This window comes from Bufo gargarizans, chromosome 1, assembly GCF_014858855.1.
Source record: "Bufo gargarizans isolate SCDJY-AF-19 chromosome 1, ASM1485885v1, whole genome shotgun sequence".
Classification (NCBI taxonomy): domain Eukaryota; kingdom Metazoa; phylum Chordata; class Amphibia; order Anura; family Bufonidae; genus Bufo; species Bufo gargarizans.
In genome coordinates this window covers 213,032,512-213,104,600 of record NC_058080.1, presented here as the reverse complement: position 1 = coordinate 213,104,600, position 72,089 = coordinate 213,032,512, and the positions used below count along the sequence as shown (strand labels likewise).

The following is a 72,089-nucleotide window of genomic DNA, read 5'->3' as shown; positions in this document are numbered from 1 at the left end:
CATTTTGGAAAGAAGACACCCCAAGGTATATCATGATGGGGATAGTGAGTTCATGGAAGTTTTTATTTTCTTGTCACAAGTTAGTGGAATATGAAACTTTGTAAGAAAAAAAAAAAAAAAACTGCATCATTTTTCGCTAACTTGTAACAAAAAAAAAAAGTTCTATGCCCATCAGCGAATACCTTAGGGTGTCTACTTTCCGAAATTGGGTCATTTGTGGGGTTTTTCTACTGTCTGGGCATTGTAGAACCTCAGGAAACATGACAGGTGCTCAGAAAGTCAGAGCTGCTTCAAAAAGTGGAAATTCACATTTTTGTACCATAGTTTGTAAACGCTATAACTTTTACCCAAACCATTTTTTTTTTTTTTACCCAAACATTTTTTTTTATCAAAGACATGAAAAACAATACATTTAGGGAAAAATGTATATATAGATGTCATATTTTTTTTTACATTTTACAACTGAAAGTGAAAAATGTCATTTTTTTGCAAAAATTTTGTTAAATTTCGATTAATAACAAAAAAATTTAAAATTTCGGCAGCAATGAAATACCACCAAATGAAAGCTCTATTAGTGAGAAGAAAAGGAGGTAAAATTCATTTGGGTGGTAAGTTGTATGACCGAGCAATAAACAGTGAAAGTAGTGTAGTGCAGAAGTGTAAAAAGTGGCCTGGTCATTAAGGGTGTTTCAGCTAGGGGGGTTGAAATGGTTAAAGACGTCCTTTCATGGGTCCAGACATTATGAAATAACTAGCAGGTTATGTAGGGCATAGTGCAAGGATGTAATATCACTTACTAGTTTGTCTGGGCGTTGCTCCGTTCGCTCGCTGTGCCCCCCATTCACTTCTCCCGCCTAGTATAATGGTATAATCAATATTATGGTATAATCAATATCATCGGTACAGGGAGGAGGAGACTGCCCTGTTTCTCAATGGGTGTCTCCTTCTCCCTGGCTGTAGCGCTGTCCAATCACAGCAGAGAGCGTCACAGCCAGGGAGAATAAAAAACCTCACCTTCTCCTGTGACTCTCTCCGCTGCGATTGGACAGTGCTACAGCCAGGGAGAAGGAGACGCCCATTGAGAAACAGGGCAGTCTCCTCCTCCCTGAACCGATGCTAATCATTAGCATACCAGGTGGAAAAAGTGAACGGAGGGGCACAGTTGGCGAACGGAGCGGTGCCCAGAAAAACTAGCAAGTGACATTACATCCCTGTACTATGCCCTACATAACCTGCTAGTTATTTCATAATGTCTGGACCCATGAAAGGTCCTCTTTATGATTTGACAAGGGAATATAGCCAGGCCAGATGTCCATCTGCAGACAGCCTTTTCAAGGTGCTTACCCCTCATCAGTATGGAGTAGGATTCTGGCTGGCTCAGTGCGATACCTTAAAAGCGGCTGAGGAAGAGTGCTGAATCTCCCCTTTCCCACCACCAGGCCACAGATCCCTTGATAAAGGTCGTTATCCGACCGAAATGTTGGGACTATACGGCCAGTTATATTGATATATTTTCCGGATGGATTTAAACACAAAATGATGTAATGTAAATCTACATGTTATGTATTAAAGTATCACTTAAAAAGATCCTGGTGTGCCATAGATTTCTCCATGAGATATCCATTTGTAGACAGCTGTTTTGGGGTGCTTGCTCCTCCTCAGTACGGATTTGTGCCAAAATGGCTTAAGAACAACAAAGTGAAGGTAATGGATTGGCTATCACAAAGTCCTGACCTCAATCACATAGAAAATTTATGGCAGAACTGAAAAATTGTGTGAGAGCAAGGAGGCCTACAAACCTGGTCCTGTCAAGAGAAGTGGGCCAAAATTCCAGCAACTTATTGTGAGAAGCTTGAGGAAGGCTTCCCAAAACATTTGACCCAAAGATCATTTAAAAGCAATGTGGCCAAATACTAACCACATGTATTTAAACATGTAAGCTAGTGGGGATAATATGAAAAAAATTGTTAAAGTGATGCTGCACCTTCTTGAAATATACACTGCCTGTCCAAAAAAAAAGTTGCCACCAAAAAAAAAAAGATCACACACTCTATTTTGTTGGACCGCCTTTAGCTTTGATTCCGGCATGCTTTCGCTGTGGCATTGTTTCGATAAGCTTCTGCAATGTCACAAGATTTATTTCCATCCAGTGTTGCATTACATTTTCACCAAGTTCTTGCATTGATGATGGTAGAGTCTGACTGCCGAGCAAAACCTTCTCCAGCACATCCCAAAGATTCTCAATGGGGTTAAGGTCTGGACTCTGTGGTGGCCGATCCATGTGTGAAAATGATGTCTCATGCTCCCTGAATCACTCTTTTACAATTTGAGCCCGATAAATCCTGGCATTGTCATCTTGGAATATGCCCGTGCCATCAGGGAAGAAAAAATCCATTGATGGAATAACCTGGTCATTCAGTATGTTCAGGTAGTCAGCTGACCTCATTCTTGGAGCACATACTGTTGCTAAACCTAGACCTGACCAACTGCAGCAACCCCAGATTATAGCACTGCCCCACAGGCTGGTACAGTAGGCACTAGGCATGATGGGTGCATCACTTCATCTGCCTCTCTTCTTACCCTGATGCGCCCATCACTCTGGAACAGGGTAAATCTGGACTCATCAGGCCACACGACCTTCTTCCATTGCTCCAGAGTCCAATCTTTATGCTTCCTAGCAAATTGAAGCCTTTTTTTCTGGTTTACCTCACTGATTAGTGGTTTTCTTACGGCTACACAGCTGTTCAGTCCCTTGAGTTCCCTTCGCATTGTGCATGTGGAAATGCTCTTACTTTCACTATTAAACATAGCCCTGAGTTCTACTGTTGTTTTTCTTTGATTTGATTTCACCAAACGTTTAAGTGATCGCCAATCACGATCATTCAGGATTTTTTTTATTTTCCGGCCACATTTCTTCCTCGAATACGATGGGCCCCCACTATCTTTCCAGTTTTTAATAATGCGTTGGACAGTTCTTAACCCAATTTTAGTAGTTTCTGCAATCTCCTTAGATGTTTTCTCTGCTTGATGCATGCCAATGGTTTGACCCTTCTCAGACTAACATCTTTTCCACGACCACGAGATGTATCTTCCGACATGGTTGTTTAAGAAATGAGAAGCAACTCATTGCACCAGTTGGGGTTAAATAACATATTGCCAGCTGAAAGATAATCGCCCATGCAGTAATTGTCCAATAGGAGGCTCATACCTATTTTCTTAGTTAAATCCAGGTGGCGACTTTTTTTGGGGGACAGGCAGTGTAGTAGTGATCCTAAGTGATCTGAGTTTTAATGAATGTGTAACTTACATAGCAAATATTGGATTTATAGCAATGGATCTACACTGTATGGACAACAGTATTGGGACACCCCTGTTAATCAATTAATTCAGGTGTTTCATTCAGCCCCATTGCCACAGGTGTACAAAATCCAGCCCTCAGCCATGCAATCTGCCTTTACAGACATTTGTGAAAGAATGGGTATAAAGAGCTCACTGAATTCCAGCATGGTATAGTAATAGGATGTCAGCATTGCAAAAACTCAGTTCATGAAATTTCTTCCCTTACAGATATTCCAAGATCAGCTGTGAGTGGTATTATGCAAAGTGGAAGCATTTAGGAACCACAGCAATTGAGCCACAAAGTGACAGACCGTGTAAATTTACAGAGTGGAGTCACTGAGTGCTGAGGTGCATAGTGGTGCAACACCCTGCTGACTCAATAGCTGCAGAGCTCCATGCAGCTACATGCAAGCCTTACATCACCAAGCACAATGCCAAGCATTGGATTTAGTGATGTAAAGCAGGGTTCCTCAACCCCAGTCCTCAGGGCCCACCTGCCGGTCATGTTTGCAGGATTTCTTTTGTATTTAGCAGGTGATATCATTAGTTTCAATGCTTTAGGACTTACCACAGGTATTCATTCTGTGGGATATTCTCAAATCATGACTGGTAGGTGGGCCCTGAGGACTGGAGTTGGGGAACACTGATGTAAAGCATGCTGCCACTAGACTCTGGAGCAGTGGAAACCTTTTCTGTAGAATGATTAATCACACTTACAGTATCTGGCAGTCTGATGGATGAGCCTGGGTTTGGGGAATGCCAGGAGAACATTATCTGCCTGACTGCATTGTGCCAACTGATAATACTATGGGGTTGATTTTCACAGGTTCGCCTAGGCCTGTGGTAAAACTACAACTCCCAAGATTCACACTTGCTTGGCTGCTCTGACCTCCCTAGAAATAGATGGAGCATGCTGGGAGTCGTAGTCAGTGGCGTAACTAGAGTGCTATGGCAAACTTTGGATCAGGGCCCCTCCCCCACGTCGCACCCAGTCGCACCATCTGTGTCCGCAATTGTCACACCCCTGGTCCCTGATCACCCAGTATTGCCCCCAGTAATGTCTCTCACTGCCCCCCAGTAGTGTCCCCCACTGCCCTCAGTAATGTCCCCAGTAGTGCCCCCCACAGCCCCTAGTAGTGTTCACCACTGCCTCCAATAATGTCCCCAATAGTGTCCCCCACTGCCCCAGTAGTGCCCCCCATAGCCCCTAGTAGTGTCCCCCACAGCCCCCATTAGTGCACCCCAGTAGTGCCCCCCCACAGCCCCTAGTAGTGTCCCCCATTGCCTCCAGTAATGGTCCCAGTAGTGCCCCTCACTGCTCCCAAAAGTGCCCCCCACAGCCCTCAGAAGTGCCCCCCACAACCCCTAGTAGTGTCCCCCACTGCCCCCAGTAATGTCCCTAGAAGTGTCCCCCACTGCCCCAGTAATGTCCCTAGTAGTGTCCCCCACTGCCCCAGTAATGTCCCCATTAGTGCATCCCACAGCCCCTTGTAGTGTCCCCGACTGTCCACAGTCTTCATGTAACGGGGCCCAGCATTTTCACTGTACTTAAAGGGAACCTGTCATGTAGATATTTGATTATAATCTAACTAATTATATACAATCATTAACTACTAAAAAGTACCTTAGATGTATTCACTTACTGGTGTGACAGATGGTTACCTCATAATATACACACAAAGATGCCGCATGCAGCATGCTAATGAGCTGATTTGAGTCCAGCGTGATGTCATTGAGTCCAGCGTATATTTAATTCAGAGCTATAGCCACTCCCCTGCCCACCTGCTGCTGATTCATATGGAAAAAACTGTCATTCAGCAGCAGGTAGGCGGGTAGAGCCAGGAGCTCATAAATATTCATGACTCATCATTATCAGCTGGAGCTTTTCAATACAAGATGTTGGCAGATTGACTGGGTCAATTAAAGAAAGTGACCCAGCATTTTGCTAAGAGAATCAGTCACTTATTTATGTTGCCCTTAGTTAGGACACCATAAAACTGGTGACAGGTTCCCTTTAATGCCGGGCCCCGTCACAGCGCTCATCTCACCTGCATGAGATGCACTTCTCCAGTCTCTAGGCCTCCAGCATCAGGCCCCGGTGCTGCAACACTAAAACTAGTCACACATTAAGCAGGTGGGTGGAGCCTAACCTACGTTAGTCAGGCTCTGCCCACCTGCTTAATTTGTGACTAGTTTTAGTGTGGCAGCGTCGGGGCCTGATACTGGAGGCCTAGAGACTGGAGAAGTGCATATCATGCAGGTGAGATGAGCGCTCTGACGGGGCCCGGCATTAAGTACAGTGAAATTGCCAGGCCGCGTTACATGTGAGCTCAGCCGGAGGTTAGTCATCCCTGGTGTAGGCTGTTTAGTTCCAGTGAAGAGAAATATTAATGCTTCAGCTTATCAAGACATTTTGGACATTTGTTCCAATTTGAGGGAATGATTTGGGGAAGGCCCTTTTCTGTTCCAGCATGACTGTGCCCCAGTGCACAAATCGGGCATGGTTGGGTGAGTTTGGTGTGGAAGAACTTGACTGGCCCATACAGAGCCCTGACCTCAACCCCATCAAACATCTTTGGGATGAACTAGAACAGAGACTGCGAGCCAGGCCCTCTCATCCAACATCAGTTTCTCACAAATGCTCTTCTGAATGAATGGGCAAAAATTCCCAGAAACCCTGGGAATTTTTTTTGTAGAAACCCTTCCCAGAAAAGTGAAAGCTGTTTCAGCTGCCAAGGGTGGCCAGTACCATAGTAATGCCAATGGATTTAGAATGGAATGTCATAAAAGCTCCTGTAGGTGTAATGTGTAGGTGTCCCAATAGTTTTGTACATATGGGCCAGATTTATTATTACACTTACATCTTACTCCACTTTTACATACAGTGAGGAACAGAAGTATTTGAACACCCGGCGATTTTGCAAGTTCTCCCACTTAGAAATCATGGAGGGGTCTGAAATTCACATTGTGGGTGCATTCCCACTCTAAGAGACAGAATAAATTTTTTTTTTTCAGGAAATCACATTGTATGATTTTTAAAGAATGTATTTGTCTTCCACTGCTGAACATAAGTATTTGAACACCTGAGAAAATCAGTGTTAATATTTGGTACAGGAGCCTTTGTTTGCAAATACAGAGGTCCTGTAGTTCTTGACCAGGTTTGCACACACTGCAACAGGGATTTTGGCCCACTCCTCCACACAGATCTTCTCAAGATCTGTCAGATTTCGGGACTGTCGCTGAGCAACATGGAGTTTCAGCTCCCTCCAAAGATGTTCTATTGGATTTAGGTCTGGAGACTGGCTAGGCTACTCCAGAACCTTGATATGCTTCTTACGGAGCCACTCCTTGGTTATCCTGGCTGTGTGCTTTGGGTCGTTGTCATGTTGGAAGACCCAGCCACGACCCATCTTCAATGCTCTGACTGAGGGAAGGAGGTTGTTGCTCAAAATCTCACAATAAACGGCCCCATTCATCCTCTCCTTAATACAGTGCAGTCGTCCTGTCCCCTTCGCAGAAAAGCACCCCCAAAGCATGATGTTACCACCCCCATGCTTCACAGTAGGGATAATGTTCTTGGGATGCAACTCATCCTTCTTTTTCCTCCAAACACGACGAGTGAAGTTTAGACCAAAAAGTTCTACTTTGGTCTCATCTGACCACTTGACTTTCTCCCATGCCTCCTCTGAATCATCCAGATGGTCATTGGCAAACTTCAGACGGGCCTGGACATGTGATGACTTGAGCAGGAGAACCTTATGTGCAATGCATTATTTGAAACAATGACGGCATAGTGTTCTACCGACAGTGACCTTTGAAACTGTGGTCCCAGCTCTCTTCATGTCATTGACCAGCTCCTCCTTTGTAGTTCTGGGCTGATTCCTTACCTTTCTTATTATCAGTGACACCCCATGAGATGAGATCTTGCATGGAGCTCCAGTCTGAGGGAGACTGACAGTCGTCTTTAGCCTCTTCCATTTTCTAACAATTGCTCCAACAGTTGATCTATATTCACCAAGGTGCTTGGCAATTGCCCCATAGCCCTTTCCAGCCTTGTGGAGGTCCACAATTTTGTCTCTGGTGTCTTTTGACAGCTCTTTGGTCTTGCCCATGGTAGTAGTTGGCGTCTGACTGACTGTGGGGTGGACAAGTGTCTTTAAAGAGTTTAGACAGGTGCTACTAAGTTAGATTAATGAGTGGAGTAGAGATGGACTTTTTAAAGGCACAGTAACAGGTCTTTGAGAGCCAGAATTCTTGCTGTTTCTCAGGTGTTCAAATACTTATGTTCAGCAGTGCAAGACAAATAAATTCTTTAAAAATCATACAATGTGATTTCCTGAAATTTTTATTTTATTCTGTCTCTCAGAGTGGGAATGCACCTACAATGTGAATTTCAGACCCCTCCATGATTTCTAAGTGGGAGAACTTGCAAAATCGCAGGGTGTTCAAATACTTCTGTTCCTCACTGTATGTCCAAAGTCAGATTTATTAATGGTCCTTTAATACTGTAATAAATGTGGTTTGACTATAGCAGTTTATCCTTCAGTAAGTGGCTTTACAAGAGTTGCACGTCTTTAGGAAAAAGTCACATGTTCTATTAAAAAGTCGCATAAGATAAGCATGGACCTCACTGGAGTGAAATTGCACAATTTTTTGCACCTTTTTAAATTGTCGCAATAGTAAATCTGTCTAGAGATTCATTTACATAAGAAAACACGGCCACTTTCAGAAAACTGGTGAGCATAGCACAGAGCCAATAAAAGTTGCCAAGTTTTGCGCAGTTTTAGCGATTGTGCAAAAATATGTGATTTTTTCACTCCATTATTTTGACTTGCGCTAATGATAAATCTGGCCCATAGTGTATGTTGAAAAGTTACCAATGCGGTTTACTATGCTAGACGCTTCCTGCAAAAATAATGTGAAATTGTCCCATTCAGAAAGGTAATTTATCTCAATAGCTGATCCGTGTTCCTACAGCTGGTTCTTTGTGCAGTCAAGCACCAGGGTAAGATTACATGGAGCAAAGAAGAAAAGTGTTTTCACCTTGAGAAGCATCAATCAAACATCATGAGCTGCTTGCTTCTCATACTTTCTTAGGGTCTTGTGAGCAGATGTCAGTTGTATTCCTCTCTATTAACTCTCTTGAAGGCTAAGTTTATCTGAGCGTTACATTTAATGCACACAGTCTAATGGTACTGATGGAGACAGGAGAAGAAATACATATCCCTCCACCAAAGGCCCCTTTGTTTTTAAGTAACAGAAAATTAACCTTGGAATTCCAATGGCAATATACTAGGTTTTTGGTTTGTAATTTTGGATCTTGGTTTCTGTGTTTACTCAGGTGGAGAAGGAGTCTGGAAAAGAGTTTGTAATCCCAATTTAAAAGTATTTTTCCAGTACAGATGTTTATATTAACACGTAATCCTTGGGAAGTGAAAATCCCAGAAGCGCATGTGAAGGCTATCCAGCACTACAATGCGAGTTAGGCCTTATGCACACAGCCGTGCCGTTTTTTTGCGGTTTGCAAACCGTGGATCCGCAAATAACGGAAGTCGCTCGTGTTGCCTTCCGCAATTCGCGGAACGGAACGGGCGCCGGCAATATAAATCCCTATTCTTGTCCGCAAAGCACGGACAAGAATAGGACATGTTCAGGGCCGGACTGGGACAAAAAATAGGCCCGGGCATTTTTGACTGAGCAGCCCAATCACATGACCCACAACAGGCCCCACCCCCTTGCAGTCTAGGGGCGGAGCCAAAACCGGAAGCACAATTGAGAGGCAGGGCCAGCCACCAGTAAGATAGGAAGGCTTCAGCCAACACACAAGGTTCTTTGGGGGTCCCCAGGTGACATTAGGGGTCTTAGTACAATCCGGCCACCTGATCCGGCAGAAAATGCAAGGAATCGACTGGACACAAAGCACAGCATGCAGCGGTTTATGTCCCGCTGATTCTCTGCATTTTTCCCAGATTGTGGCCTGATTTCTGCCGTACCCCATTATAGTTAATGGGGCTGGCGGGCATTCCGTCAGCATCCAGCAGTGCCAGATCCAGTGAATTCTCAGCTGGAACAGCCTGCCAGGATCACTATCGCAGATGTGAAAGTAGCCTCATACAGCGCCCCATACCTCTTATATCCAGTGACGTCTCCACTGATGTAGATGTTCTCTTTCTTCATCTTCTCCATTCAGACCAGACCACCATGATCATTTCTTTCAGCCATCTCACGTCTCTGCAGAGTTTGACAGACATCTTAGTCTCAATTAACATCCCATCATGCACCCCCAATAATGAGAAGCTGTGCTCCCCAAAACTATACTGCAAAAAGAACTGTGCTAAACTGATGCTGTGCCAGGGTGCCCCCAAAGTAATGGTGCTCCCAAAGTCAGTAATGTGTCCCACAAGTAATAATGCTCCCATAGTCCCCAGTTGTAATAAAGCCCACCATAATGCCCCGATAGTAATAATTATCTTTATAATGTGTGACAGTAGAACCCCCCCCCCCCTTATAATGTGCACCAGTACAAAAAATGCTCAGTCGTGTGGCAGTAAAAGAAGAAACACCTCCTCTTAGTGCCCCCAGTAGAGCCAATGTCCCCAGAGTGCCCTCATGTGTTCCAATGACCTGCATTGTGTGCCACTACAAAAAACACTTAGTGCCCAGTTGAGCTTAGGTGCCCATAGTGACCTTATAATTTGTGCCTGTATAAAATACTCCTATATAGTCCCCCCAGAAGATGCCCCCATAGTGCTCTTTCCCCGTCTCCATAGTGCCCTCCATAATGTGGCACTATAAAATGCCCCCCATAATGCTCCTTTCCTCCCTTCCCCATAGTGGCATCAAAATGGGTGCCAGTATTAAATGCCCCTATATAATGCCCTCATAGTGCTCTTGTCCCCCACTTCTCCATAGTGCCCACCTATAATGCGTGCCAGTATATAGGGCCCCCAGTAGATGCCCCCATAGTGCAGTCATACACGCACTCTCCATGTACATGGACGCAGTCATACACGCACTCTCCACATACATGGACGCACTCTCCACATACATGGACGCACTCTCCACATACATGGACGCAGTCATACACGCACTCTCCACATACATGGACGCAGTCATACACGCACTCTCCACATACATGGACGCAGTCATACACAGACTCTCCACATACATGGACGCAGTCATACACACACTCTCCACATACATGGACGCAGTCATACACGCACTCTCCACATACATGGACGCAGTCATACACGCACTCTCCACATACATGGACGCAGTCATACACACACTCTCCACATACATGGACGCAGTCATACACACACTCTCCACATACATGGACGCAGTCATACACACACTCTCCACATACATGGACGCAGTCATACACGCACTCACCACATACATGGACGCACTCATACATGGACGCAGTCATACACGCACTCTCCACATACATGGACGCAGTCATACACGCACTCTCCACATACATGGACGCACTCATACACGCACTCTCCACATACATGGACGCAGTCATACACGCACTCTCCACATACATGGACGCACTCATACACGCACTCTCCACATACATGGACGCACTCATGCACACAGTCACCACATACATGGACTCACACATATACAATACACATATATAGACACCCAGCTTTCCTGCTGTGCCTCTCCCCTATACTCTAATGCCTCTGCACTTGTGCCATGCAGGATAGCAGGGAAGCTGGATGACATTTCATGATATAATTCACCCAGCTTTCCTACTGTACTGCATGTCACATGTGCACAGTCTGGGAAAGCTGAAAATAACCCCAGTTCCCCTGCTACTCACATCACTGGTGCAGTTAACTGGTGACAATCCAACTGATGTTCAGCATGCTGTTGGGCAGGAAAGGTTCAGGCTGCAGGAATCGCTTTGCGGGTAGAAAAGGGGTGGGGCTATGATAGCTCCGCCCACATCGGGCCGTCCTGTTGCTGGCTGCTGCCTGCCACATTAATAATAAAAAAAAAAAAAACGGCTGATTGTGTTCGGCCCGGCCCACCGGGCAAATGCCCGGTCTGCCCTATGGCCAGTCCGGCCCTGGACATGTTATATTTTTTTAACGAGGCCGCGGAACGGAGCCACAGATGTGGACAGCACACGGAGTGCTGTCCGCATCTTTTGCAGCCCCACTGAAGTGAATGGGTCCGCATCCGAGCCGTCAAAACGGCGTCTCGGATGCTGACCCAAACAACGGTCGTGTGCATGAGGCCTAAGTCTGGGTTCACATCACATTTTTGCCCTACGTTTAACAGTTATGTTTGGGAAAAAAAAGAATACAAAGCACAGTACAGTACACTTTTCCATCCTGCAGAGTACAGGGAACAAATGTATACGATAACATAGTGTACGTTCTTTTTTACAATAGAACTCTATGGTAAAGGATGCCACTGTATGGGATCCGTCAGAGGCTTCCATTTGTAAGTTTTTTTTGTATATGCCTTACTGTTAGATCTAATACAGTGGGGCAAAAAAGTATTTAGTCAGCCACCAATTGTGTAAGTTCTCCCACTTAAAAAGATGAGAGAGGCCTGTAATTTTCATCATAGGTATACCTCAACTATGAGAGACAGAATGAGAAAAAAAATATCCCAAAAATCACATTGTCTGATTTAAGAATGTATTTGCAAATTATGGTGGAAAATAAGTATTTGGTCAATAACAAAAGTTCATCTCAATACTTTGTTATATACCTTTTGTTGGCAATGACAGAGGTCAAACGTTTTCTGTAAGTCTTCACAAGGTTTTCATACACTGTTGCAGGTATTTTGGCCATTCCTCTATGCAGATCTCCTCTAGAGCAGTGATGTTTTGGGGCTGTCACTGGGCAACACGGACTTTCAACTCCCTCCAAAGGTTTTCTATGGTGTTGAGATCTGGAGACTGGCTAGGCCACTCCAGGACCTTGAAATGCTTCTTACAAAGCCACTCCTTCGTTGCCCGGGCGGTGTATTTGGGATCATTGTCATGCTGAAAGTCCCAGCCACGTTTCATCTTCAATGCCCTTGCTGATGGAAGGAGGTTTTCACTCAAAATCTCACGATACATGGCCCCATTCATTGTTTCCTTTACACGGATCAGTCATCCTCAGGGCTGGTTCTAGGTGAAATGGGGCCCTGGGGCGAAAAACAATAAGACCCCCCCACATGACACTTACTGACTTTAACGCCCCCCCATCACTACAGAAATATAGCGCCCCATACCTCTTACATCCAGTGACGTCTCCTTTGATGTAGATGTTCTCTGTCCTCGTCTTCTCCTTTCAGGCCTTCAGACCAGACCACCATTTTGTCGCCATTTTACGGCTCTGCAGTTTGACAACCCCAAAAAAATCTGTTTACTACTTTTCCATCATCCTCCCATCTTCTGGACAAATCATCCTACTACCCCCAATACTGTGCCACTGTGCTCCCCAATACTATACTGCAGAAACAGATAATAACACTGATAATGCTAGTACCACACAGAGTCCCCCATATAAAATACCCGTTCTTTGTGGCCTCAGTAGAGGCCCCCATAGTGACCCATAATAATGTGCCAGTATCAAGCCTGTCTTTCACCCCCCATGTGCCAATAACAAGTGCCTCTCCCCCCATGTGCCAGTAACAAGTGCCTCTCCATGGCCCCCATGTACCAGTAACAAGTGCCAAACCCCCCCATGTGCCAGTAACAAGTGCCAAACCCCCCATGTGACAGTATCAAGTGCCAACCCCCCATGTGCCAGTATCAAGTGCCAACCCCCCCCCCCCACCGCGCTGTATGACTCAGGCAGCAGATGATGTCACCGCAGCCTATCAGAGGAACAGGGAAGGGAGATGCCTCCCCTGCCCCACAGCACAGCCATCTGTATCGCTGTCCTGAGGACAGCGATACAGATGACTATGGAGATGAACGCTTCCACAATGCCCTTGTTGCGTTAGTTGCGGGCCGGCGCCGGTTGGTGGGCTTGGGGGCCCCTAAGGACTCGGGGGCAATTGCCCCCCTTGCCTATATGGAAGCGCCGTCCCTGGTCGTCCTGGTCCCTTTGCAGAAAAACAGCCCCAAAGCATGATGTTTCAACCCCCATGCTTCACAGTAGGTATGCTGTTCTTTGGATGCAACTCAGCATTCTTTCTTCTCCAAACACGAGTTGAGTTTTCACCAAAAAGTTCTACTTTGGTTTCATCTGACCATATGACATTCTCCCAATCCTCTTCTGGATCATCCAAATGCTCTCTAGCAAACTTCAGACGGGCCTGGACATGTACTGGCTTAAGCAGGGGGAAACGTCTGGCACTGCAGGATTTAAGTCCCTGGCGGCATAGTGTGTTACTGATGGTAGCCTTTGCAGGTCATTCACTAGGTCCCCCGATGTGGTTCTGGGATTTTTGCTCACCGTTCTTGTGATCATTTTGACCCCACGGGGTGAGATCTTGCGTGGAGCCCCAGATCGAGGGAGATTATCAGTGGTCTTGTATGTCTTCCATTTTCTTGCTTGCCTATTGCAGATTCAGTCTTCCCAGCTTGGTGCAGGTCTACAATTTTGTTTCTTCGACAAATCTTTAGTGTGACTGTTTGAGGTTGTGGACAGATGTCTTTTATACTGATAACAAGTTCAAACAGGTGCTATTAATACAGGTAGTGATTGGAGGACAGAGGAGCCTCTTACAGAAGAAGTTACTGGTCTGTGAGAGCCAGAAATCTTGCTTGTTTGTAGGTGACCAAATACTTATTTTACCGAGGAATTTACCAATTAGTTCATTAGAAATCCTACAATGTGATTTCCTGTATTCTTTCCTCCCATTCTGTCTCTCTTAGTTGAAGTGTATCTATGATGAAAATTACAGACCTCTCTCATCTTTTTAAGTGGGAGAACTTGCACAATAGGTGGCTGACTAAATACTTTTTTGCCCCACTGTATATAAAGCTGAGTGTATGTGTGTATGTCCGCTAAAGGAATCCGCACCGTCGCATTTACAATCATGAAATTTGGCAAACAGGTACATCAGGTGTCCGGTAAGGTTATAGGTCGGGTCTCAGCTCTCTAGGACATACCGTTCCTGGGATATTCCCCAAAAATGCAAATATGGCACATCACATGACCTATATTAGCCAACAGAAGCCTGCAGGTGTTTCTCCTCATATCCCAACTGCCAAACACATGGTCACATGATCCTTATCAGCCAATAGAAGCTCGTAGGCCCTTAGTCTCCACATACAGACAGTTTTACACCAGGTTTCCATAACAACCCAAAAAACGTACTTTTATAATATGCTAATTACCTGTCTACCAGCAAGTAGGTTGTCTACTTGCTGGTAGCAGCCGCAAAAAACGCCCCCTCCTCCTGTTGATTGACAGGGCCAGCAGCGATCTCCTCCTCCGGCTGGCCCTGTCAGCATTTCAAAAATCGCGCGCCTGTCTTGATTCGGCGCAGGCGCTCTGAGATAAGGAGGCTCGCCTCCTCAGCACTCCCTCGGTGCGCCTGCGCCGATGACGTCTTCTCTTTCTGTGACGTCATCGGCGCAGGCGCACTGAGGGAGTGCTGAGGAGGGGGCGTTTTTTGCGGCTGCTACCAGCAAGTGTCACGGAAGGTGTACAGAAAACTAGAAGACACAAAATGAAGGTCCGACTGACTGGATCCAAAACTAAGGAACAAAAAGGGAGAGCCCTGCATAAGACCTGGCTCTCTCCCTAACTGCTCAGCCTATGCAAAAATCCCAATGGTAGATGATCGCATATCCTCGTTCCTCGACTGTATAACACCTGAACACCCTATAATAGTGAGGGGACACGACCACCGACTCCCTACACTTGATACGGAGGGAGTCAGGGTCACCTGGGATCCAGCAAACAGGAAAACACAAATGAACGAACAAAACTTATCTGTAGAAGACTCAGTAGTAGCATTAGCATGCACACACTCCAGGAAGTAATATAAACCGCAAAGTGATGCAGTATGGGGAGGGATTTAAATCAGTGCAACTACATGACAGCTGAGAGAGGCTAACGAGATGAGAAAATAAAAGCAAAACAAAAGTAACCTCAAGGAGGAGGTTCTGAAGGACGTCTGTCAGAGCTTCTCAGATGTCTGGTGGTGACAGTACCCCTCCTTCTACGAGTGGACTCCGGACACACAGAGCCCACCTTCTCAGGATGGGACCTATGGAAAGCCCTGACGAGACGAGTGGCCTTAATGTCCGTCACTGGGACCTACAATCTCTCCTCAGGACCATAACCCTCCCAATGAACGAGGTACTGGAGAGAACCGCGGACAACACGAGAATCCACAATCCTAGAGACCTGAAATTCAAGATTACCATCAACCACAATCGGAGGAGGAGGCAAAGACGAGGGTACAATGGGTTGGACATAAGGTTTTAATAAGGACTTATGAAAAACATTATGGATCTTCCAAGTCTGAGGAAGATCAAGACGGTAGGCAACAGGATTGATGACGGACAAGATTTTGTAAGGCCCAATAAACTTAGGACCCAACTTCCAGGAGGGAACATTCAATTTGATATTCTTAGTAGACAACCACACCAGATCACCAACATTCAGGTCCGGACCAGGCACACGTCTCTTATCCGCCACACGCTTATATCTCTCACTCATGCTCTTTAGTTTATCCTAAATCTTTTGCCAAATAGATGAAAAAGACGAGGAGAATCTGTCCTCATCAGGTAAACCAGAAGATCCCTCTCCAGAGAATGTCCCAAGCTGCGGATGAAACCCATATGCACCAAAAAATGGTGACTTATCAGAGGACTCCTGACGACGGTTATTTAAAGCAAACTCAGCAAGGGACAAAAAAGAACACGAATCCTCCTGATTCTCCGCCACAAAACAGAGCAGCTATGTCTCCAGATTCTGATTGACGTGCTCTGTCTGACCATTCGACAGCAGGTGGAAAGCAGAAGAGAATGACAACCGAACCCCCAAGCGAGAACAGAAAGCCTTCCAGAATCTGGAAACAAACTGTGTGCCCCTATCAGAGACTACGTCCGAAGGAATACCATGCAATTTGACAATGTGATCAATAAATGCCTGCGCCAGCGTCTTAGCATTGGGCAAGCCAGGAAAAGGAATGAAATGCACCATTTTGCTAAAACGGTCCACCACCACCAGAATCACAGTCTTCCCCGAGGAACGAGGCAGGTCCGTAATGAAGTCCATGGACAGATGTGTCCAAGGACAGGAAGAAATGGGTAACGGAAGGAGAGGACCTGATGGCTGTGAATGAGGGACTTTGGCACGAGCGCAGGTCTCGCAGGCTGCCACAAAACCCTCAACCGACTTACGAAGCGCCGGCCACCAGAATCTCAGAGTGATGAGATCCACTGTGGCTCTTGCCCCCGGGTGCCCAGCAAGGACAGTATCATGGTGTTCCCTAAAAATCTTGTGTCTTAAAGCGAGAGGCACAAACAACCTCCCAGGAGGACAAAGATCAGGAGCCTCTGACTGGGCTACCTGAACCTCTGCCTCCAATTCAGGATAAAGAGCAGAGACCACCACACCTTCAGCCAAAATGGGACCCGGGTCTTCAAAATTCCCACCTCCCGGAAAACAACGTGACAGGGCATCCGCCTTCACATTCTTAACCCCAGGGCGGAACGTGACAACAAAATTAAACCTTGAAAAGAACAAAGACCATCTGGCCTGTCTCAGGTTCAGACGCTTGGCTGACTCTAAGTAGGCCAGATTCTTATGGTCAGTAAACACGGTAATAGGGTGTCTGGCTCCCTCTAGCCAATGGCGCCATTCCTCAAAAGCCAACTTGATGGCCAACAACTCCCTATCTCCCACATCGTAATTTCTCTCTGCGGAGGAGAGTTTCTTCGAGAAAAAGGCACACGGTCACCATTTGGCAGGAGAGGGACCCTGAGACAAGACCATACCCACCTCAGAAGCATCAACCTCAACTATGAAGGGTAGAGAAATATCAGGTTGTACCAAGATGGGAGCGGAAGCAAAACTCTCCTTGATATTAGAAAAGGCCTTACGCACCTCTACCGACCAGGAGGAAAAATCTACCCCCTTTCTAGTCATATCAGTGAGTGGTTTAACAACAGAGGAATAATTCAAAATCACTTCCTGTAATAATTGGCAAAACCCAAAAAACGCATCAGCGCCTTCTGATTCTCAGGAAGCTCCCACTCAAGCACAGCGCAGACCTTCTCGGGTCCATGCGAAAACCAGAAGCGGAGAGAAGAAACCCCAGAAATTGAATTTCTGGAACCGCAAACACACATTTTTCCAGTTTAGCGTACAATTTATTCTCCCGCAGGATGAGCAAGACCTGACGTAAGTGCTCCTTATGAGTTTTGAAATCAGGAGAAAAATGTCATCTAGATACACTAATACAAATTTCCCCATTAAATAATAAAAAATGCTGTTCACAAAATGCTGAAAGACGGCTGGAGCATTCATCAAACCAAAAGGCATAACCAAATTCTCAAAATGGCCCTCAGGGGTATTGAAGGCCATCTTCCATTCGTCTCCTTCTCTGACCCTGACCAGGTTGTATGCCCCTCTTAGATCCAACTTGGAAAAAACTTTAGCCCCAACAATCTGGTTAAACAGGTCCGGGATCAGAGGAAGCGGATAAGGGTCGCGAATTGTGATACTGTTCAGCTCCCTGAAATCCAGACATGGTCTTAAAGAACCATCTTTTTTCTTAACAAAGAAAAAACCAGCGGCAACAGGTTACTTCGAGGGTCGTATGTGTCCCTTTCTCAGACTCTCAGAGATATAAGCACGCAAAGCGACCCTTTCAGGTTGGGAGAGATTGTATAAACGAGATTTAGGCAGCTTGGCGCCTGGGGTGAAATTAATAGGGCAATCGTACTCCCTGTGCGAGGGCAAGTCCTGAACACCACTCAGAAAACACATCCGAAAATTCAGAGAGAAAAGATGGTACAGTCTTAGGCCTCTTTCACACTTGCGTTGTCCGGATCCGGCGTGTACTCCACTTGCCGGAATTACACGCCGGATCCGGAAAAACGCAAGTGTACTGAAAGCATTTGAATACGGATCCGTCTTCAAAATGCTTTCAGTGTTACTATGGCACCCAGGACGCTATTAAAGTCCTGGTTGCCATAGTAGGAGCGGGGGAGCGGTATACTTACAGTCCGCGCGGCTCCCGGGGTGCTCCAGAGTGACATCAGAGCGCCCCATGCGCATGGATGGCGATCACGTCATCCATGCGCCTGGGGCGCCCTGACGTCACTCTGGAGCGCCCCGGGAGCCGCACGGATGGTAAGTATACTGCTCCCCCGCTCCCCGCTACATTTTACCATGGCTGCCAGGACTTTAGCGTCCTGGCAGCCATGGTAACCATTGAGAAAAAGCTAAACTTGGCATCCGGCAATGCGCCGAAACGACGTTTAGCTTAAGGCCGGATCCGGATCAATGCCTTTCAATGGGCATTCATTCCGGATCCGGCCTTGCGGCAAGTCTTCAGGATTTTTGGCCGGAGCAAAATGCGCAGCATGCTGCTGTATTTTCTCCGGCCAAAAAACTGAAGACATCCTGATGCATCCTGAACGGATTTCACTCCATTCAGAATGCATTAGGATAAAACTGATCAGGATTCTTCCGGCATAGAGCCCCGACGACGGAACTCTATGCCGGAAGAAAAGAACGCAAGTGTGAAAGAGCCCTTAGTAGAAACCTCAGAAACAGATGTCGTGAGGCAATTCTCTCTGCAAAAGTCACTTCAACCATTTATTTGCCTCGCTTGCCAATCAATGGTGGGGTTATGTTTAGTGAGCCAGGGTAGCCCCAACACTAGAGGAGTAGGCAACCCGCTTAGGACGAAACATGACACATCCTCAACATGAGTATCACTCACAATCAAACGGATATTGTGAACTATGCCCTGTAACGATTTCTGAGAAAGTGGAACGGAATCAATAGCAAAAACAGGTATATCCTTTCCCAAAGTGCATACCTGGAAACCATGAGTTATAGCAAATTGATTATCAATGAGATTGACAGCTGCTCCACTATCTACAAAAATCTCTCAAAAAATGTTCTTGCATTCTAGCGCCACCCTGGCAGGTAGGACAAAACGGGAACTACAAGCAAACGGAAAACCTTCAATTTCCGCATTAACCTTGCCAATAGTAACAGATTTTTAAACGTTTTTTGAGGATTTTTTCTTTTTGTTACTTTATTACTCTCAAAAAACTGCCTGAATCTCCTAGAGGGACAAACATTTGCCAAATGATTTATACCCCCACAACAGAAACAAACCTTCCTATGAGGGCTGAATCTTCTATTGTCAGAGGCATTCAAACCCAGCTGCATGGGCTCTTACTAAGAAGGGATTGAGAGCGACTGAGACCCCTATGCACTGAATGAGACCGCCGCACTGTCCTTGGACTGAGTATGACAGGAAGGAGTGATCTCTCCTCTCTCTCTAAGACGCCTGTCAATACGAACGGCCCGAGACATGGCAGAGTCCAAGGAGGTAGGTCTCTCATGAAAGGCAAATGCATCTTTCAATCCCTCTGAAAGACCATGGCAAAATTGACTTCGGAGTGCAGCATCATTCCAACCAGTATCAGCTGCCCATCTCCGAAATTCTGAACAGTATATCTCTGCGGACTGTTTACCCTGGCATAAAAGACATAGTCTAGACTCAGCCAGAGCAATACGATCCGGATCATCATATATCTGACCCAGGGCTAAAAAAAATTCACCCACTGAACGGAGGGGCCGTGCCCCCACTGGCAGCGAAAAGGCCCAGGACTGAGCGTTATCCCTGAGCAGCGAGATGATGATCCCCACCCTCCGCTCCTCATCACCAGAGGAATGGGGAAGTAGGCGAAAATGGAGTTTGCAAGCCTCTCTAAAACGAACAAAATTCTCACTACCCCCGGAGAACGTATCCGGGAGCGAGATCTTAGGCTCAGAACAAACTCCATGAACGCAAGCTGAACCGGTCACCTGAAACTAAAAAAAGAGTCTTACAGAGATCTGCTACCTCCAATGAAAGACCCTGCATGCGTTCAGTCAAAAGTGAATCCGGATCCATGCTTGAGACGGTTTTGGCGGTTTATAATGTCACGGAAGGTGTACAGAAAACTAGAAGACACAAAATGAAGATCCGACTGACTGGATCCAAAACTAAGGAACAAAAGGGAGAGCCCTGCATCAGACCTGCCTCTCTCCCTAACTGCTCAGCCTATGCGAAAATCCCAATGGTAGATGATCGCATATCCTCGTTCCTCGATTGTATAACACCTGAACACCCTATAATAGTGAGGGGACACGACCACCGGCTCCCTACACTTGATACGGAGGGAGTCAGGGTCACCTGGGATCCAGCAAACAGGAAAACACAAATGAACGAACAAAACTTATCTGTAGAAGACTCAGTAGTAGCATCAGCATGCACACACTCCAGGAAGTAATATAAACCGCAAAGTGATGCAGTATGGGGAGGGATTTAAAGGCATGCAATCAGTGCAACTACATGACAGCTGAGAGAGGCTAACGAGATGAGAAAATGAAAGCAAAACAAAAGGAACCTCAAGGAGGAGGTTCTGAAGGACGTCTGTCAGAGCTTCTCAGATGTCTGTTGGTGACAGGTAATTAGCATATTATAAAAGTACGTTTTTTGCTTTATCTACAGAACAAAAATGATTAATAACATAATGTATAGATATATTGCAGGATAATTAGTACCCCCAAAAAGAGTTTAGTAGGGTGACAGAAGCCCTTTAAGGGGGCGAGATGCTGTGGAGGTCTCTGTTAAGGGAGCAGGGAACGGTGGAGGTCACAGTTAAGGGGACGGTCCTCTATGGAGGTCAGTGTTAAGGGGCGGGGTGCTGTAGAGGTCACTGTTAAGGGGGTGGGTGTTGTGAAGGTCAAATTTTAAGGGAACGGAGCTCTGTGGAGGTCACTGTTAAGGGGGCGGTTTCTGTGGAAATCACTGTTAACGAGATGGGGTACTGTGGAGGTCACTAATAAAGGGGAGACCTCTGTGGAGGTCACTGTTAAAGGGGAGGGAGCTGTGTATGTTACTGTTAAGGGGGCAGACCACTGTGGAGTTCACTGTTAAAGGGATGGGCACTGTGCAGATCACTGTTAAGGAAGGAGTATACTGTGGAGGCCACTATTAAAAGGGTGGCTGGGTACTGTGAGGTCACTGTTAAGGCAGTGGGGTACTGTGAGGTCACTGTTAAGGCAGTGGGGTACAGTGGAGGTCACTGTTAAGGGAGTGGGGTACTGTGGCAGTCACTGTTAAAGGGGCAGTCGCTGTGGAGGTCACTGTTAAGGGGGCTTGGAATGGTGGAGGTCAGTTAAGGGGACTGTAACCTATGGTCAGTGTTAAGGGGTGGGTGCTGTAGAGGTCAGAGTTAACCCCTTAGCGCAGAATGCCGTGCATGTACAGCGGGGAAAACTGTGCCAGAATGCAGAACGCTGTACATGCACAGCGTTCATTTAAATGCTCCCCTGCCAAGATCGCGCACCTAAAGCGCAAATTATCTGACTGTGTCGGGGACCGAACAACTCCCCCTTGACGGCCAGGGACCGATCATCAGTTGTCCCGGCCGCAGATCACCGCCACATATCTTTTTCTCCCTACAAGCGATTGCGCGTGTGTGCGCATGCGTGCACACATTTCCTCCTCTTTTGGCATCCGGCTCTCGCTGAAATGAGAGGATCGGAGATGAGAAATAGCTTTCTGTACATAATTCATTGTAATTGGTCCGTTCCTTTCTGTACATGAATTATGTATAGAACGCTATCTCTCACCTTCGATCCTCTGATTTCAGTGAGAGAAGTGATCGGAGGCAGAGTGAAAGTTACAGACCTGTGAAAAAAAAAAAAACACACACTCCAAAAGTGCCCCTCATTTGTCCCCTGTGACCATCATCGCCCTTCATTTGTCCCCTGTGCCCTTCATCACCCCTCATTTGTCCCCTGTGCCCTTCATCACCCCTCATTTGTCCCCTGTGCCCTTCATCACCCCTCATTTGTCCCCTGTGACCCTCATCACCCCTTATTTGTCCCCTGTGCCCTTCATCACCCCTCATTTGTCCCCTGTACCTGTGTGCTGGCTGCCAATAGTGACAGTACATCAGCACCCCAGTCCCTGTCATCCATACTGTCAGTAACCTGTTTTTGGCAAATCATTAGGGTTAGTTAGGGAGTTATCAGGGTTAGAGCTCTAGTTTTAGGGTAAGTTAGACGTTTATTGGAAAAAAAATGAAAAAAATATATTGGGGACGTCCGTACTTTTCTCCGATGATAAATACTCCGTTTCAACCCCCTTCATACCTCGGAACCTCTATCTTCTATCTGTGACCAGTCCTTGTCACTGAATTTGCCAGCAGTGACAAATTTATGTCACCAGTGACATAAAGCTCCGCTGCTTTTGGAGCACTTTTCTTTTTCAATTTTTTTCTGAATAAAAACTAAAAATAAATATAAATATATATATATATATATATATATTACAAATTTACAAAATGTCTCAATGGGTGTACAGCGCCGAGGAGGCTTATGCCATACTAGTCTCAGAGTCTGACTCTGACAGTAGAAAAGAAGACTCTTTTCTTGTGTATAGCTCTTCTTCTGATTCATCAGTTGACGAACCCTCTCACAGACGCAGTAGAGTTAGCAGCGCATCAGCTTCTACAAATGACCCCAGCTGGACTTCTGCTACTAACTTTGTACCTCAGGTGCCGGACTTTACAGTCACTACAGGCATTCATGTGAACACTGCAGGGTTGACGGAAGCAGATTTTTTTCTGCTTGTTGGGTCAAAGTGCTCGCTACATGCCTTGAAAAATTCATTGGGGGGTGTAGTTTCCAAAATGGGGTCACTTCTTGGGATTTTCCACTGTGGGGGTACCTCAGGGTGTCTTCAAATGTGACATGGCACCGAAAATTATTCCAGTGAAATCTGCCCTGCAAAAGCCATATAGCAGTCCTTTCCTTCTGCACCCTGCCATGTGCCCATACAGCAGTTTACAGCCACATATGGGGTGTTTCTGTAAACTACAGAATCAGGGCAATAAATATTGAGTTTGTTTGGCTGTTAACCCTTGCTTTGTTACTGGAAAAAATTGACTAAAATGGAAAATCTGCCAAAAAAGTGAAATTCTGAAATTCCAACTCCATTTTCCATTAATTCTTGTGGAACACCCAAAGGGTTAACAACGTTTGTAAAATCAGTTTTGAATACCTTGAGGGGTGGTATTTCTAAAATGGGGTAATTTTTGGGTGGTTTCTATTATGTAAGCCTCATAAAGTGACTTCAGACCTGAACTGGTCCTTAAAAAGTGAGTTTTGGAAATTTTCAAAAAAAATTCAAGATTTGCTTCTTAGCCTTGTAACGTCCCCAAAAAATAAAATGGCATTCCCAAAATGATCCAAACATGAAGTAGACATATGGGAAATGCAAATTAATAACTATTTTTGGAGGTATTACTATGTATTATAGAAGTAGAGAAATTGAAACTTGGAAATTTGCACATTTTTCCCAATTTTTGCTAAATTTGGTATTTATTTATAAATAAAAATGAATTTCTTTTTACTCTATTTTCCAGTGTCATGAAGTACAATATGTGACGAGAAAACAATCTCAGAATGGCTTGGATAATTAAAAGCGTTTTAAAGTTATTACCACACAAAGTGACACATGTCAGATTTGCAAAAATCAGTCCGGTGAAAAAATGGCCCGGTCCTTAAGGGGCAGTATGGAGTGGTCAGTGTTAAGGGGTGGGGGGGCTGTGGAGGTCACTGTTAAGGGGACGGGGTCTGTAGAGGTCACTGTTATAGTGGATACTGTCGATATCTTTTAACGACACACACAAACATTAAATAAAATAGATGAAATATACCCGTGTGAAGCCGGGTCCTTCTCCTAGTAACATACATACACTCACCTAAAGAATTATTAGGAACACCATACTAATACGGTGTTGGACCCCCTTTTGCCTTCAGAACTGCCTTAATTCTACGTGGCATTGATTCAACAAGGTACTGATAGCATTCTTTAGAAATGTTGGCCCATATTGATAGGATAGCAACTTGCAGTTGATGGAGATTTGAGGGACGCACATCCAGGGCACGAAGCTCCCGTTCCACCACATCCCAAAGATGCTCTATTGGGTGGAGATCTGGCGACTGTGGGGGCCATTTTAGTACAGTGAACTTATTGTCATGTTCAAGAAACCAATTTGAAATGATTCGAGCTTTGTGACATGGTGCATTATCCTGCTGGAAGTAGCCATCAGAGGATGGGTACATGGTGGTCATGAAGAGATAGACATGGTCAGAAACAATGCTCAGGTAGCCCGTGGCATTTAAACGATGGCCAATTGGCACTATGGAGCCTAAAGTGTGCCCAGAAAACATCCCCCACACCATTACATCACCACCACCAGCCTGCACAGTGGTAACAAGGCATGATGGATACATGTTCTCATTCTGTTTACGCCAAATTCGGACTCTACCATTTGAATGTCTCAACAGAAATCGAGACTCATCAGACCAGGCAACATTTTTCCAGTCTTCAACAGTCCAATTTTGGTGAGCTTGTGCAAATTGTAGCCTCTTTTTCCTATTTGTAGTGGAGATGAGTGGTACCCGGTGGGGTCTTCTGCTGTTGTAGCCCACCTTTCTTTCCCATTTTGACATTCAGTTCAGGAGATTGTCTTGACCAGGACCACAACCCTACATGCATTGAAGCAACTGCCATGTGATTGGTTGACTAGATAAACGCATTAATGAGAAATAGAACAGGTGTTCCTAATAATTCTTTAGGTGAGTGTATAATTAACATATAATTTCTTGCCATCATTATGCTTTTTATTATTATATATTAGTCTGTACATTCTACTTTAACAATAATTTGTAGTATATTCATATCATATTTTGTGATATTTCAAGGGGTTGGCCAGGATTTTTCGTTTTTCTCAAGGAATCAAGAAAATTAAAATACCTAAATATTACTTTATGATAAATATATTCCCAAATGCCTTTCATCAATTATAATGGCTCGGGGTCATGAGGAGACATGAAGTACAGAGAGGAGGGTGAGGTGTGGCTAATGAGCAGCAGCTCTTGTATGCGGTCTCCATTACCACAGTCTGTCCTGTCCATCCTCCCTGTACTTCATGTCTCCTCATGAACTAAATTCCTACAGAAATTTAGCTGAAGATCTTATCAGCTGTATCCAGGACCATAATCCCATTATGGTCCTGGATATCAGCATGAGGCTTTTAGTTCAGTGTTCTGAAGTAACTTGTCCTGCTGTGTGATGGGGACAGGTTTTGCATGCACGAGATCTCTAACCCAAAGGAGGAGGATGAATTAGGAGAGGTGGGCAGGCCAGAGGACTGCAAGGGGAGCCGGCACTTCAGAGAGGGGCCGAGGCACTTGTGGCCATAAAGTGATTTTTTCAGCTTCTGGACTTGGGACAGACACAAAAAGGTATTATTTCTATGTTGGATAACTGTGCTATAACGTGATATGGGTGGTCTAAAACGCTCAAAGTAGGTGACAGACTCCCTTTAAAATTGTAGGTTGTCAAGTTCAGTACTGACAGAAAGCAGTACAGACAGCAAATACAGCTGCTTCTAGGGACTAACTGTAGTGCCTGTGTAAAGAAGGGAATACAGTAGATGAAACTGATGGTCTATCCTAGGAACTGACCATAAATGTTCAACAGCTAAACCCAATGCCATGCTCGGTATCACCCATGAATCTGTGTTCAAGAATAGATATATAATGCTAAGTAGAAAATAAAATACCGCCATGAACAAAACATATGGATGTGTTATGTGCCCCACTGACTAACACCATGCTCTGCATTATTAAATAAAGCAATTAGTGCAGAAAATATGGGCGATTGCATGAGGCCATGTTCATGTGCCATACATCTGCAAATCCAGAGACAGGAGGACCAGACAAGCAGCACAGAGAAAGGCTCTGGTGAAAGAGGTATGTATAGCAGTTTTTTTTTATTTTAGACCATTCAGGGGATTGTCTGAGGAATCTGTAGCAAGTGTACATAGTAGGTATACACAGTTCCTCTGTTACTACAGTACTCACCTAGAGCATTATTACTTTAAAGGGAGACTGTCAGCAGTTTTGACCATGCTACGGAAGTACGAACATATGTAACATCCCAGAGTTATGTTACAAAACTCTTTTACCCTGCTACAACCTGTTAAGTGTATTTGTACGGTCATCTAATGTGATTTTATCCAATATTCTCACAAATGTGCATATTCTAAGCCTTGTAAATGTAATTGCTGTAATTTCTATGTTCACCAGCAGGTGGCAGCAATGTGTTTACCAGGGACTTCGTTCAGTTTAGTTTTTCTAGACTGGAATAGTACATTCCAGTTTAGCTCCCCCCTCTTTGAGCAGAGTGGATTACTCCCACATCCTGCCTCATGGGTGGGGAAGGATGTTCAGTTAGTGTGCCAGCCACCCTGGCTAGGGGAAGGCTGTGCGTGTAGGAGCTCCCAGTTATAGGGATCCAAGCCAGAATCTTGTCTCGGCTGAGACAAAAGATCCTCATTCACAGTCTGAGCCCTTCAGCCTCAGCTGGTGACAAGCAAGCAGCCACCTCCAGAACTCCAGGAAGAAGCATACCCTGTGAGCACAACTGTGAGTACCGTCCAGAGACCAGGAGAAGCCAAATTCCTCCTCAGCTAGTCAGTCCCCACACGGCAGAAGATAGTAAGTGCTTAAGACATAAATTCCTGCCATATTACAGAGCCACAAGCAGACGAGTTATCCTGCAGAGAGCTCCAGGCACGAGATAATAGCAGAAGATAGATTCCTGCCATATATTGCCAATACCTGCTGGGACTTCCGACTATTGCTGTATCTCGCATGGATTACTGCTGCATCAAGTAAAGACCAGTTTGAATTATATTCCAAGTCTGGATCTCAATTATTGCTGCAAATCCCTTAAAGGGGTTGTCCGGGTTCAGAGCTGAACCCGGACATACCCTTATTTTCACCCCGGCAGCCCTCCTGAGCCTGGCATCGGAGCATCTCATGCTCCGATGCGCTCCCGTGTCCTGCGCTAGATCGCACAGGGCACGGGCTCATTTGTTTTCAATAACACACTGCCGGGCGGTAACTTCCACCCGGCAGTGTGTTCGGTGACGTCACCGGCTCTGAGGGGCGGGCTTTAGCTCTGCCCTAGCCGTTTTACTGGCTAGGGCAGAGCCAAATCCCGCCCATCAGTGCCGGTGACGTCACCGGGGTTCCTGTCAGCCCCATGGAGAGCCCCGGTACGTCACCGGAACTCAGAAAAATGCCTTTGCCCTGTGCAATGTAGCGCAGGGCAAAGGAGAGCATCGGAGCATGAACTGCTCCGATGCTCATGTCAGGGGAGCTGCCTGGGTGAAAATGGAGGGCTGTCCAGGTTCAGCTCTGAACCTGGACAACCCCTTTAATTTCTCCTACTAGCAACACACAAATTTTATTGCAAGTGAGCCAGGATCCAGGAGTCCAGCCGTACCCAGGTAGGAGACACCGTTGACACTATTGCTACTACCACACAGAGACATTATACCACTCTGGCATTCCTAACCTGGTACGTGAGTTACAACACCTTAAAGGGCCCCGTGTTAGTACCCTGCACACGCTGCAATTGGCGTCATGAACAAAAACTATAGACTATCACTTACACCTGACCCAGCCATTGCATCTTATTGGTGTCAGAGTGCATACCCCAATCCGGCTTACCGTACATACCGTTTTCTAATCAGGAGTAGTGTGAATATTGAACTTTTACTGTGTCAAAGTACAGCGCTCAGCTATCTCTGGAACTCACATAGAAATGAATGGATGGGCATGTGCAATTGGCCGCTTTGGTCATTTGAGGGGAGCAGCAAAGGTCCTGCAGGGGGTACGGGGGCAAAGTTCTTATGATCGTTGGGATCCCAGCGGTAGAATCCCCACAGATCCGATAGTCATCCCATATCCTGTGAATAGGGGATAACTTGTACCTACCGGAATACCCCTTTAATGCAGAGAGCACTTCATAGTGAAGTTCTGCCCCCTGGAAACTTAAAAGAATTTGGCAGAATAAAAGTTCATATTCACACTGCTCCACAAAAGTATGTTTGTGGCACACAGACAGCACACATACTGCATTCAGAGAACCTAGGGCAAGAATCAGCAACCTTCGGCACTACAACTGTTCTTGTAAGGGTCCATTCACACGTCCGTAATTCTGTTCCGCATTTTGTGGAAGCGCTCATCTCCATAGTCATCTGTATCGCCGTCCTCAGGACAGCGATATGGCTGTGCTGTGGGGCAGGGGAGGGAAAGGCATGTTCCTTCCCCTTCCTCTGATAGGCTGCCAGCCTAGTGCCTGCAGCCACGTCATCGCGCCGTCTCAGCCGTACAGCGTGGGACACAGGCCGGAAGATGCCTGCATCGCATCACTGCCAAGGAGGTAAGTATAAGTGTTTATTTTTTTTTTATATGTACAATAGTTTTACTGTCACATTAGGGGGGGGCTCTTGTTACTGGCACATTGGGGGGGGGGCTCTTGTTACTTGCACATTGGGGGGGTCCTCTTGTTACTGGCACACTGGGGGGACCTCTTGTTACTGGCACATTGGGGGGTTTCTTGTTACTGGCACATTAGGGGGCTCTTGTTACTAGTACATTAGGGGGGCTCTGGTTACTGCCACATTGTGGGTAGGCCCTCTTTTTACTGGCACATTGGGGGGGCCTTTTGTTACTGGCACATTGGGGGGGACTCTTGTTACTGGCACATTGGGGGGGGCTCTTGTTACTGGCACATTGGGGGGGTTTCTTGTTACTGGCACATTAGGGGGGCTCTAGTTACTGCCACATTGGGGGTAGGGCCTCTTTTTACTGGCACATTGGGGAGGGCTCTTATTACTGGCACATGATGGGGGCTCTTATTACTGGCACATGATGAGGGGCCTCTTGTTACTGGCACATTGGGGGGGCTCTTATTACTGGCACATGATGGGGGGTGCTTATTACTGGCACATTATGATGGGGGCTCTAATTACTGGCACATGATTGGGGGCATCTATGTGGGCATATTTTACTGGCACGTGATTGGGGGCACTTCTTACTAGCACATTATTGGTGGGCACTATAGGGGCATCTACTGAGGCCCCAAAGAAGGGGTATTTTATATGGGGGGCTCTGTACAGTAGCATTTTATACTGGGACACATTATGGGGGGCACTAGGATGGAGGGGGGAGAGGAGCACTATGGGAGCATTTACTGGAGGCACCATATAGGGGTATTTTATACTTGTACATTATGGGGGCACTATGGGGACATTAGCTCACCTGGGGGCATTACAAGGGGGTATTTTTTGTCACATTATAAAAATTATTTCTACTGGGGGGCATAATGGTGGGCTTTATTACTCCCCCATGGTATGATCCCCTAGTAGCAGCACCATCCTCTCCCTGCTCTGCTATCCCTCTGCCCCTTCTCCAAATCCTTGTTATGAAATCTTTCTCATTAGGATAAAACACAACATCAGCTCCGCCGAGCCCCCCAGCCAAAGTGTGGAAGTGGCGTCCTAGATCCCCAAGGACCAAGCCAAGTAATTGTAAGTTTTCCTGTGAAATATGTTTGTTATACACATATAACCTACACTGTGCCCCACAATATACAGTATACCGCTACACTGTGTAGTCTGTTCTATAAGCACCATTGTTTTGTGGCGGCGGACAGAAAATGATCTGGAAATGCCCCTCCCGAGACCAGGCTCTGGATCCGCCACTGTGTGGCAGTTTCATGTTTATACTCTGGAATCCACACTGAGGTGGGAGGAGTCTCCACCTTTTTATACTGCAGCTTTCTTGTCGTGGATCCAATTACCTGTAAGAGTAATTATAATTTTCATGCTAAACATTTTTAAAAAAATATTTTTGGGAATAAAAAAAAAAATTATTTCATTTTTATTTTTAATTTTTTTAAAGGGGTTTAAGGACCCTTGGTGGACAGACCAGCTGCATACGCCGACATCAGTCAAGACACTGGTTACGGCTTATTAACCCCTTGTATGTCGCAGACAAAGCTGACCGCGGCATGCAGAGGGTTTGCGGAGGGTACCCTCCGCATCTCCATTGGGTCCCTGCGCTGCAGTGGCAGGGACCCGATGGCAGAGAAGGCAGTCCGATGCCTTCCATTGGCATCAGAGCTTGTCTTTTACGGAAGCCTGTGAGATCCAGCCCTTAGACAGGGTCTCACAGGCAGGCTGTCAGCATTTATTGTTGTATTGTAATGCACTGCAGAGGGGATCAGACCCCAGAAGTTGAAGTCCCAGAGTAGGAAAACAATAAAAAGTTAAAAACAAAGTTAAAAAAAGTGTTTCAAGTAAAAAAAATACCCTTTCCCAAAATAAGCTACTACTTGGAACCGAACCCGAGTTCGGGAAATGTTTTTTTACAGTACATATTAATTTACATCGTTATTGAGCAGACTTCACGTGAGACTTCACGAAGCAATAACTTCGGCTCATCGGAGCCAATACATTCTAATACTGTACTGAGTTCCTGCTACTGTATGAAGTTTTATGCGAACCGACTTCGGATGTTTCATCCAAAGTCGATTTGCTCACTCATCCCTAAAAGTGACACGTCAGATTTGCGAAAAATAGCAGGGCCCTGAAGGAGTTAATTTAAAGGGGTTTCATCCAGGAAGAGCGCCACTCTTGTTGATTGGCTGTGCCTGGTATGACAACCAAGCCCCATTCAAGTGAATAACAGCAGATTTTACGGAGGAGGGAGGGGAGCCGATGTTTTTTCCTAATGCAGGATCAGAGACAACCATGTGCTGTTATAACTGTATCATACTGTGCTGTCTTTCCCGGCCATGTTCTCTAAGAGCAGCACTGTCCCTGGGCACCAGCCTCATCCAGCCCCATAATTGCCACTCAGTTATTGCCAGTAAACCTCAGTGACGCAATATAAATTCCCTTATGTCGCGACTCGCTTTCATGACAAAAGATATAAACAGGAAGAGAAACCTAGGCGGCCAACTACAAAACAAGTAGCCGTGCCCGCATCCTTCCAACATGGCGGCTCTGCGCCACGCCTGTTCGGGAGCTGACGTCATCACACTGCGACCCGAGTAGTAGCTTATTGTAGCGGGCGATCCTGAAAGCGAGAGGCGATGAACAGCCGCCTGCAGGAGATCCGAGCCCGGCAGAAGCTGCGCAGGAGGCTGCTGGCCCAGCAAGTAATGGTTATAGGTGGGGACTGAGGCTGCTCATTCCCGGTGTGTGCAGCCTCGGGCACGCTGGGGGTTGTAGTTCTACACACTGGCAGAGGATGAGCGCACTGACCTGGAATATATAAGCTGATGGTTATGGGTTATTTTCAGGGTCTCACCCTCCATGTACCACAGACAGCACCAGAGTGCCCAATACCATAGAGGAGAGATCCTATAGCTCCCCGACCACCACTGATCAGCCCCTGTGACATGGCAGACTGGTATTCCCTCCTGGCCAGACCTGCAAAAGGGCAGTATACATGCCTACTCTCCACCGCTGCCTCACTCAGGCCCCCCGCTGTAAACATCTGCTTTGACACCGCTGCAGCGGGGACCTGACCCCCCCTGCGTCATTTATATCGGGCACGTGATGTAAGGGGGCAGATCACCACTGCAGCAGCGTCAAAGCGGATGGATACAGTGAGGCAGCCGAGGCCAGCGAGCGAAGGAGCCAGGATCTAGTGGCAGAAAGAAGTTAAAGGGGTTATCCCATCTTAGACAATGGGGGCATATCACTAGGATATGCCCCCATTGTCTGATAGGTGCGGGTCCCACCTCTGGGACCTGCACCTACAAGGAGAATGGAGCCGGTGAGAGTTGTGGCTGGAGGACCCCAGGTTTCCCGGGGTCCGTTCACGCCACCAGGCGCAGCTCCCCGCCTCTCCCATTGAAGTGAATGGGAGCGCACCGCGCATACCCAGCCCCTGCTCCCATTCATTTCTATGGGGCCGACGGAAATAGCTGAGCCAGCGCTCTGCTGTTTTCGGCGGCTCCATAGAAATGAATGGAGGGCAGCTGCGCATGCTCAGTGTGCCCTCCTCAAATTTCTCTGCTCTGTTCTCCTTGTAGGTGCGGGTCCCAGCGGTGGGACCCGCACCTATCAGACAATGGGGGCATATCCTAGCGATATGCCCCCATTGTCTAACAAGGGAATACCCCTTTAAAGGGGTTGCTTCACTTCAGCAAATGGCATTTATTATGTAGAGAAAGATAATGCAAGGCACTTACTAATGCATTCTGATTGTCCATATTGCCTCCTTTTGCTGGCGGGATTCATTTTTCCTTCACGTTATACACTTCTCGTATCCATTGCAAACGGCAGAGAATATCATCAAAGGCTATATTAGTAAGTGTCATATAGTCGTCTTGCATACGCATTGGTCACAAGTAGCTAGAAAGTGGACAACCCCTTTTAAGGGACTGATTTTAAAGGGGTCTTCCCACTCGTACAAGTAAGGGCATTTTGGTTGGCTATTCCGTCACTTGTTGACGGGTGGGGATCTGACTGGCACGGCCCCAGTGAAGGGGCTGCAGCGGCGGTTTTGTGATGAGGCATCAGTAGATAACAGTGTGCGCTCTTCTCTACAGCTGGGGGCGGAAAGTGCTGACAATATCGGCGCCGTACTAAACAGCAAAGATGAGCAAAGGGAGATCGCCGAAGCCAGAGAAATGTGTCGGTAAGTAAATGAGCCTTTTACTGTCCTCTAGGTTATAGACAGAGGCCGTTCTGTGGTACCGGGCAGGCAGCAAGAGGAGGAAAGGCCGCATTAGGAAATATTAGAAAGATTTCCAAATATGGCAGGACTTGGACAGGACCCATTCTTCCATCCTGTCCCGACACCCAGGACCCCCACAGCTGTAGCACTGCGGCCTTCTCTCTGCTTTTCCTGGGCCAGTGACCACACGTTCATCGATCACAAAGTGAATGGGGCTGAGCACGATGCCGAGCACAGGCACTCTACAATGTACGACGCTGTGCTTGGTGACTGGCGGGGGTCCCGGGTGTCAGACCCCCACCGATCAGATACTGATGACCCTTCTGAGGATAGGCCATCAGTTGTAAAATTTCGGAAAACCCTCTTAATTTTGTGGACTATGAAGGCTGTATCTGGCTAGGAGTCCACTATAGAGATGAGCAAATCAATTGTAAACTAATCGGATTCAACCCTAATTTAGTAAAATTTGAGATAAAACTGGATTCAGGCGAATTTTGGAGAGAGGGAAAGGTAGAGCGTTACTAAAACGTTTTTTTTTTTTTCTTTTAGTTTGCAACAACAAGAGAGAGAAATATTAGTCCTAGAAGACCTTAAGGGTGAATGCACATGATCAGGAATGCATGCAGATTTTCTGTGTGGATTAGCGTGCGGAAAATCCGCACCGTAGGTCAGCATGTCAATTTATTTTGTTTTTCCGGTCTGGATTTTCTCCATCCACGTCAATGGGGACAGTAAAATCCGCATGCGGAAATCCACACCGACTCCGCACCAATTGATACGGATTGACCGCACAGATTTCCCTGCGAACAATTGCGGATTTCAGTGCGGATTGTCCGCACATAAATCCTGAACGTGTGCATGTACACTCACAGTGTCCTACACAAATTTTAAGGCCACTTTTTGATCTGAAATATCAAAGCTAGCGTGAAAGTCTAAAAATACCTTTATTATAGCACAGTAAAATCCCCCATTATCTATATACCCAGGAGCCTATACAGCTCCATCACATTTATGTGTCATCATCTTTCTACTCTTTTTGAACTTCTCCTTGCAGGGTTGTAATAGGGATGTATCCGTTTTAGGAACGGGGACAGGGAACCTCCACCATCAGGGGGCAACCCTGGGCTAAGGAGTATTTAGGGTGACACATGGACAGTTCACCGTATTCCATCCCCCTGACTTCCCTATTACATGTGTATATATTTGTTTATATATAATATTTATCTCCCCCCCCCCCTTTTTTTCCTTTTTGTGGGAGTTTTTTGTTCTAGCTATACAGCAATACGTTATTAATATGGGCACACCTGTAGCCTTACCCATCTACGTGCTATAATAAAGGTATTTTTTGACTTTCATGCTAGCTTTGATATTTCTGACTTAATTTTCTACGTGATTCACAATTTTATCTGGGTATATCTAAAAAAATAAAAATTGTTTTTCACTTTTTCATCTGGGTGGAATCGAGTCAGACCAAAATCAAATCTGTTGACCAATTCAGCCAAATTTAATTTTGAGCAATTTGCTCGTCTCTTGTCCACTGTGTTCTCTCTTAGCGGCATTGACCCAGATGTACTAATCCTGTAGATGGCGTAAGCTTAGACCTGCCCCAGATTTATCACAGGGGCTCAGACTGGATGATAAATCAGCTGCAAGGATAGACACTTTTGTCTAACTTTTTACCAACTATTGGATGGCTAAGTTTGAGAGAGAATATTACAACAGAATTTTAGAACCAAATTTTGTCTTAGGTCACGCCCCTTCCCTGCTGAGCGACACAGCCTTTGCGCTAAACCACGCCCCCTTGGTGAATTAGGCGCAATGGATTGTTCTAAAATTAGCTTCATATTTCCGACAAGGTCTAGGCGCACACATGTTATCGCCTGTTTATCTATGCCTTGTGTATAGGTAGACATGAAACCAGCTAGTCTCCACCCACCAGGTCAGAAGAAAATTAGAATTAGGAAAAACTTCTAAAACTGGTGTTACTGCTGAAGCAAACCATTATTTTTTGCATAGATTTTATTTTTTTATCATGTAAAATTTAGCAAGTATTGTTTTTCTTTAAAGAGCTTCATATGATACATCATCACCTACTCTGAAGCGGAAACCTCCAGAGGAAGGGGAGGCCAGCGAAGAAGTGATTGAAGAATGCAAGGTAATGCCAGTGTACTTAAAGGGATCTGTCATCATATACGTGTGGCCAGTTGTCGCCAGTTTCTCATGCCATTTGTTGCTTACTTGCTTCTCAATATGTGCTCCCAATTTAGAGAAATACGTGTCTTAATCTTATGTAAATTAGCCTCTTGGTGCAATCAAGGCCATGTCCTGAAGTCTCATGGCAGCCCGTTTGGCGTATGCACAGTACATGGCTGGAGATCACTGGGCAGATGGCTAATGACATGTGGAGGGACAAAACAGACTCTCCTTACTGAGAGATCATGCTATATGCTGCCCATAGAATTCAATAGGGAGGGGAAGAGTGACCTGCTTGAATGAAACACAGAGACTTCTGATTCCATTTAGTGTTTAAGGGCAGCCATACATATTCAGTAGCTGTCTTTTGGCCAACAGATTTATCTTCCGACTTGCCCCACCGCCACCATACACAGCTTTGAAGAAAGTTTGTATATTCAGTGGGGGAAAGCGGAGAAAGTTGCTGCCAGACTCTAGTGGTTACAGGGGTTTCTGGGAGAACATAAGAATCGGGTGAAAATATTCAGTTTGTCCAATGCTCCTCTTCCACGACTTCATGTATCGGGGGAGAGTAGGGATCTCCCCAAACATATTAGAGTATTGGCTGAACCCACGGTTCTTGGCAGGTTTGGACGACAATACAGTAATGTGAATGGGGAGCATTAGCATCTCGCCCCAGTGCTGGTGTAATGGCTACACTGCCCAGTTATGCTGTATAATATCCTCCATGCTGCTGCTTCTGGGGCTGTGCTACAGAGAAATCAAGATATGAATCATATATAGTGTAGGAGGAATCTTATTCTGAGAATATCCTGCAACGACAGGTACACTTTAAAGTGGTTATGCACATTTAAAGGGTTTTGGTAAACACCCCTCCAGGGCAGACCCTGCATATTTACCTGCTTCCTGATGCTGCCTCCCGACTCCTGCGCTCTTCAGCCTCGCCTGTTTCTCATGGGTCCCTGGATGTAAACTTCCAATTGCTGGCCACATCACTGAGCTGCTCCATTGTGTTATGACAAATGGTCATGTGATGCAAGGGTAGCAGGTCGCTGCTGCGGCCTGCGATTGGCTGCTGTGGCATCAAACCAGACGCTTGATCCAGAAACCGGAGCAGAGGCCGGAGAGTGCAGTAGCTGGGCGCCAGCGACTGAATGCAGGGTAAGTATACTTCTTTGGACGTCCGCCCAGGAAGAAAAGGGGTGGTGGCTTGTAATGCAGTGATAACGCTCCTATATAGATAAGTAATCTATTGTTAGTTTACTGCTGCTATAAGAGAAAGATGTTATCTGCAAGGTAATTCTCATCATAATAGTAGGTGTAGAAATGGGATAACAGTATGACAGCTCTATTCTCTTGATTCACCTAGATAAAGATTCAGAACAGCACTGCACTTATCGGTGTAATGTGAGCCACTCGTCCCCTTCCATCTTTGGTTGCAGTGATGACCGGATACTGAGTTACTAGAGACTGTTTGCTGTGCTAAATGTGCAAACAAAGAAGGACATTACAGAGCCAGGACAGGAAGTAGAATACATGGCGTGACTTCAAATTAAATTATTACCAGAAAACCATCCACCCATTTTTTGTAATGAATAAAATAAAAAATTACATAAAACATTCACCTATAGGCTGTTAATATGTTCTAAAAAGTGTCCCTTTAAATGCGTAGCCTCAGCTAGAGTCTTTTAAGGACCAAGATGGGCAGCTAATAGTGGGTATAGAGGCTGATCTCCACTCTGCCTGTTAGAGGATAGCCCATCTATAGCATATATGACCTATTAGGACAGGAGATGTGGCACAAAAAAAAAGTGGATTTTTTTAAAATTTATTTTTGGGCTAAACTTAAAAACACCTAGAATGAATCCTTTTACATAGGGAAATTACATGCAAAGCTATTAAGTAATCTTATCCTGTTTATTGGGCTTGTCCCTTAGCTTCTATGTGTGATCACTGCACTTGTAAAATATATTAGAGACACAATAGACAAGATGTGGATGTAGCAGAGCAGAGTTTGCTATTTAGTAGAGTCCATTGTTATTCACACTGTTATTCGTAATTGCAGCTCTCCTATGTCCAAGCAAGTACCATGTGTTTTCAGTATCCATATTTCAGGTTCTCACAATAACTGTGGTGGACAGGCTGCAACTACGGAGATCCTAGCCCCTCGAGGGGAAAAATCTGACTAGATCGAACACTGTAATAACTGCACAGTGACCTCACATCCTAAACAGAACCTGGTAGTGGGGTCCGAAATTATAAACTGGACGGCTTCCCCTTAAAGCCTACAGGATCCAGTTTGTGCATGTCCCATTTCTTCATTCTCTCCTTCTCACCCCAGTACATGGCTGTTGATGGGGGTGCTGTGTGGGGAAGTAGCCTGGTGGGTGTGCAGGGCGAGGTACAGCTAGGGCAGCCTATGCTGGACAGTCCAAAGATTAGATGAGCGTGGAGAACCTTCTGAACTTGATGCTCTCCTTATACGGTGAGGTCAGCAGCTCTCCACAGTGTCACTCTCACTTCTTTAGGTGACCTTGTTATCCAATGGCTTCTGCCTGCAGCACCCTCTTCCATGTATGATGAGAGCTGCTGCTAGGGGGCATGGGCGAAATCTGTTTTACAGTTTTGACCAAAATCGGATTCCTGGTTTGAGGGAAAGGAATATTGACGACCTAACCTGGGTCATTAGTATGAGATTAGTGGGGTTCCGACTTCTGTTACTTTCACCAGTCAACTGTTTGAGGTGGCCATGGCACTCGGGTGAGTTCTGCAGCTTTCTCCTTGGCCTGTGATGTCACATGCATTGGTCACATAGTCCTTATGCACAGTCAGGTGAAGGGGGTTGAGTTGTAATACCAAGTACTACCACTATACAATGTACGGCACTGTGCTTGCAGGTGAGCATTGTGGCCCCCCTAAACCAGCTGATCTAAGGGGTGCCAGGAGTTGGACCTCCACCGATCAGATGTGGTTGACTTGACTTATCTTGAGGAGTCCCGGAAAACCAGTTTAATCCATTTAGTTCAATTAATTGACCTATTATGATAGGAGTATCTTTGTAATTCAGTTTACAAAATGAAAAATGAGCTACAGTGGGTGTGATATGGATTAAACATGGAAGTTAATAACGTAATCTCCACCACCTTATTAGTAACAACTGATGTGTTGAACTGTACGTGAGAGAGAAGACATAGGTTTTGTCTTTAGAGAATAAGGTGGAGCGAATTCAAGCTTTATTTGAGATGGTATTAAACACATGTAGACCAGAAGCCTAGTCATATGCAGGTAGTCCTGGATGGGCGAGGGTCCTCCGGGGCGGTAAATCGACCCAGGATTCTGGGTTTATGCTAACTTAGTTCACACTGATGTGTTATTTTCCAGGATACAGTTGAACCACAGAAGGAAGAAGAGAACTTGCCCTATAAAGAAGAAGTTTACAAAGATTCTAGCACTTTCTTAAAGGTATTTGCAAAGTGCCATTGGCTTCCTGTAGATTTATTTCCCTGTCACTTATTATTTTTGTAGTTTTGCATTCATTATTGTATGGGTACCATTGGTCTGATGATGAATTGTCGTCATGGACCCTACCCTGTCCTTTTCTCCAGCATCCTTTTACATGTACTGACACAGTGATACGGATGAACAGTTTGTTGTGTTTGCTCGTACATCGGCGTCAGCGATCATAATTACTGCTGTCGATGAGGACATGGGTGCTTTATTGTGGATCATGATTTGGATCCACACAATGTCCCTATGAAGGTCTCTCCATGGGGACATCCAACTAGAGGAGCGCTTCAAGCCTTCAGTTTCCCATATTGATCTCTACACTTTGGAGTAAGGTAGTGGTCAAAAATGTTTGACCTAAGTTATTATAGCAAAAATTTAGTTTTTTTTATTTGTAGGACTTTGTGTAAACTATCTATGCAGTATTTTTAGCTTATTTCATATGGGCTGCACAATAGGGTCCAGTCCGCACTGTAAACCACGGATATGAAATCCCTTTTCTATGGGCTGGCTGACAAGCAATTATTGGGAATGAACCCTCATAGGTGAGCAGAGATGGTGGCTGTGATCATCCATGCCCACACGTATTCATTGTTTGCCAGGAGCAGATCTTTTTTTTTTTTTTTTTTTTTTTTTTTATATAGGACGAACTGCTGGCAGCGAAGGACAGTTTAATGTTCTGCGTGAAAGATGCGCTCACCCGATGAATCAGTGTTTGCTGGTTTTTCAGGTGATTGCCGGTACAGTTGCTTTAGGCAATCATTACAAACAAGCTGATTCCCAATAATTGCCTCAATCATCAGCCCATATAAAAGGGATTTTTCGTCCTTTTACATGGGTAGAGGATCTGGGAAATGATCTCACATAAGCTCACCCATGATTGTCACAATCACAGACAAATGTTTCACTTGTATGTTGGGTGATCACGTCTTTTAGGTTTCAAATAAAATCATCATGTTCCACCCGCACATGAACGGGCATCTGCTGCCGGCAAACAATGACCATGTCTGGAGGTGGATGATTGCAGTAGTGATTGTTCATCCCCATACATAGGGAATGATCGCTGCGTGTAAATACATCTCTCAGCTTTGCTCAATGATCAGGATTGAAGGGTTTGTTCCCGATTGTGGTAAAGGGGGCTTTACATGTCACTCGAGTACTTTCTTTTTGTAATGGTTCTGTGTCCCATCTATTGTCTCCTCCACTCTCCTAGGCATAAGAGCAGCTTCCTCAGTAGGTCTCCCCTGCCCAGAGAAGATGAAATTACTAGAAATTCTGTCTGTTCAATCCTCTGCTTCTCCTTATTATAGCGCATCTCTGGTCTGGTCAGAGTATTGGAAAGCGGAGTAAAAGGGCTAGCCTAATATCCAATCGCTTTTTCAAACTCCCAGGTTCCTAACCTTATTGTGAGAGCACAGTGTCCGTGCCTCTCCCCACATCCTCTGCCTCCTCCTGTCCCGAATTGCACCCCCTGCGATCTACTGCCTGTAAACGATGATTAAGGTGTCTGCACCAACAATCATTTCACCCACTGAGCGTTTCTTTTGTACAGCCGCTGCTCTGCGGCACCTTTTGCATTGGGTCGTGTAAGCCCACCTTTACTATTGCTTGGGCGAGATGTCTGAATGGGTTGTCCTGCAGCTGGAGTCACGTCGTGTGCAGCGAGAATTCACATGCACATTCTCCCTGTACGGGGAAGATCTGGGCACACTAGTCCGCTGTGCCAGAGAGCTATTGTATGACGTTCTATGGGCAACCAAGCAGATGAGAATGGCATATTTGTGGGGGTGAGAACTTGTTACTCCTACAGTCTTGAAAAATGGATGCAATTGCAAATACCGTAGTCTAGATTTCTCATACTTGGCGCAATGGAGCGTGAATAGAACATTGGGACAGCTCCTGTAACGGATCTCCTAGCACCCCGACCGGGTACCTCCGTCGATAGATGCTCCTAGTGCTTTCCGAGGACTCCAAGCACTCCACTTGACACCGTACGCCCAGCAGACCCCACGAACCGCCGCAGCTTGGTTGGGGTCTCACCGTCCTCCACCCACGCTGGACCTACGACAAGGCTCCAGGCTCCAGTGGGTGAACCTCTCCTACAGCCAGAGAGCAGGAACAGCTCTTACAAGAGCTAGTAGTTATGCCAGGGGAGTATAGCAAATCTTCAGCGTATAGCAATCCCCCAGTTTGATCAGTTATCCAAACACCAGTCTCAGCATGATGAAGGATAAAACAGGAACACTTTATTGAGGGCTACCCGCCCGTATTTATGCAGGTCCCCATCTGGTGGCCACGCCCTTAGGGGACCAGAATGGAGACTGCGACACAGGACAGATATGCAGAAATTCAGGATACACAGACACAACACATCCCCACAATGCATCATGGTTTCCTCCTCTCTGCCTGGCGACACCCGAGGAGCAATCCAATTATGTCTCAGGACAAAGGGAAAACACCAATACACACGTGGAGACAACAGGACAGGAATCACCACCCAAACACACAATGGCACACCCTCCCAGCAAACACAGACATTTAACATATCCCCAGATAGCTCAAGTCTGAGTGCATATCATTAGGTGAATGGCACTCAGAATACACGAATACAATAATATTAGCTATCTGGGTGCCCTCACATAACATACAATTTAACCGAACGCATAATAACATAAACACAATTCCAAAGACAGATTTAAGCTGTGCGGCCGGCCTGTTTTCTTTAAAGTTAGTATGGGCCATAATCCTGAGGCAGGAGGCTAGCAACCAGCCCCCTCCAAAACACCGTGGCGAGGTTGGTTTCGTCACAGCTCCTTTAAAAATGTTAGACTGTGCTAATTAAAGGGGTTCTATATTTATTAGGGGTGCACCGAAACGAAAATTCTGGTCCGAAACCGAAAATTCAGGATACCCCTTGACCGAAACGGCCTTTTTGCCCAAATACTTTTAAAAGACCCCCCACCCCATAACAGTGCCATCCACAGACCCCCCCCCACCCCATAACAGTGCCATCCACATACCCCCCCCCCACCCCATAACAGTGCCATCCACAGACCCCCCCCCACCCCATAACAGTGCCATCCACAGACCCCCCCCCACCCCATAACAGTGCCATCCACAGCCCCCATTGTACAATTAATAGATTAATAGAAAATAGCGGGGAGGAACTGGGAGGAGGAGCTGGGGGCCGGTGCGTTCACTGTTCTCCGGCCCCCAGCTCCAGTAGTTATAAAATGTTGTACAATTAATAAGAAATCTATTCATTTGGCCCCCCTCTGCAGTATTACATTCAATACAGCCACATCATACTCACAGGGCTGTCATCTTAATGCTGGCCGGCCGGGCAGAGGAGCGGCAGCGTCACAACTGACGTCATGTGCCCGGCCTACTTTCTGAATGAAGGAGGCGGCGCAGGCATGTGACGTCAGTCGTGACGCTGCCGCTCGTCTGCCCGGCCGGCCAGCATTAAGATGACAGCCCTGTGAGTAGGATGTGGCTGTATTGAATGTAATACTGCAGAGGGGGGCCAAATGAATAGAATGCTTATTAATTGTACAACATTTTATAACTACTGGAGCTGGGGGCCGGAGCACAGTGAACGCACCGGCCCCCAGCTCCTCCCCGCTATTTCCGGCCGATATGTAAAAATATCGGCAGAAACAGATTAGGTGCATTCTCGGCCGATATTTCGGTGCACCCCTAATATTTATGGCCTATCCTCAGGATAGGTCCTCTATCTGATCAGTGGAGGTGTGATATCCGGCGCACCTGACGATGCGCTGTTTGAAGAGGCCGCGGCACTTTCTTAGTTCAGTGACGTCACGTTCATCAGTCACATGGCCTATTTGCAGCTCCGAGTAAAAGGGCCAAGGCTGCAATAGCAAGCACAGCCGCTATACAATGGCCAGGCTGTGCCTGGTGTGCTGTGAGGAGGCCGCACAGCTGATCGGCAGGGGTGCCAGGTGTCAGACCACCACCGATCACATACTTATACCCTGTCCTAAGGATAGGTCATCATTATAGAAAACCCCCTTTTAGACTCTGGGTTATCTTTGGTCTGCCCAAGATTTGGCTTCCCTGAAAGAGATCTTTTATAGGTTTATAATCAAAGCCACGTGAAAGGAATGCACAACGCACTGCGCAAGATTTACTTGGGAAAATGTGCTGGCCAGAGATTTCTCAGGGCGCCCGGGGAAATAGCTGTCACATAAAATGACAAAGGGGCAGTCGAGTGAACGGCATAAAATCAAAGGTTGGTGCTAATGTAGAGAGGTTACTAATATATTCCGTTGAATGGCTTCACGTTTCACAAATGGAAAAGTCAATTAGCCTACTGACTTGTCTCGAGCCATTACTTTACTTTGGACATGTAATCAGCAACAAAACCAACGCAAGATATTTCCTAAGACCGAGTCTTCCAATTCCTCCTGGTAATTCATCTTGTGACGCTTGGTTTTGCTACAGTGTTTTAAAGCATTCCACATCTGTTCTACGTTCTTTATTTTTTTTTTTTATTATTACCATCATTTTATCCGGAGTAAAGAAACTGTGACCCCCCCCCCCTCTTCAGAAGTCCTGAAATGCAGTACTAAGACTGGCAGTTTAACCCTTTAATAACCAGGACTGAAAAGGCTCTAATGACCAGACGCATTTTTATTTATCGCAAGTGGTGGTTTTATCATTGGCTGTTTTGAACCAAAATTTTTTTTAAAATTTTTTTTTTTTTACATGAAGCACTGCCCTTTTTATTAAGTTTAGCAATTTTAAAAAGTCTGCGAGTCTCTTGCAAAAAAATTTTCAAATAATTTTTTTTTTTTTTTTTTTTTTTTATCAAACTATAGCGCAAACACCAAAACAAATTATTAAAATGGCTTACCTCTCTTGTGTGGATATTTTTTTTTTTTCTTTTAAGCGATTTTGGTTGGAATAGGCATTTTTATTTTTTCTTGTATTTTATTATATTTTTCACTTTTTTTTCATTTCTGTTTGACACCTAGTGGGAGGAATTTATCATTCTACCCACAGCAGATTTCGTTAGAAAAAAGTTTTAAACCTCCTGTTTGCGACTTTTTAAACGTCATTGTGCCTAAATGTAGGCGCAAGTGGAGTTTTATGCTGCCCTCTCCACTTTCCCGAAAAGGGGGCATAAGCGGTGCTAGTGAGCCTGGCAAATTCATCTTTCTGGCATAAAAGAAAGCAGAAATGTAAAATCTACTGTAGCTCGGAGCGGCTATAGCTTTCAACTTTTTTTGTTTGTTTCTTTTTTTAACTATTTCCACTGTACTAGATCATTCAAACGAGCCCCAGTTACCAGGGAACACAGCTCCCCGTGGAGGCATTGGCTTGTATGGCTTGTAATGGGTTTAGCCTCTTAAAAACTGGGACAAGTTTAGTGTTTTTGCCTTTGTTTTTCTCCTCGCCTTCCAAGAGCCATACCATTTTTATTTTTTTCCTTTCAGATGGCTATATAAGGGATTGTATTTTTTTTAATGGCACCATGTAATTTACCATATATCATGTACTGAAAACAGGGAAAAATTCTTTGTTCACCTTTTTTTCGGAAGGACGGATCCGGCATTCCGGTATTTTGAATACGGCACTAATGCATTCCTATGGAAAAAAATGCCGGGTCCGGCATTCAGGCAAGTCTTCAGTTTTTTTGGGCTGGAGATATCTTTTTTGCCTGATCAGTCAAAATGACTGAACTGAAGACATCCTGATGCATCCTGAACGGAATGCATGGGGATATACCTGATTAGTTATTTTCCGGCATTGAGCCCTTTTGACGGAACTCTGTGCCGGAAAAGAAAATCGCTAGTGTTAAAGTACCCTAAGGCTTCATTCAGACGTCCATAGTGCATTGCGGATCTGCAATACACCCGGCCGGCACCAACATAGAAATGCCTATTCTTGTCCACAATAGCGGACAAGAATAGGACATGCTCTATTTTCTTGCGGAGCTGCGGACTGGAAGATCTGGGCCAAGCTCCGGAAGTGTGAATGCAGAGAGCAAATGGCGTGCTCTCCGCATCTCTTCCAGCCCCATAGAGAACGGATAATTGCGGAACGGATGCGGACCGTCTGAATGGAGCCTTAGAGAATTCTATCCAGCACTCAGAATCCGATATTTAAAGCGTTGTGTCATCATTAAACATTAGGTTAATTTAATTCAGCATGAAAAACTAGTTATTTTCAGAAATTTACTTTGTTACAAAAATACTTCAGTTGTGAGATGTTCTCATGACTCCTTTAAAATGGCATCCCAGGACGGACAGAAAAACGCTGCAAGCAGCGTTTTGATGTCCGCCTCCAGAGCGGAATGGAGACAGAACGGAGGCAAACTGATACATTCTGAACGGATCCTTTTCCATTCAGAATGCATTAGGGCCAAACTGATCAGTTTTGGACCGCTTGTGAGAGCCCATGACGGATCTCAGAAACGGAAAGCTGAAACTCCAGTGTGAAAATAGCCTTAGCTACACCTATGTCAGCCTTGTGCCCCAAAAGCGTAGTCCTGCTGAACTCCCACAATGCACTGGTCCCTGGTAACAGGAAACGCTTTCTTTAGCTTTCGATGTGGTTAAAGAAGAAAACCTTATGTAAGCAGCCAAGCGGTATATTTACTCACGTACTCAGTATTGCATGTGCATGTGAGGGTGTGTTCACATCTGTGAAGCCTTTGTCATAGATTTTGCTTAAAATGGCACAGTCTGCTGCACCCTATCTTGTCTGGTAAAATGGCAGCCACCCAAGGGGACCCCGTTATAGTAAGTGACTTCCATCAGGCACCGTTGCTGTCCGTCACCAGACAGGTCTGGCACTTCTGTCAATTTTAGCGTCATAATTAGCGTTGTAAATGAGCCCTTCAAATGGTTTTCTAGTTTGAGTTGGAAACTGGACGACCCTCGGTTCCATCTGAAATAAAGAACAGGTAAGTAATTGCCTCACAGATCCCCCGTCGCCATTTCCTTTCTCACGGCCGGGCTCTATTTATGTGGCTGCAGTGGTGATGTCAAGTCGACAACATGTGACCGCTGCAGCCAATCACTAGCCACAATGGTGAACACCCGACAAGACCAATGATTGGCTGCAGCGGTCATGTGTTGTTGAAATGACATCACCACTGCAGCTGGGTAAATAGAGCCTGGCGGGAAGAACTAGGGATCTGTAACTACTTAGGCTACTTTCATACTGGCGTTTTGGCTTTCTGTTTGTGAGATCCGTTCAGGGCTCTCACAAGCGGTCCAAAACGGATCAGTTTGCGTTCTAAGGCATTCTTAATGGAAAAGGATCCGCTCAGAATCCATCAGTTCAGTCTCCATTCCGCTTTGGAGACGGACACAAAACGCTGCTTGCAGCGTTTTGGTGTCAGTCTGATGAAACTGAGCCAAACAGATCCGTTCTGACACACAATGTAAGTCAATGGGCACGGATCAGTTTTTCAATCTGGCACAATAGAAAACTGATCCGTCCTCCATTGACTTTCAATGGTGTTCAAGACTGATCCGTCTTGGCTATGTTACAGATAATACAAATGGATCCGTTCTGAATGGATGCAGATGGTTGTATTATCTGTACGGATCCGTACAAAACGCGAGTGTGAAAGTAGATTTGTCCTTTATTTCAGGTGGATCCCAGGGGTTGTCTTTTTTCCTCCTGAAACTGGACAACTGCTTTAACTGTGAAATATAAACTTTTTTCCCCCAAAGATTTAATATCGAAATTTCCGTCTACATCAATGTACACAAACCAATTGCTGTTTTTCTAGTCTGTGTAGACATAGAGGGGGTCGTTTACAATGGCCCTTATGCCAAAAACGGGCGCAACTTTTTAAATGCAGTTGTGACAAAATTTAGTCCCAATTGGTGTTTCTGCACTATTTTCCCCACTGTCTTATAAGGGGCTGGGGGCCGTCGCCTCCAGCCAATTTATCATCATTTATACATGAGGTGTGTACCTCATCATACATTAAGCTCATCCCCCGGCGGCGCAGGGGTTAGCAAACGCCATTCACTTCTATGGGAGCAGCGATTGGTGGTGGACGGACCCGGGGTCCTCCAGCCATAGCTCTCCCCGCTCTGTTCTCGTTGTAGTTGCGGGTCTCAGAGGTGGGACCCGCACTATCAGACAATGGGGGCATATCCTAGCGCAGGCATCCTCAAACTGCGGCCCTCCAGATGTTGTAAAACTACAACTCCCACAATGCCCTGCTGTAGGCTGTTCGGGCATGCTGGGAGTTGTAGTTTTGCAACAGCTGGAGGGCCGCAGTTTGAGGATGCCTGTCCTAGCGATATGCCCCCATTGTATGTGATGGGAATACCCCTAAGGTTCCTTTAACCATTTCTTTTTTGCAGGGCACCCAGAGCTTGAATCCTCACAACGACTATTGCCAGCATTTTGTTGACACGGGCCACAGACCTCAGAACTTTATCAGAGACGTTGGTATGATGTTTTCTGATGTATTAGCATGCCGTCAATGTTTTATGTATTACTTTTATGTGTCTGTTTTTAGCTGCAGGCAAAAGCTTTATATCCCCCGGCGTTAAAACAGGCAATGTCATTCATGTATTTCTCTGCATGATTTTCTAAGGTTTGCAGTATTCATATACTTTCATCCCAGGTCTATAACCTGACCCTGTAAAATACATAATGTGTATGTATCGGTGAGGAGTTAAGGGATTAGGCCTTTAATAATTTCCTGTCTAGAGGCAGCCAGACACACAAGGGACTGCTTCATGTTCTCGTACTATCGGAGATGGAAGGCATGATTGTCCGCACATGTATTCCAAGGTTTCTTTTCAGGACCTGTTAACACCCTTTCCATTTCCTGTTTAGGATTAGCGGACCGGTTTGAGGAATATCCAAAACTCAGAGAGCTGATCAGACTGAAGGATGACTTGATATCAAAATCCAATACTCCTCCAATGTAAGTGACTATGTACGTTTGGAAAAGGCCCATTTCCAATCCAGCATGACTGTGCTCCAGCCCAAAAAGCCATGTTCAGAAAGGCATGGTTGGGTGAGTTTGGTCTGGAAGAACTTGACTGACTTCAACCCTAATCAACAATTTTGGGATGAACCAGAACAGAGATCGTGAGTCACTCTGTTCCCCTCATCTAACATCGATGTCTGAACTCGCAAATGCTTTTCTGGATGAATGGATAAACATTTCCACAGATGCACTCAAATCTTGTAGAAAGCCTTCACAGAAGAGTGGAAGATGTTTTAGTTACAAAAGGGGGACCAACTCCATATTAATGCCTATGGATTTAAAATGGTGTGTCATAAAGACTCCTGTAGGTGTAATGTTTAGGTGTCCCAGTACATGTATTTTATAGATGTTTGTGACTGCTCCCTCTGAAGATCTACCTTCACCCTGTCAGTCACTGTGGTGGGGCACAGGAACAATCATTTTAATAGGTTGGTTTTGTATACTGCTTCGTCTACATTCATTCTGTCCTAAGCTGTTAGGCAGCTCCTGATCCCTACCTAGTGGCGGTACAATGTTGTTGCAGCAGAGTGAAATCATTGAGGGCCATACAAGATCCTGTCCACTGATGGTTCTGTTTTGTAGACTTTACGTCTCTGTTGCAGTCTACACTTCTATATGTTTCAGGGGCAATAAAACCCAGAAAGAGAAGACACAACTGTCCCACAACTTGTTACAGATTGTAATCACTGCAATCAGTCCTTGTCCTTACTAGGTTCACATTTAATCTCTCTGTTTGGCTGGAGACCCACACAAAGATTGGTAGATGGTCACCTCGTCAAGAGGCCAGAGGCCATCCTGACACCACTGTGCTGCCCACACAATGTTACTAGGCAGAAGGAAAGATCAAACAATAGATTTTTACCTAGAAACCATAGGTTTATACAAAACCAGGGAATTTATATTTCTAGAGAGAATTTCCAACTAAATGTAAAAGCCATCACTAATAATTCCGTGCCTTGGTTGTCCTTCTCTATCCAGTCGGTAAAGATTCCACCTGGCCATTTCTTTATCAGTTTCTTTCCCAAAAATGATTAACTATAATGGGAACTTCCCGTCTTCTAAAGGCAGGTAATTTGACCGAAGATGTCCATGTGTGAACTAGAGTTGTTGCGATACCAAATTTTTGATTCGGTTTCGATACCATGAAAAAGTATTGCGATACTCGATACCATTCGATACCACGCAAAAAAAATAAACAAAAAAAGCCACGTGCATTCCTCATTTTTAAAAATGGCGAATCACGCAGTTTTTATTTTATTTTTTCTGTTCCGGCATTCACCACCTAGATTTTTTTTTATATTTTAATAGTTTGGACTTTTCTGACGTGGCGACGTAATATGTTTATTATTTATATATTTTATATGTGAAATTGGGAAAAGGGGGTGATTTATACTTCATATTTTAGTGTTTTTTTTTTTTTTTACACTTTTTATTTAATAACTATTTCCCCCCCTTAGGGGCTAGAACCTGGGATCTTTCATCCCTTTTCCTATTCAGCCTGATAGATCTCTATCAGGGTGAATAGGACTTCACACTGTCCCTGCTGCTCTGTGCTTTGTGCACACAGCATCAGGGATGTTACCATGGCAACCAGGGCTTCTGTAGCGTCCTGGCTGCCATGGTAACCGATCGGAGCCCCAGGCTTACACAGCTGGGGCTCCGATCAGAAGCTGCCACTGCACCACCAATGAGGGGAGGGGAGAGGTCCCTGATTTTAATACTGGGGGGTTGAGATGGGCCGGCGCACTGTGCCACCAATGATTTTAATGGGTTGGGGGGCACACTGCACCACCAATGATAATTACCCCTTTATACAGGAGGCGGGTACTGGCAGATCAGCGGCAGTTAACTGCCGCTGATCGCAGCTCCCTGTCAGGGGCAGGGTGCCGGCAATGCGATTCTGCTGCCAGCACCCGCCTCCTGTATGTGTTAAAGACTGACTACTATATGGGACTCCAGACTTTCACTATCAGGCCACACAGAGCGGCGCCCAGCGATGTCTCAGCACTCACCATTAGTCCTGGGCGCCGCTCCGTTCGCCTGCAGTGCTCCATTACTGTCTCCTCTCCTGCTCCACATGCTGCTGATTACTATCGGAGCGATGGGAGGAGACATCAGCTTCACTAGTGGGCGTTCCTTCTCCCTGGCTGTAGCGCTGTCCAATCGCAGCGCAGGGAAAAGGAACGCCCACTAGTGAAGCTGATGTCTCCTCCCATCGCATCAGCAGCATGTGGAGCAGGAGAGGAGACCGTAATGGGGCACTGCGGGCGAACGGAGCGGCGCCCAGGACTAATAGTGAGTGCAGAGACATCGCTGGTCGCCGCTCTGTGTGGAAATAAACCTATCATTGGTGGCGCAGTGCGCCCGCCCCTCCTCCGCCCCTCTCTTCTCATTGCCGCCTTTCCTACGTGGTGCCGCCCCTCCTCCGCCCCTCTCTTCTCATTGCCGCCCCTCCTCCGCCCCTCTCTTCTCATTGCCGCCCCTCCTCCGTGGTGCCGCCCCTCCTCCGCCCCTCTCTTCTCATTGCCGCCCTCCTCCGCCCCTCTCTTCTCATTGCCGCCCCTCCTCCGCCCCTCTCTTCTCATTGGTGGCAGCGGCAGCAACACAGGGGGGAGGGAGGACAGCTTCCTTCTCCCCGTGCTGCTGAGAGAACATGAGCGCGCCGATAGCAGCGCGCTCATGTTCAGAGATACTAGACTGCGCAGAAGCGCAGCCCAGTATCGAAAAAACGGAAATCCCGGTATCGTATCGATACCGGGACAAAAGTATCGATTGGGTATCGAAATTTCGATACCCGCAACAACCCTAGTGTGAACAGCATTGATCTTACTGCCCTTGTCAAGACCAGAATCCTGGAGCACTCTGCAATTATTCTGTGTTCTTAGAGTCCCACACCCCTTTAATTCGCATTTGTCAATCCTGGCTAGGCAAACAGTATTTTTTTTATTATTTTTTTTATTTGCAAAGTCCTTTATGTTAATTTTAGAGATAAACATACATGACTTTTTAAGTACTTGAAATCAGATCAACTGCAAATCCTATACAGTGGAATTGCAGTGAGCCAGTTGTCAGGTCCCTTATGTCTCCGTGGGAGCTGATGGCAGAGTCTGGATTACGGTAGAAATGTCCATAAACTCTTTGTTTTGTCTTTTAATCTGAGGCATTTTCCTTTTGTTTCTTTGTCTGCTCCGTCTTCTGGCCTTGTGAAATTCCACATTATATGGAAGGTCTCCATTGATATAACTGGCAGATTATCAAGTACCAGATGAAAGGAGTTTCACCATATGCCTTTTTTCTGACGCAGGTACCTACAAGCGGACCTTGAGACATTTGATCTGAGAGAGCTGAAGAGTGAGTTTGATGTAATCCTCCTTGAACCGCCACTGGAAGAATATTTCAGGGAAACGGGCATTGCCGCCCATGAAAAGTGGTGGACCTGGGAAGATGTGAGTATCCAAGTGTAATCTGTTAGACCAGGCATGCTCAACCTGCGGCCCTCCAGCTGTAGCATAGACTACAACTCCCATCATTCCCTGACAGCCTTCAGCTGTCATCCTACAGAAGGGCATTGTGGGAGTTGTAGTTTTACAACAGCTGCAGGGCCATAGGTTGAGCATCCCTGTGTTAGGGTACTTTCACACTTGCGGCAGGACGGATCCGACCGGCTGTTCACCCTCTCGGATCCTTCCTTCCGCTATTTTGCCAGGGTGAACAGCCTGTCGGATTCGTCCTGCCGCAAGTGTGAAAGTACCCTTAGAGGTATAACTATCTGTGATCAGCCATAGAAGACTAATTTCAGACGAGCCTGTCCCATGTGGAAGTCACACTCTGAGTCTTATTTCTTGTTATGGACAATTCTCATTTCACAGGAGCGCACAGCATTATAATAAGTTCTAATGCTGTGGGTCTCTGCATGACCTTACTTCTTCAGAATTATACTGCCAACATTATGTCAGTATAATTCAGTATATACAGGTCATGTAGAGACACACAGCATTATAATGCTGTACCTACCTGCGGAACTGGAAGTGTCCATACCGGGAAAAGACGTTTATACACTTTCCACATGGGACACGCTTGTCTGAAATTAGCCTAACTCAGCCATGAATGGGACATGTGTACATAAATGTTTGTGTATTCTGCTTACTAGGTCTTCTCCAACAGTGATGGTCAGTTCGCAGTGGTCGCCAGCGAACACATGCGGGCTGCCATCCTTAGTAAGGTAGACTCACCCGTCCGGCGATGCACAGGTAAGCCCTTACCTGAGCCGGTCTGAAATAAAATGCGGTCACCGGGAGCAGGCAGTTCCGAGAACAGCCAGATGAAGGCCCCCGGCGGCTGTTCTCGGAACTGCCTGCTCCCGGTGACCGCATTTGATTTCAGACCGGCACAGGTAAGGGCTTACCTGTGCATCGCCGGACGGGTGAGTCTACCTTACTAAAGATGGCAGCCCGCATGTGTTCGCTGGCGAACACTGCGAACTGACCATCGCTGTTCTCCAATATGCCTCCATTCTGGTTGACGGTCGCTTCTTGTGTGTTTGGAAACATGGAGATACCTCAAAAAAGCAGTTCTCTCTCTCCCCCCCCCCCCCCCCCCCCCCGCATCTGTTACAACAATACAGGTTTATATATGTAGATAAGAAGTCCACAGCACTGATCACTTTTAAGCATTGCCACATGGTCTTGGGATACAGAGTTCAGCAGGTGACTGCCATTAGGCTTCCTCCAAGGCCTTAGTCCATCATTTAGGATTCGGCACCAGGGGCACGGCTTTCTTTCCTTTTTGGAAAGAGATATAATTTGCATATCTGCTTAGTAGATGATTACTCACATCACTTGCTCCCCAGATACATAATATTCCATGTATCCAGATGTTTTGGGCCATGTAGGCCACAATCCGATCTGGATGAGTGAACTGTACGGACTACAGTGTCCATGGCCTCCGGCAGTCTCCTTTTCTTGTTTGCTCAATGAGCCACAAGCAGGACAACCACGACACAAGAACAGATTGTCTATTTTCCCCTGAGATTTCAGCTTTGACCAAAGGTTAATCCTGTCACCAACCTGTCAGAGGAAGGAGATTGATCTCAAGCTGTACTATGTGTGAGCAGTACTAAAGAAATCCATTTCATGGAAAGAATTGAATTCTGCCACAGCGTGCCATGTTTTAATTAGCCGCTCGTTTCCTCCAGTTGATGTGTGTCACAGCTTTAACAATTTATAAAATCTAGGGTTTTCTGTCATCCATTCTGCAGCCTAATATTTCGGTAGCTTACCTTGCCTTAGCATAGCTGCTGCACGGTGCCATACTGTACTCCTAGCTTGCGCTGAATTTTCCCCATATAGGAAGAATGATAAAACCAAGTCTTTAAAGGGGTTGTCCCATAAAAACAGCTTATGCCCTGTCCATTGGATAGGCGATAAGTGTATAATTGGCTGTCCCCTGGGACCCCCCTTTGATCACAAGAATGGATGCCTGTGCTCCTCATTTAAATGGCGCGGCACACACCCATACATGTCCCTCGCTGCTGCTGAAGATAGCGCTTATACTTGGCTATCTTCAGCAATCCTATAGCGCTCAATGGAGTGGCAGCTTGGATGCGTGATCACCGCTTTATTCAGATGTGGAAGAATGGACCACTGTTCTTGTGAGCAGCAGGGGTCCTGGCGGTCGGTCCCCCAATGATCAAACCCTATTCCCAGTTGTTTTCACGCGACAACCATTTGTTTCATTGTTCCTCAAAGGGTACCTGTCAGGAGAGTCATGCTGCCCAAAGTGATAGTCACCTCTGAATGCCGCAGCTTTTCAGAGAAATACTTCAGAAATGAGCCGGGAACAGAGAGAAGTCATTTGGGTGGCTACCCTCCAGATTCTGTATGCAGGTCTCTCCATCTTTGTGTAAGGAGAGGCAAACGACTGTCAATCGGGCTCAGTTGCGTGGAGTTCCTCCTGTGACTGTTCCTGACTCACGTGGCTGTCTGTAGTCGGGTTGCCAGTAGGTGTTTCTCACTGTCCATCGCTCCAGCAGCTAGAATCTCTTTAGCACTTTCCTTTAAAGGGAATCTGTCACCCCGACTTTGGAGTGTTATCTACAGTAATACATGCCTAGTACTGCAGATATGGAGTCCATATCACTGGTTTTTATTTCCCTACTGCCCCTTGATCCCCCGCTGTCAGCGCACAGAGCTGCACTGAAATACACAGTCAGGACTACCGTGCATGCGCACAATAAGGGCCTTACCACAGTGTGTATTTCAGTGCAGCTTTGAGTCTGGGAAATAAAAAATAATGATGTGGACCCCTTATCTGCAGTTCTTGTCATGTATTATTATAGATAATGGTCCAAAATAGGGATGACAGATTCCATTTAAGCTAGCTGAAGCTATCAATGTGAATGGGTGGGATCGAACATGTAGGATTTCACTTTGAAGGATCCTTTGTTCCTGTGGGAAATAGCCGCTACAAGAGATAATCCAAGCTACACGTGCATGTACATGGCGGAGTGAGGAGGAATAGCTGTCCGCTGAACAAGCATCAGAAATCCATTTCCCTGCCCACAGTGCCACATAAAGAGGAAGGTTTGGGAACAGTGGGTGCCAATCCTCTTTGGAAGGTGGCATTGGTTATCATTAGTGTTGAGTGAATCAAAGTTCGGGGAAAATTTGATTCGCCGCAAAGCCAAATTTCCTCGTGCATTTTTGGTAACGAATCGATTTTTCCCTGAATGGTGGTAAAAAATAAATTAAAAAATCGCTCATCAGAATTAGCATGACAAGCCGGCCTCCGCCATACTGATTGACAATCCTGTGCGTCATCGACGCGCAAGATTTCATGCTGGGTCTTTATTAAGATGGCGGTGACCGACTCTTCACGATCAAATGGATGAGGGTATGTGTGTTGAATGGCTGCCACAATAATTTTCCTGATTTTGGGGTTTCCCGCCAGATTCATTTTTTACCTCTTCCCTGAGTAGGAGCGACCTGTTTGATTGCAGGTGGCCTGACCTTTAAACCCCCCTACAGTTGTGTCAGACACTGCCACCCCGTTTAAACACTGTACTGAGGAGGAAGGGAGCGATCAGATATTTCTTATCTATCCCTTGTGAAGGGGATAACGTGTTTTGTGGGGAAACGCCTGCAAGAAACAGCACTGCATTTAAAGTGATTACCGGTATGTGCACAGTCCAGGGGGTCCCACTGCCGGGAATTCTAGCAATGAGTTCCCATTCATTATGTTCTGTAGCAGGAGTGATGTACACTAGGACAACAGGGGGAGTTCAGCACATTACAGGCTGTTGTTTTATGGTATGTATTCTGCTTCCTATGCACAGACTATAGGAGTGGTACCAGCAGGCAGCATAGACTTTCATAAATTCTGTCTTAGTTACTCGTTTCCAGCCATTTTCACTAATAATTGGGTACCTTTCCCTACTGCGCAAGCACAGCACAAATTAAACCCTTCTTGATGTCCATGAGCTGTTAGTGGAATCGATGCAAATGTTGGGTCCTCCAGAGGGAGAGACCCTCTCCTCTCTGGCTCATAGATGATGTTCCTGAAGGGCGCCCACTATTAATTCCCTTAATCCACACAGCCCCATTAACAACCTGACAACACCGATCGATGTGTTGTATTTACAGGTGGGGGAGGGCAAATGCATTTCAGGAACCCCACCTGGTCATGGAAGCCTTTTCATCCACATTTTGGCCCCATTGTCTTATTTAGAGGTGATGACTATTTGCGGACACCACTGGGAATGTTACCCGGTATAATTTCCACATCTGCTGCACATTAGAGCCCTTGGTTCTGACTTGGTGCGGTCAGAATGGGAGCTTGGAGTATTGATGAGCTGTCAAAATGTCTGCACCAATTTAACAAATTCTTTTCTTTCATAGTCTCCTCTTTTTTTCCGTTGTAGATCATGAAATTAGATATTGAAGGCATTGCAGGCTCCAGGGCCTTTGTGTTCCTGTGGTGCGGCTCTGGAGAAGGTCTGGACTTTGGTAGAATGGTAAGTGGGATAATCCCTGTTACGGAGCCGCAGTTGACAGCTGCTTCCTGCTTCGCTTGTGTCTGTGATGCCGGTGGGTAAAGTAATATGTGAGAAGATGCTAGAGATTCCTGATAGTGGAAGCGGCCATGTGTGCTGTATTCACTTGGTGTATGTCGTATACATAGCAGCAGGTGTTTCATTACTGGCTCACACGGACATGTTTCCTGGCATGCAGGTGACATTTATTACTATTTCATTTTAAGGAGTCATTAAGAGAATAGTTTATTGTGGTCTAAATGATAACAGAGAAGCAGCTCTTCTGTGCTGTCACTGATAAATTAAAGGGATGGTTTCGGAACTTAAAACATTGATTTTGAAATGTGTTTTTCAACGCCCCTTCCCACCCCAGTTGCATTAAAATTGGAAAAAACAAAATCAACATCCTGAAAATGTACCGTAATTATTATTTTCTCGCCCAATTTCCTTGGGGGACACAGAAGACCTTGGGTATAGCTCATCTCCCTAGGAGGCGTGACACTAAGTGAAAACTGTTAAGCCCCTCCTCCATCAGCTATACCCTCAGCCTGGAGAGAGAGACTGCCAGTTTTTGCTTAGTGTCCAAGGAGGCAAGACACTCCCTGCTACTGCAGGGCTGTTTTCTCCTTGTTTAAATTTTGATTTTTACTTTTTCTTTTCTTTTTGTTCCAGATCATCAGGGACAACAGAGTCGCACTAGACCTCTCTGTTTCTCCCGGGGTTGAGCTGCGCCAGTGCCGGGCTCCCGCACTGCTGCCTCCCCCACAGAAGACAAGGTGGATCAGGGCAGCCCAGCTCCCCTACATCCCGCCAGCGCAAGGGTCGCCCGCACGCCAAGTCCCTCTCCCAGCGTCCTGCCACTACGGTGCCAGTAGCTGAAGGGGCGACCCTGCTGGAATGGACCGAGGGTGAAGACGACTATGGTGAGAGAGTGGCTTCTCCAGCCCTACGTCCCCCACCCCCCACCCTGGTCTCCTGCGTGCCTGACCCCCCATACTTGGACCCTTCGGTCACTGCTGGACCTAGGCTGGCCCCTGGGGTGCTGCGGGGCGACATTCCACTCCCTGCTCCCTCCCCTCCCTTCTGGCCCTCATGGGACATTTTAGCAGCAGAATGCTGCAAATAGGCAGCCACATCGCCTCCCTTCACATATCAGCGTCCCTCCTGGAACGCTGTGCTCACATCCTCACGGGCACCCGGTCTCAGGGTCCCCCCATCCCCTCACCGATGCGCTGCTCTGGACCGGGGGCCTTTTCCTGACGGCAGTGCTGCTTGGGCGACCGCACCTCCGGCGCTTCTTCCCGGCCTGCTGGGCCGCACCTCCGAGCTGGGCCGCACTTCCTCCCGGCCCCCGACTGTTCCGGCCTGCGGGGTAGACTCCCGCGGCCGGCATTGGCTTGAGCACGATGCTCCAACGATTCCGGCCGGCCGTCGGCGACTTCCGGCCGGCCGGCCGGGCGCCGTAAATTTTGGTCCAGGCTTCGGCCTACTGGGCCGCATTCCGGCGCTCCACCCGGGCCCCTGACTTCCGGTCCGCGGGGTGGGCTTCCGCGGCCGGTTTGTCCAGGCAGTCCGCTCCGGTTTCCTGTGCGGCCCCGGTCAGCCGGGTGCCGCAGAAAATTTAGGCCCCGGCTTCACGGCCTGCTAGGCCGCAAACTTCCGGCCTCTGTTGGAGGGGGCGGGAACTTCTCCGGGCGCGAATTCTTCCCGCCTGGAGGTTCCCCGCCCCCAGGGGATCGCGGCGCCGCCTCCTCCTCCCTTCCACGTTGGTGGCTGTTAACCCTTCGGGTACCGGCCCCCGTGCTTCTGTTTGTTTTGCTCGGCTGATGGGCCTATATGGCTGGCGCGCCCCCCCCTCTACTTCTATGCTGGGCACCTGTATGGTGGCACTTCTTTCTGCCTCAGTGAGGCTATTTTTTATTTGGGAATGCATAACATGGTTAAGCTAATGGATTTCTTGTGCGCTGCGCAGGACGCTGCAGCCTTGTCTCAGTAGCGCCGCCTGTATGCGTGCTCCTTCCATGAGCGGCATGGTGTCGCACTCCCCGGCTGGTGCATGCTTCCCTTCTTTAGCCCTCTCCGGGATGCATCGCTGGCCAAGTGCATGCGCCCTCCAGCTATGGTAACTGCCATGTGCAGACAACCCCTTCCTAGGCGAAATACTGCACTCTCTCGGGATGCAGGCTTGCCTGGTGCATGACCCCCCGCTTAGGTGGAATACTGCACTCTCACCGAATACGGTGTTGGCCATGTGCACGAGAACGCTGCACTCGTTGGATTCGCTGCAGGCCATGTGCACAACCCCCTTCCATAGGCGGAATGCTGCACTCATTGGATTCGTTGCCGGTCTTGTGCATGTCCTCCTTCCATAGGTGGACTCTGCACTCTCGCCAGATACGGTGTTGGTCTGGTGCACGACCCCCCTTCCATAGGGGACCGCTGCATTTTCACTGGATTCACTACCGGCCATGTGCGTGATTCCTTTCCATAGGCGAAATCGCTGCTCTCACTGGATTTGATACCGGCCATGTGCATGACCCCCTTCCATAGGCGGAATGCTGCACTCACTGGATTCGCTGCCGGTCTTGTGCATGACCCCTTTCCATAGGCGGAATGCTGCACTCACTGGATTCGCTGCCGGTCTTGTGCATGACCCCCTTCCATAGGCGGAATGCTGCACTCACTGGATTCGCTGCCGGTCTTGTGCATGACCCCCTTCCATAGGCGGAATGCTGCACTCACTGGATTCGCTGCCGGTCTTGTGCATGACCCCCTTCCATAGGCGGAATGCTGCACTCACTGGATTCGCTGCCGGTCTTGTGCATGACCCCCTTCCATAGGCGGAATGCTGCACTCACTGGATTCGCTGCCGGTCTTGTGCATGACCCCCTTCCAGGGGCGGAATGCTGCACTCACTGGATTCGCTGCCGGTCTTGTGCATGACCCCCTTCCTCTAGGCGGAATACTGCACTTCATTGGTTATGGTGCTGGGCAGCCGGCCATGTGCATTACCCCCTTCCATAGGCGGTATGCTGCATTCTCATTGGATTCGCTGCCGGCCTTGGGCATGCCTTCTTCCCTCAAGCGCCATGCATACACCCTCACTGACTGGGGTCGTTCTCTCGCTGATAAGTTGCTGGCCGCGTGCAGGACCCCCTTCCATGGTGGGATGCTTGCAACTCACTAAATCCACTGCCGGCCATATACATGTTCCCCCTTCCGTGGGCGGTGTACGGCACTCTTACTGGATTCGCTGCCGGCCATGGACATGTCTCCTTTCCTCAGGCAACATACACACACTCTCACTGACTGTGTTTGTTCTCTCGCCAGTGTGCTGCTGGCCAGGTGCCTGACCCCCATCCATGGCGGGGTGCTCGCATTCTCCCTGGTTGCAATACTGGCCATGGGCATGGCTCCCCCTTCTGGGCAGCATACTGCACTCTCACCAGATACGTTGCTGGCCTCTAAGATGGGTGAAATGCTTGCACTCCCATTGGATACGGTGCTGGCCTTGTGCGTGACCACCCCTCATTCCATGGGTGGACTTTTTGTACGCTCACAGGACTCACACCTGTCCTTGTATGTGCTGTGCTGGACTTGTACTTGTCCCCATTCATTGGCGAAGTAGTTGTACTCTCACAAAATTCGGTGTTTGGTGGATTATTGCACACTCACTTAATGTTAGGATTACCCTGTGCATGTCCCCTTTTCACTAGGTGGACGTCCTGCTGGATGCGGTGTGGCCATGTGCATGGCCCTCTTCTGGGCGGAATATGGTATGTCTTCCTTCTCTGAAGTAGGTGCTGGTCTTGGGCATCACCCCCTTGTTGGGCGGGCTTTGCACGCTTGCTGCCCGCACTGTTTGCCAAGTACATTGCCCTCTCTTCTGGGCAGACTGCTTGCGCTCCGTCGCATGCCATACTAGTCTTGTGTGTGTCCCCCCTTCCGGTTGCACTTTGCACTTCTGTGGGGCTCTGTGGCTGGCCCTCCTTGCTGTATGACTATTTCGCAGTGGGCGGACACTCTTGGGGGCTGCTACTCTGTGCGTTGTTGGGCCGTGTATGCCTTCTCCTTCCGTAGGTGGGTTGGCTTTCTCACTGCTTATGGGGCTGCTTGTACGTATGCCTCCATTCTTCCTGCGACTTGTCGTTTTTCTCTTGGGATACGGTGATTGCCGCCGGCCTGGCACTCTTCTCTGAGGAGATCTTTCTGTTCACCTGGCCTGGATGGGCTCTATTGTTCTCTACTGCAGCGAGCTGGGTGGTATCCGTTCTCTGTTCGGAGGGTATATTTGGTGTTTCCGTTGTGACGGTATCCACCATATTCGTTGGCCCTTCCGTCTAGGGAGTGTTTGTGGTTCCTGGATGCGTACCCATTAGTTACCCTGTGGCGTTGCTTCCCAGCGCAAGCGGTCACATGGTCGAGAGTGCTGTCTCCAGCGTCCCTCGCAGTCTACGTTGGCTCTGGCCGGATTACGGTTCCCTCGCCTGTTGCCATTCCTCCTCTTGGATGCGTTTTGGTTTGAGTCCTTCCTGTTGGCACCCTCCGTGCTTCAGTTTGTTTTGCTACCAGGTTCTAGCCGCTCTTTTTGAGCAGGTCGCCCAACTTCTCTTGGTTGCTCGATTACCGAGGTCAGGGACCTCCACTTTCGATTCGTTAGGGTATTCGCCTTCTGCGAATTGGTGAGCCGGACATCTCGGAGTAGCGGAGTTCTGCTTTTTGAGCGGTCCTGTGGCTTCCCTGTTGCCCACTCCTCCTTGCGGTTGGAGGGTGTCATCCGTCTTCTCGGCTATTTTTTCTCTCGACGGCTCTGTTTTGGCTTCTCCTGGGTCAGTTTCACTCCGATGTGGCTTCTGCCCCGGCCAGGCTTCAGGGGCTGTTCCTTCACTGCCCTCCCCCCTGGGGAGACCATGGTTGTTCATATGGATGGTCCCGGTGTTCCTTATGACCTCGTACTGTCTCCATTGTTCACACTGGCTGTACTAGCTGTGTGCCTATTACCGGGTTTGCCGCATTCTGTCCTCCCGCTGGGTGCAGATTACTTTTACCATTCTGGGCGCTGGTCCTGCTTGGACTTTACCTTCTCGGTAACCTGGCGTGCCTACTTTCTTCTGTCAAGATTACCCTTCAAGCCCCCTCTTCGGGTCTGTAGAACACCTTCCTGTGGTGGCTACAACGACAAGGACTTTAGCCTGACTTGTCCTGGAGTCTGTTGGAAACTGGCCGGGTCCCTTTCGGTTCCTTCCGTTTGTCCATCTGCTCCCCCACTCCGCGTGGATTCGGGACGGCGTTGCTCGGGGGCCGACGGGACCAGTTTTCCCAACCTTTTTGCCGTGTCACTGATTTGCGCTTACTCGCATTGGATTTCCTCCCGTCTGCCCAGACGCTAGTGTTCGCTCCCGGCCGTGCTTCGTCCAGGTTCTGTTGTCTGACTTAGGGTCTTCCCTGGGGTTCTTTAGGAAGCTGGGCATTCACCCAATTCTGCCTTTCTCTTCCCGTGATTCGGTCTTCTCCAGTCTGGCCTGGACCTGCGACTGGGACTCTGTTACTTGAAGTGTCTGCAGTTTTTTGCTTGGACATCTCCGACTCTTGTCGACGCTCGGTCTCTTGTTTCCAGGAGGTCCGCGCCAAGGTTCACGGCTCCTGGGTGCTTTCCTCCGCTTAACCACATGGCTATTGCTGTGGTTACTGCTCAAGGGCAGGGCTCTGTTTTTTTTTGGTGTCACCGTTCATTTCACCAGAGCGGTTGGTGCCTCCGGGGCTGGAGGCATGGGCTTCAGCCATGTCATTGTGCAGGGTGGCCACGGTCTTCCTTGCACTCTTTCCCAGGTTTTCCTGGGTGCGTACTCTGGCTTCGGCGGCGGTTGCTGCCTTGGGCCGCCTGGTTTTTGCAGGTGGCATTTCCTTGCTGCCTTCGGGTGCTTCGCCTTGGTGCTGTGGTCCCTCCCCTCTTGGACTGCTTTTGAACGTCCCAAGGTCTTCTGTGTCCCCCAAGGAAATTGGGCGAGAAAACGAGATTTTTGTATAACTTACCAGTAAAATCTCTTTCTCGCTCTTTCCTTGGGGGACACAGCACCCACCCATTCATTGGTTTTTTTCTACACGGTTTCCGAGTTTTGTTTACCCGTTGGGTAGTTGGCTTGTTGTTTCCACTGGTTGGACTTTGCCTTTTCTCACTACTTGGACACGCAACTGGCAGTCTCTCTCTCCAGGCTGAGGGTATAGCTGATGGAGGAGGGGCTTAACAGTTTTCACTTAGTGTCACGCCTCCTAGGGAGATGAGCTATACCCAAGGTCTTCTGTGTCCCCCAAGGAAAGAGCGAGAAAGAGATTTTACTGGTAAGTTATACAAAAATCTCGTTTTTTTTTTTGTACATTTTGAAATTTTGTCTCTTATATACCTCTTAGTGGAATAACATAATTTTATCTTTAAGGAGTAACTAAACCTTTGCATCAAATTCTAATATGATGTCCCTAATGCCCTAAAAAACTTTATTTATTTTGTATTTTTCTTACTCTTTCCGCCCCCAAAGCACACCATTCACTGTGCACCTAAAACTCAGTTTTCTGTACACCGCTGACTGCTCAGCGGTGTACGGAGTACGGGCTGTGAGATTTATGAATGGGGCCACAGGATTACTAATTCCTGGCATAACACACGGATACCCTGTACCCGTGTACTATGCCAGGATTAGCTGAGCGGACTTGCTACTGCTTGACATGCAGTTCTCTTAGCTTAGCGAAGCAGGCACAGACAGGAGCCCGCTCTGCTCAGCTAATCCTGGCATAGTACATGGGTAACCATGTGGTATGTCAGGAGTTAGTAATAGTCTAGGGAGCACGGGCAGGAGCAGCAATGTGCAAGGGGGCTGCTGTGGCCCCATTCATAAATTTCACAGCCTTTACTCCGTACACCCCTGAGAAGTCAGCAGTGTACAGAGAACTGAGTTTTAAGTGCACAGTTGTAAGGACCATTTTGGTGTGTGTGTGTGTGTGTATATAATGTATTAAATAACTTTTTCGTTTTTTGGAGGAAAGATTCAAAATAACAGCAATTTTAACATTGTTTTGTGGAATTTATCTATGGTGTTCACTGTGTGGTATAAGGAACATGAAAACTTTATTCTTTGGGTCAGTACAAATACAATAATGCCCAAAAAATAATATACACACACACACACACACACACACACACACACACACACAAAGTTTGGACACACCCTCTCATTTAAAGAGTTTTCTTTATTTTCATGACTATGAAAATTGTAGATTCACACTGAAGGCATCAAAACTATGAATTGACACATGTGGAATTATATACATAACAAAAAAGTGTGAAAAAACTGAAAATATGTCATATTCTAGGTTCTTCAAAGTAGCCACCTTTTGCTTTGATTACTGCTTTGCACACTCTTGGCATTCTCTTGATGAGCTTCAAGAGGTAGTCACCTGAAATGGTCTTCCAACAGTCTTGAAGGAGTTCCCAGAGATGCTTAGCACTTGTTGGCCCTTTTGCCTTCACTCTGCGGTCCAGCTCACCCCAAACCATCTCGATTGGGTTCAGGTCCGGTTACTGTGGAGGCCAGGTCATCTGGCGCAGCACCCCATCACTCTCCTTCATGGTCAAATAGCCCTTACAGAGCCTGGAGGTGTGTTTGGGGTCATTGTCCTGTTGGAAAAAAAAAATGATGGTCCAATTAAATGCAAACCGAATGGAATAGCATGCCGCTGCAAGATGCTGTGGTAGCCATGCTGGTTCAGTATGCCTTCAATTTTGAATAAATCCCCAACAGTGTCACCAGAAAAGCACCCCCACACCATCACACCTCCTCCTCCATGCTTCACGGTGGGAACCAGGCATGTAGAGTCCATCCATTCACAAAGACACGGTGTTTGGAACCAAAGATTTCAAATTTGGACTCATCAGACCAAAGCACAGATTTCCACTGGTCTAATGTCTATTCCTTGTGTTCTTTAGCCCAAACAAGTCTCTTCTGCTTGTTGCCTGTCCTTAGCAGTGGTTTCCTAGCAGATATTCTACCATGAAGGCCTGATTCACACAGTCTCCTCTTAACAGTTGTTCTAGAGATGTCTGCTGCTAGAACTCTGTGTGGCATTGACTTGGTCTCTAATCTGAGCTGCTGTTAACCTGCGATTTCTGAGGCTGGTGACTCTGATGAACTTATCCTCCGCAGCAGAGGTGACTCTTGGTCTTCCTTTCCTGGGGCGGTCCGCATGTGAGCCAGTTTCTTTGTAGCGCTTGGTGGTTTTTGTGACTGCACTTGGGGACACTTTCAAAGTTTTCCCAATTTTTTGGACTGACTGACCCTCATTTCTTAAAGTAATAATGGCCACTCGTTTTTCTTTACTCAGCTGCTTTTTTCTTGCCATAATACAAATTCTAACAGTCTATTCAGTAGGACTATCAGCTGTGTATCCACCTGACTTCTCCACAACGCAACTGATCGTCCCAACCCCATTTACAAGGCAAGAAATCCCACTTATTAAACCTGACAGGGCACACCTGTGAAGTGAAAACCATTTTGGGTGACTACCTCTTGAAGCTCATCAAGAGAATGCCAAGAGTGTGCAAAGCAGTAATCAAAGCAAAAGGTGGCTACTTTGAAGAACCCTAGAATATGACATATTTTCAGTTGTTTCACACTTTTTTGTTATGTATATAATTCCACATGTGTTAATTCATAGTTTTGATGCCTTCAGTGTGAATCTACAATTTTCATAGTCATGAAAATAAAGAAAACTCTTTGAATGAGAAGGCTGTCAGTTTCACAACTGCCCCCACTCCTCCTCCAGACTGAAGGGGAGAGGGGCTGCCCATACCTTTCAAATGGTAGCAGCTAGAGGTATGGGCCTGGTCTTGTTCAAAAACTGATATTCCAAGCTTTTATTCCAAGACCAAAATCACAGCATTATCTCCACTCCATCGGAGGATATCACTGTTGGGAACTGAAAGTAAAAGTAGCTTTCACTCTTGCCTCCATTTCTAACAGCTATATCTCCTGATGTAGTGGAGATAATGCAAATTCTGGTCTTGGAATGGCAGCTTTCAAATAAGACCATATCTCTACCTGCTAGAAATCTGAAGATATAGGATGCTAATGCAGTCCGCCTGCTGCCCGAGCTGTACTGGGGCAGAACTTGTAAAGGAAATCTCTCGCTCTAAAACACCCTCCCAACTACAGTGAGCAGTGTAAGTGTTGCTGAGTCTGGTTATGTCGTTTTTAACATCATGCTCACTTGCATTCTGACGCTGTGCTCCCACAAACCAGCAGTAAAATGCATTGAGAGGACTCCTCCTCGAGTCCTCCATTATGTGCATGAAAACAGTAGTCGTCTCAATGCATTCTATTGCTCGTTTGTGGGAACATAGTGTTGGAATCCAAGTGAGTATTAAAGGGATTCTGTCATCAGATTTGTGCCCTATAGGCTAAACATATGGCCATGTCGGTGCTAATCACATGAATCCTAAACTGCCCTTATTAAACCTGCTTGTGGCTCTATTAGCCCAAAAAACAGGTTTTTATAAACTGTCACTCACCTACCTAAGGTGCCCAAGGGGGTTTGCGTTAATCCAGGATGCCCACCTGCACCCAGTGCAGCCTTCCTCACCTCAGCGCCACCTCCTCAATCCACCCGTCCCTCTGCCAGATCCTGCGCTTGCGCACTAGGCTCAGCCTGATGCGCCGCGGACTCCCGGCAGCGGCTTCGTTGAGCGAAGTGCGCATGCGCATCAGGCTGGCGCATGCGCACTTCGCTAAACGAAGCCGCTGCCAGGAGTCCACGGCGCATCAGGCTGAGCCTAGTGCGCAAGCGCAGGCGCAGGATCTGGCAGAGGGACGGGTGGATTGAGGAGGCGGCGCTGAGGTGAAGAAGGCGGCGCTGGGCACCAGACGGCGGGGGGTGCAGGTGGGCATCCTGGATTAACGCAAAACCCCTTGGGCACCTTAGGTAGGTGAGTGACAGTTTATAAAAACCTGTTTTTTGGGCTAATAGAGCCACAAGCAGGTTTAATAAGGGCAGTTTAGGATTCATGTGATTAGCACCGACATGGCCATATGTTTAGCTTCTAGGGCACAAATCTGATGACAGAATCCCTTTAAGATAAAAATTACATAACCGGACTTGGCATCTTACATTATACACTGCATACTCTATTTTGGGGGGTGTTTCGGACCTAACTTTTAGGTGGTTAATTATTAGTTTATATTGTTTATGTATTATATGCTGTCGGCTCACAGAACATGTAGATTTTGGTAACATGGCACCTGTCTGCAGTGTACAGTATAATTGCCACGTTTCTGGATGACATTTCATGGCCTCTCAGGCCCACAAGCTCTCGTTGACCTATTCTCTTGTGGTATACCTTGCTATGTTATTTTTTCATTGTTTGTGTGCCAACTTCCGCTTAGATTTGATCTTTAGGTACAAATATTTGTTTTGATGCAATTTTTTAAATCGTTTGTTTGTCACACAGTTACATGAAAGTAACATTTTACATATGGTTGTCAATAGTCCATCAAGGAAACTGCAATCATCGGGTTGTCTGTTTTCAGGAAATGTGTAGGTTTTTGAGGTACACTTTTCAAGGAGTGTAATCCCTGCATTTTTTAGGTTGCATTGCATTCCCCCTGTAATAACAATTCTAGAGCATTTTATTCTTATTCATTCTTCAATTATTCTTAATATATTAATTACTAGACAGTTTTATATGTAAATGTGAAACCTGCAAAAATTATCCTGGCTACTGCAGGTGCAAACTGTCTACTCATCTACACACACCCCTGGCAATGGTTTGCCTATCTATTTAAGGCCCCCATTCACACGTCCGTATCGTGTTTTGCGGATCCGCAAAACACGGACACGGCAATGTGCGTTCCGCATTTTGCGGACTGCACATCGCCGGCACTAATAGAATATGTCTATTCTTGTCCGCAATTGCGGACAAGAATAGGCCATGTTCTATTTTTTTTACGGGAACAGAATGATTGGGTCCGCAATTCCGTTCCGCAAAATGCGGAACGAAATTGTGGCCGTGTGTATGGGGCCTAATCCATCTAATCTAAACAGTTTATAAGGCCGAAAAAAGACATCTGTCCATCTAGTTCGGCCTGTTCATCCTGCAAGTTGATCCAGAGGAAGGCAAAATAACCCTGTGAGGTAGAAGCCAATTTTCTCCACTTAAGGGAAAAAAAATTCCTTCCGGACTCCATTCAGGCAATCAGAATAACTCCCTGGATCAACAACCCCTCTCTAGTAGCACTAGCCTGTAATATTATTACACTCCAGAAATACATCCAGGCCCCTCTTGAATTCCTTTATTGTACTCACCATCACCACCTCCTCAGGCAGAGAGTTCCATAGTCTCACTGTTCTTACCGTAAAGAATCCTCTTCTATGTTTGAGTACAAACCTTCTTTCCTCCAGACGCAGAGGATGTCCCCTCGTCAGTCATAGTCCTGGGGATAAATAGCTGATGGGATAGATCTCTGTACTGTCCCCTGATATATTTATACATAGTAATTAGATCTCCCCTCAGTCAGTGAATAACCCGAATTTTGATAATCTTTCAGGGTACTGTAGTCGTCGTCGTCCCCCCATTCCAGTTATTACTTTAGTTGCCCTCCTCTGAACCCTCTCCAGCTCTGCTATGTCTGCTTTGTTCACAGGAGCCCAGAACTGTACACAGTACTCAATGTGTGGTCTGACTAATGATTTGTAAAGTGGTAGGACTATGTTCTCATCACGGGCATCTATGCCCCTTTTAATGCAACCCATTATCTTATTGGCCTTGGCAGCAGCTGCCTGACACTGTTTTTTTACTGCTTAGTTTGCTGTTCGCTTAAATTCCTAGATCCTTTTCCATGTCAGTGTTACCCAGTGTTTTACCATTTAGTATGTACGGGTGACTTGCATTATTCCTTCCCATGTGCATAACTTTACATTTGTCAGTGTTAAACCTCATCTGCCACTTCTCTGTCCAAGCCTCTAATCTATCCAGATCCATCTGTAGTAGTATACTGTCCTCTTCAGTGTTAATTACTTTACACAGTTTAGTGTGATCTGCAAAAATTGATATTTTACTTGCAACCCTAACCTATCTATTTATGTTATCTAAATAAAGGGTCTGTCCGAGTTATATAAAAACTCGGGCAACCCCTGTAAATGACCTAAAATAACGAATGGAAACTAATTTTTTTTCTTCCCTGTTTCTTTGAGTGATGTGCTACGGTCCTTCTGCTATAGATATCATCTTCTTGGCTGCACCAGTGACGTTCTGTGCACAGGTCACTGCTGCAGCCAGTCGCTGGCCTCAGTCAAGCACAGGATGTCTCTGCTGAGGCCAGTGATTGGCTGCAGTGGTGACCTGTGTGCATCAGCCAGAAGATCAAAGAGCAGTGGTGTGGACTGGAGCTCATCACAGAAAGTAGCAGAGGAGAAAACGGGGAGTATACATTAATTTATTTTAGACAGTTTGCAAGAGTTGCCTTTATATAACTCAGACAACCGCTTGAATCTGTCTCATCATCTATCAATCTACCGATTTCAAATTTATCTATCCCTCCCTTAGTCTAGTAGAAAACTTTGGTGTATTGCATGTAGTTTGGGTCTCTTGGGAGCGCACAGGAACCTCTGAGATAACTAAGTTTTGGTTTACAGTACTTTTTATGGTTAATCTGCAGTGCTTGCGGAAGTGGGGTTTAGACGATCTGAAGACATTTGTTGGATAAAAACTAATAAAGACAATCCTGGCAAGACCAAGACCTTGGACCCTAAGGCAATCTTCCAGAGGACAAAGGTACAGCGTTCCCATCTGTCACTAGAATGAGACATTTGTAGGATAAACAAGATTGTGTCTAAATTCGAGCAGCACAATCGGAGCTGTGTCTTTTAAATCACCACGTCTGCTGTGGGATGTGTGCTGTGAAATATATAGCATGGCACAGTGCGGCAGTATCAAAATAAAGTACCAGCTAGGCAAATATCCTATCCTGCTACTGGAGGTGATGGATGTTTTCATTTTTTAATGTGATGATGAAAAAATTATGGAAGTGGTGCATCATCCTGACAGATATCTGTCTGCTCATTATAGCAGGTGACCATAAATCTTGATAAGAAGCTGTAAGAGAAGCAATTTGTATACAAGCGATACTGTTACAAACTCCTCTTCAGTAGCGTCGACCCTTTACTGTTAGATTTACAGCAGCCCACCATATGTAAACCTTCATAAAATGCACTTGTCATATGTCCGCCTTCGCATTATCATTTCCGCACAATGGTTATTTCCATAGGAGCACTGCCTTATGGGTATTAGAGGAACGGTGCACCGCAGCACTGATGGCGACTTCATCCATGCCAATGTTGATATTGACCTCATCATCACAGAGGAGCCAGAAATAGGAAACATTGAAAAGCCAGTAGAGATCTTTCACATTATTGAACACTTCTGTCTGGGACGGAGGCGACTCCACCTCTTTGGCAGAGATTGCACAATTCGACCTGGTAAGAGCAATGTTGTCCTTTGTGAGTGTATAGCTGAACCTAACACCGCAGTTACGGATCACTATGGGTACAGTTAAAAGTTGTTGTTTTTTTTTCAGAAGTTTCATATTGATGGCTTATTCTCAGAATAGTTTAAAGAGACAGGGGGCACACCAAATGCTTAAAGGAGTGCAAGGGGTGGTAAAACTACATATGACAAAGAGCCACCCCATAAATGCACATCCAACCATTAAAGGGTAAAAAAATATATATAAAGTTTATTGGACACAACAACACACACGCATTAAAAAATTGTATACAATATAGAACAAAGTGCGGTATGCAAAAAATATATGTAACCGACACACACAGGTCCACTGAATTATCACATGAAAATGTATGCGTTATCAACCAGCATATAAAACAATACAATAAATCACATATAGCAAATGTAAGGTAAGGTAAGACCACTAGAATTAAAGGTGCAAACAGACCGACATAGGGTCAAATATCAAGAGCCAAACCTACATAGCCAGCTGGTGCAGTGGACCTGGAAACATAGCAAGCGCCCAACGCGTGTCGCCAGAGCAATCCAGCTTCCTCAGGGGTCAGAATAGGTCATCAATATCTGATCGGTGGAGGACCAAAACCCAGCACACCCAACGATTAGCTGTTTGAAAAGATTCTCCAACTGATGCAGAACTACAGCTCCCATCATGCATTGACTGCATGAGGCCATCAGGGCATGATGGGAGTTTTAGTTTTGCAGCAGCTAAAGAGCCACAGGTTGGTAAACATAAGTCTACAGTATTGTAGAAGTGCTGAAGTCAGGGGCAGACTGGCCATAAACTCTACAGGTAAATTTCCTGCTGGGCCAATGCCCAGGTGGCCAAATGAGCCCTTCACATGGCCACCGGCCACAGGTGTCCTCCTGAATTCAACTGTATCGCCATCCTCAGGACAATGGTACAGTTTAATACTGAGACGCGGGTGGCAGTATATGCTTCACTGTGGTATTTGGTTCTCCTGAGGCAGTATTTTGTGCTGCACTATGGTACTACTGGCCCCCACCTACTTCTATAGCCTTGATTTGCCCCGCCTTCTGTCAATATGAAGCTGCCTACAACATGGGGCCACTTTTAGGTATTTTTTTCACTTTAAGTTCCCAGTCCGCTCTTGGCTGTAGTAAAAATGAAAGCTGTGCTGTGATTTGTTAATGTGGGCAAATATAAAAGCTCTTCTGTGATTGGTTGCTATGGGCAACAAACAGTCTGTCAGCCGTTGTAGGGAGATGAGAGGTAATCTGAAATACAGGGGAGATGAGGCAGAGTGAGAAGCATTGCCTCAGCAGCTACAGTTACATTAGTGTATAAAATGAACGCTTTGGTTGCTATGGGCAACAAACCGTTTGTCTTCTTGACAGCACATGTAGGGAGATGAGAAGCCGTGCCTCAGCAGTTACAATTACTTTAGTGAAAAAATGCATCAAAAACAAATTTTCAGAATCACGTCGGCTGGTCTTGACAACCCTCCAGTATTTTTAGTTTGGATCACAAAGATTATATGTACCAATTTTGGTTGAGAACCATCAATGCACATAGGAGCCTATAAAGAACAAACAGACCGACGGACAGACATAGATAATTTAGAGGTTGCTGTCGGGGATGTGGCTTTTATTCTGCTAGATCAGGGATCAGCAACCTTCGGCACTCCAGCTGCTGTAAAACTACAACTCCCAGAATGCACAGTTACATGGCTGTTCTTGTAACTCCCATAGAAGTGAAAGGTGGATTCTGGGAGTTGTAGTTTCAGAACAGCTGGAGATTGCTGATCCCTACGCTAGATTATAAGGGTTCCTCCATCAGTCAGAATATTTGATGATTATCTTTTTCTTCTGATGTGTAGTCATTATGCTTGAGATCCTTTTATTTATTCAGTAGAAGAACCTCTTGATTAATCTTTTTTTAATTCTTTGATTTCCTAGGGTGGCTTACTGTGGGACCTACATTGACAAACAGCAACTTCAACTCTGAGACATATGCATCAAATTTCAATGCTCCTAATTCAACTCTAACTGGCTGCTCTGAAGAAATCGAGAGGCTCCGACCCAAAACACCACCACCAAAATCAGACCGTGGCTTTGGTACATCTAGAGGTGGTGTTCGTGGGGGGTCCTCTGTGGGTAGAGGAGAACGAGGTAGAGAGAGGAACAGAGGAAGCTTTAGAGGAGACAGAGGAAACTTTCGAGGACGGGGAGGTCCACACAGAGGTGGATTTGCCCCTCGTTAATCCATTCCTAGGGTTGGCTTGTAACCTTTCTTTTTATTTTCATGTAACAAATGTGATACTGTTAAAGGAAAAAATGTTTTCCAGATGTGTAAGCTTTAATCTTGACTTAGGACGCTGGCATATCTTTGTTGATATTTTTATAATAAAAAATGTAAAATGTCTTTTTATCTTCTTGACATGTTTAGAATATTGGTCATGCAATCCCTGTGATGACCAGGTTGAATATTGTCTCACATTGATGCTACCAAATCAAAAGGACTTTTTTTTTTAATCCTTATAGTGGGAGTATCGGCCACTTTTATGTTGAATCTGTTCAAACGTGCAGAGAAACATAACCTTTATATGTCTTCATCACAAAATATGTAGTCCTTTTTTCTTTCTGAAATGCACACCTACTGGTAAAGGAAAACCTTCCCCCTGCTCTCGTCCAGGATGGTGTGTGAGCTACAGGGGCACATGATGG

At 46.4% G+C, this 72,089-nt stretch overlaps 1 protein-coding gene across 1 annotated transcript; it reads left to right on the top strand.

Annotated features, from left to right (window-relative positions):
- The first annotated feature begins 31,439 nt into the window (after positions 1-31,439).
- Positions 31,440-71,787, top strand: METTL14 (methyltransferase 14, N6-adenosine-methyltransferase subunit). The gene is given in 12 exon segments (XM_044301228.1): positions 31,440-31,590; positions 32,992-33,080; positions 35,187-35,274; positions 38,694-38,774; positions 47,171-47,258; positions 47,652-47,742; positions 51,113-51,254; positions 55,727-55,819; positions 68,539-68,554; positions 68,557-68,654; positions 69,148-69,358; positions 71,322-71,787. Coding segments are annotated over 12 exon segments (1,368 nt in total). The 5' UTR covers positions 31,440-31,524; the 3' UTR covers positions 71,627-71,787.
- The last annotated feature ends 302 nt before the right edge of the window (positions 71,788-72,089 follow it).